This window comes from Meriones unguiculatus, chromosome 7 (genome assembly GCF_030254825.1).
Source record: "Meriones unguiculatus strain TT.TT164.6M chromosome 7, Bangor_MerUng_6.1, whole genome shotgun sequence".
Lineage (NCBI taxonomy): Eukaryota > Metazoa > Chordata > Mammalia > Rodentia > Muridae > Meriones > Meriones unguiculatus.
Genome location: NC_083355.1, coordinates 17,529,970 through 17,599,886, shown reverse-complemented (window position 1 = coordinate 17,599,886; position 69,917 = coordinate 17,529,970). Strand labels below are relative to the sequence as shown.

General features: G+C 52.8%; 1 protein-coding gene and 1 long non-coding RNA gene across 3 annotated transcripts; one reads left to right on the top strand and one right to left on the bottom strand.

The window, feature by feature from the left end:
* Positions 1-27,702: 27,702 nt before the first annotated feature.
* On the top strand, positions 27,703-69,160 carry Crhr1 (corticotropin releasing hormone receptor 1). Of its 2 annotated transcripts, XM_021631887.2 has the most exons (13): positions 27,703-28,021; positions 46,508-46,595; positions 52,679-52,798; positions 57,333-57,418; positions 63,063-63,169; positions 63,875-63,995; positions 64,118-64,271; positions 64,481-64,541; positions 66,509-66,581; positions 66,953-67,038; positions 67,247-67,382; positions 67,508-67,549; positions 67,999-69,160. In XM_021631887.2, exons 1-13 carry the CDS (start codon positions 27,989-27,991, stop codon positions 68,137-68,139), a joined length of 1,248 nt encoding a protein of 415 aa, XP_021487562.1. In that variant the 5' UTR covers positions 27,703-27,988; the 3' UTR covers positions 68,140-69,160. The 2 variants fall into 2 exon arrangements, with proteins under 2 accessions (XP_021487562.1, XP_021487564.1); XM_021631889.2 differs by lacking the exons at positions 27,703-28,021; positions 46,508-46,595; positions 52,679-52,798; positions 57,333-57,418 and adding an exon at positions 59,873-61,986.
* LOC132655383 (uncharacterized) lies at positions 43,959-46,153 on the bottom strand. The gene is made up of 3 exons (XR_009593196.1): positions 46,003-46,153; positions 45,143-45,244; positions 43,959-44,341 (listed from the first exon to the last, which is right to left on the bottom strand). It is a non-coding gene; the product is annotated as an uncharacterized LOC132655383 (long non-coding RNA).
* Positions 69,161-69,917: the final 757 nt, after the last annotated feature.

The window sequence follows — 69,917 nt, the reverse complement described above, 5'->3', positions numbered from 1 at the left end:
CTGTCATCCCACCTCCTGCATCCCCTTCATCCCTTTGGCTCGGCTGGCTTGTCACCACCTCGCCCCTGCCCTCCTCTCTCCTTGCTAACCTTCAGTTTTCTGAAATCTCCCATGTCTCAGAACCCACCAGCCCACAGACTTCAGTTGCTTCCACCGTGGGAGAGGATGAAACCCTTCCTGGCCCAGTGGCCCTAACCTTGGCCCTCTCTCCTGTCCCCTAAAGGTGGCCTGCCTGCTACTTGGCCAGGGCCAACTGTACCAGCACCCCATCCATCCCTCTGCTTTTTTGGTACCCACTGCCAGGAGCCAGCTGCCCCTGGAGGACTTAGAAAGCGAACACTGCCAGTAGTCAGAAAATGAATCCTGAACCTAACTTATGCAAATGTAAATGCTAAAACTGCTGTCTCCGTCCCACTCTTGGAAAACTTTCAAACTTTCTGCAACAGTTTGAGTAGAGGGACCTACTTTCGCAACTAACTTCTGTGAACTCTAAAGGCAGGCTGGCCAGCCAGTGAACCCCTGGCATCTGAATCTGACACCCAAACCAAGGTACGGTGTGAGCATAAAAGACTCCCCGCCTGCTGCTGTTGTATCATTTTGACTCGGTTTGGTCTTCTTGGTTTAGTCATCACCAGCTGCCAAATGCAGCACATTTCCACGTTGCCGTGAGATGAGACATGCGCCCCACATAAAGCTCCCCCACCTCCGCCTCCACACCCCTGGCCCTTGTCCCTGCCCAAAGGGGTGTTCACTCTCACTCCAATATATCTTTCGCATGAGGTCTTTTGCATGGTGTGATGGGGGGGGGGGTTATTCCTTGATCCCATCCACCAAGGTACTCTTCTGCCATGAAACAGTAACCCCTTAGTTTGGGGGGAGGGGCAGTAAAATGTCATTTTGTAACCCAGGCTACCCTAGGACTCTCTGCAGTTCTTCCTCGGCCTGCTGAATGCTGGGGTTTCTGCTTGGCCAAGGCCAAGGATGCTAGATGCTTTGTTTGGGTCTGACTTTCTGAGACCCTGGGCCCTTTACGGGTGGCATGTATTGACATGACACCGTTGGTGTGACCCATCTCACACATGTGCGTGTTTGCAGGACCTCACACCCATGTCTTTATCCATGAGCCCACGTGTGTGTACATGTGACTGCAGCGGATCTCATGATTTCCGGGGCTGAGCACAGACCCAGCAGGCAGAGACCCACATGAAAGCACACAGATGGAAGTCTAAATAAGAGTCCGGCATTCTCCCGAGGAGTTGACCTGAGGACAGGGCCCTGGGCGTAGAGCCTCGGGTTGTCCCCTCCACTGCCATCCTCCCGGGAAGGCTGGAACAGACAGTGCTCCCACAGCAAGCTGATGAGAATGTCATGTAAGGCGGGAGCCACAGCCACCCTGAAATCAAGATCGATGACAGCTCCTCACGCCCCTGGCCGGGAGCGCCCGTCACTCCGTCAGTGGAGAGAGAGTAAATCGCCCCGCAACGCTGTTTGCCGTTCCTGCAGCCAATTTGGTCGCGGTGATGTAGTGCCATGTATTTCGAGACGATGCCTGATTGATCATTTGGTTTATTCATAAATATCCGAGGTGTGGTTTGCAGAGCTAACCACACGGCAGGACATTGAGGGGGTAAGCTTGTTTCTCTTCTAAAGACACGCCGCAACTCAGGCTGAGGTGCAGCTCCATGGCGGAGCAGCGCCTAAGACGCATGAAGCGCTGGGGTCCATCCCCAGCACCACACAGGAAACAAAGAGAACTAAACACGTTTCCCAGCCATCTATCTGCCCACTCAGGCAGCCATTCACCCACTGAGCCATTCAGCTATGCAGCCAGTATACCTGGACCCCTGCCGAGAGACGTTGTAGATGCTTCTAGAATACCAGATTCTGATACAGCAGGGGATGCCAGGCTTAGAGAAGCATCACCACTCCCCGCAAGCTGACAGTCCTTTTGTCGGGAGTGGGCTGGTCCTAGAATAGGAAGGGCCAGGAGCTGGGTTGCTCCCCACAGTGGGAGATCAATATTTTAGAGGCTGGCACTTGTTTGCACTTGGAATTCCTTCTGGCTCCTTACCCTGTCACAGCCAGAGTCCTGCACTGGGTGTCCCAGGACGCCCTTGTTGAACAGGCTAAGCCCTCATTTTTCTTGGACTTTTCTTTCTGGCCTTCTTGCCTCTCAGCCTCCCAGACACTACCTGCCTCCTGGCCTGGCCTCATTTCTGAGATTGCTTCTCACACTTCAAAGCCCACCCTGGGGTTTCAGACATCTAGTTTGCCTGGTTGTCCCAACTACCAGGCCCTCCTCGCCCTTCGGCCTCCGCCTAGCTGATCGGCAGGCTCTGGTTTCCGAGAGTGCTACCTCTCCCCTCCCCCATGGAAGTCAGCCGCAGCAGGCCACTCTCAGATCCCTGTCTGTGCGACATCAGTCTTCGAAATGAAGGAGTCTGATTGCGGGCAGTCTGGAGGTAGGTGGGCGGAAGCAGAGGGACAGAGCTGGAGAGAGGTGCTGTCTGTCATTGTCGCTACTTTGATCCTGCCGGAGTAGAGCAATTTTCTCCATCTTCCTCCAACAACCAAGCCCAGACAACAAACCTACAAAACTCATACTTCGAACCACTATGCTGAGACTCTTACAACACCCCAGAACCCAAGGGAAGGGATGAGACAGAGAACAGAGGTTCCGGGAACTTAGTGGCTATTCAATAAATGTTGCTGAATAAATGAAGTTCTGGTTCTAAGGATTTCCTGGTAACGAGCCAGCTCGGAAGGGGCTTGGGAGTTATAATGTATTCACTGAGCTGCATTCTTTAAGCAGTGCTCAGGTTTCTGGCACCGAGCCAGGTACTAAGGCTCAAGATGAAGAGAAAAATTAAAATTCAACAATCTGCATGGAGCTCTTGTTGGCACCAGAAGCTATGCTCCGTTCAGGAGATGGGTGGGTGAATGGCACAGATATTCACGTTGCATGGAACCCGTGCTCCTGCCACAGGACGCGGGCAATAAGAGAGTTAATCGTGAGTCAGCAGGATGGTTCCAGATTGGGAATGAGCTATAAAAGAAATAGGTAGGCTGGCAGGAGGGAGGCCAGCTGAGTGGTTTTCTCTGGACAGAGGGATTCCGGGGAGAGACAGAGAAGACCTGGAGAGTGAGCAGGCAGAGCAAAGGCCCTGAGGTCAGAATCTGCTGGTGGCTTTGAGGGACAGAAAAGACGGCGGTGGAGCTTGGGTGCAGGACAGAGGGCAGGATGGGGGTGCTCATGTCACTGTTCTCTGCACATGAGCATCGGGTCAGAGCAGGGCTAAGAGCTGCCTGGGAGGCAGGGAAATTCAGGAAAGCCCTGAGCCCACCCAGGAGGAGACCGCATTGGCTCCAAGTCCTGACACGGCAGAGGCTGATACAGCTTCTCCCCCCTCCCCCAGACCTCCCTTCCTGCTCAGGAGTGACTCTGGAGGGGCACCGGCTGCCCGCCGCCTTGGCCCCTCCCCACAGTGGTTTCCTTGTGCCAAGGCTTTTCGCCGCCTTGGCCCCTCCCCACAGTGGTTTCCTTGTGCCAAGGCTTTTTTGCAGCCTCTTTAGGGGTGTCTATGGCTCAAGTCTCCTGGGGTGAGTGAGCAAGAGTTTAGCAGATGCTGCTGTGTCTGGGTGATGTTATTATGTCTCTGCTTTCATCTCGCTGGTTTCCCCAGAGCTTTGACTCTCACTGAGCCCAGCATCCAGCAAAATAGCCCCATTGCCGCCTTTTATCTGCCTCACTTTCAACTTGAGGCAACCCTTTCCAGTGACCAATTTTGGAACTGTAGAGAGCTGCAGTCCTCAGAGTGGGCTGTGCCAAGGGCACGGTGATAATGCTAATAATTAACGGTGTAGCAACAGCTGGAGGTCAGCTCCACGTTAATTAGGGTCTGGACATGCCCGCTTCTCTGTGCTGAATGCTGGCTGTGCACCAAAGAAAATCTCATCATCACAAGACAGGTGTCGGCAGGCGGCTCAGAGAGGTTAATTCACTTGGCCAGGATTGCACAGAAATAAGAGCTCGGGGCTGGCCGCTCCATAGCTTCAGAGTGTGAACGAGTGACTCCCACTGCCCAACCAACACACCACACCGAAGAGATTTCTGGTTCTTCTTCCTCAGAAATTCTGACCCTGGGCCTGCAATATAGCCCAGGGCATAAAGGCACTTGCCATCAAACCTCAAGTCCCATCCCCAAGACCCACACTGCGGAAAGAGAAGCACCACACTAAGTTGTCCTCTGCCCTTCACATGTGTGCTGTGGCGTGTGTGTGTGTGTGTGTGTGTGTGTGCATGCAGAGTGGGTGCACCCACATGCCCACACACTTACTTATGTAAATATACGGGTAGCTTAATTTTTACAAAAGAAAGTCTGATTCTGCAGGCTGGCAGTGAGGTCTAAGAATGTTTCCTGTTAGAGGAAAGGAGAGGAGCTGTCAGGACAGAAGGGGTCTCCTGGCCAACTGGGTACCCCTCTGGCCCCCTCCAGCCTGACCCCACACCACAACCTGCCTGTCTCAGTCCTTCCTCCTCTCTTCTCCCTCCTCCCCTACTCTCCCACCTTTCTTTTCCTCCCTTCCTCCTTGTTCATCTCTTCTTCACCCTCCTGTGCTCTCCTCCTCTTCCTCCCCCGCCCCCCAGTTCTTCCCTACCTCTCTTCTCAATCCCTCTTGCTCCTCTTCTGTTCCTTCTCCCTTGCAAGAGAACGGCAAAGGAGTCAAGATTAAGAGATGAGGGACAGCCCGACATGCTGGTGCATGCCTTTAATCCCAGCACTCAGGGGACCAGAGCAAGGAGGATCTCTGAGTTCGAAGCCAGCCTGCTCTACACAGTGAGTTCCAGGACAGCCAGGGCTACAAAGAGAAATCCTGTCTCAGAAAACCCAGAGAGACAGAGACGGAGAGAGTGAAGGAAAGAGAGCTGACGGACAGAAGAGTGCTTTAGACAACACAGAAGAGGATTTAGGGACACACATGTATATGTATGCATGTGTGTGTACATCCTCCCCCCCACACACACACCATGAAAAGAAAGAATAGGTAGCATTCTCGGGGCTTCTCTATCAAGTGGGACAACAGACAGGCCAGTGGGCCACCGCCATGTGGTCCACACTCCACCCTTTTGACCGCCACACAGGGCAGTGTTGGGATGAACCCAGGGTGATCACGTTCATTTATGTAGCTGGGTGACATCTGCATGGGGGGGGGGGACATTGTTCTGAGCTGTGAAAAGGGCCTCGTGGTGAGGGTGCATCAGAGACAGGGGCATGGTGAGGCTGACCCAAGTGGCTGGTTATGCAGTGAGGTGGGGGACAGGAGGGCTCGCTGTACCCAAAGGGTTTGGGGCTTGTTCTATAAGAAGCCCTTGCCTGAGAGCCTAAGAATGCGTCTTGATAAAATGGCTTAAATTTTGTGTTGGTTTAGAGACGGGGTCTTGCCTGTCCCAGGCTGCCTTTCAATTCCTCTGTAGCTAAGGACAACCTTGAAGTTTAGATCCCTCGGCCTCCACCTCCTGGGTGCTAAGGTATGTTCTATATTCTACCAGCCCTGGAATATGCCAGATCCAGGATGATGGTTCTCCAGACAGGTTCTGATTGACACATACACCAGATCAGCCAGGAGATCCATGCCTGTACTCATAGCTGGAGACAGAGCCAGAAAGATCGGGCATACCTGGTTACACAGAGAACGTGAGGCTAGCCTAGGCTACGTGAGACCCTGTCCTGCCTGCCACCAAAAGTCCAAATTCTTCCTAGGGAGGAAGAGCTAGAAAGGTGCAGGGGAGGGGAACGGGGACAGAAAGGCTTTAGGTAATAGAGAATAGCACTGCCCAGAGAGGAGGCTGTGCAAGCCTTTGAGGATAATTAATACCCAGCAGCTCAGTTCAGCACAGCACCATAGAAAGGCCTTCAGAAAGTGGGGGGGGGGGGGGGGAAGCAAAATTGCGAATAGATAGGCAACGGATAGAGCAAGAACTGTGGATTTTAATAACTGGGGATTTCTAGAGAGTCTGAGGGAGGAAGCAGAATTGAGTTAAGCCAAGCTTTGTAACAGGCTCCCGGGAAAGAGAGCATCAGCATTGGTTTTGCGTTATTGCAGTGAAGTACCTGAGGCAGGCTGCTCACGAAAGGGTTTCCTGGGCTCACAGTTCTGGGGCTCAGGGGTGGGGTGTCAGCGTGCACCTCGTTTCTGGTGAGGACCCACCTCAGCCCATGGCTACAGCATCCTCGGCGTTTGGGGGGAGCCAGTGACTGGCTTGCCAAAGCAGGAACTGCCAGTCAGGATGAGGCTGAGGAGAGTCACTCCCAGACTTTAGCTTGAGGTAGCCCCTCCTCCTAAGAACCTGACCTGAAACCCTCCCACTAGACCCTACCTCAGAGATGCCTTCAGCTCCCGTCTCCACACTGGGGATCCAAGCTCCTAACCAGGATACCTCAGAGATGCCTTCAGCTCCCATCTCCACACTGGGGACCCAAGCTCCCAACCAGGAACCTTTGCAGGAATGGTTAACAAGGTTAACAATATTCAAACCGTAGCAGCCTCAGTCGCTACTTAGGGGTCAGAGGTTTTAAGTCATAGTACCTAACCCATGCATCCATCGTAGCTATTTGTGAATTGGGCCTAACACAACAATCATAGACTCATTTAAAATGAAAACAGGGTGGGAGTGATACCTTCGGAAATGGCTCGGTCAGTGAAGCACTTAACGTGCAAGCGTGAGGAGCTGAGTTCAAATCCACAGCACCCCAGTAAAAGGCAGGCATGGGGACACATGCCTGTAAGAGAGAAGACAAAGGTGGGTGCCTGGAGCTTGATGGTCGTTCTAGCTAATAGGTGAGCTAGAGCTTTGTACGAGAACCTGTCTCAAAACAGAGGAAGAAAGGAAAAAACAATATGAACGCCCCAGAGAGATGGCTCAGCCGGTAAAATGACCTTCACTTCAGGTCACAGGGTCACACAAAGTAAACTCACGTGTGCTTTGGCAACCTGAGGCCCACAGAAACACAGATTGGCCATCCTTGTGTGACCCCAAATGCTTCTTTGTTTAACGGAGTCCAACAAAGCAAGTCTTTGTGGTTCAACAAAGCCAAAAAGCGAGGCACCTCTGCGTGAAGTCTCACCCAAAACTAGATTTTATCTTCACCTTGTTGTTTTTGGCAATGAAAGGCTTCGCACAAGCTAGGCAAGTATTCCACCACTGAACTCCATCCTCAGGCCCGATCTGAAAGCTACAGGCAAAGAGAGGGTAAGATACCTGGTTTTAGAATTATTGTTGCTGTCACTTTTTTTTAATTTTAAAGATTTATTTATTGTATGTGAGTGAGTGTTTCTGCATATATGCATGTGTACCACACGCATGCCTGGTGCCCAAGGAGATCAGAAGAGGGTATCAGATGCCCTGAGACGGGAGTTACGGAGTTCTAGATGGTTGTGGGTGACCGTGTAGGTTCTGGGAACTGAGCCCAGGCCCTCTGTAAGAGCAAAGAGTGCACTTACCTGCTCAAGCATCTCTCCAGCCTGTTGTTAGGGTAGAGTCCTATGTGTAGTGCAGCCTGACTTCAAACTCACCGTCTACCTGCCTCGGCCTCCCTCATGCTGGATCCGTCCAGCACTGCTGGGCCTGACAATGCTGTTATGTTGACAAGTCCCTGCTTTATGAAAACAAGCCTGTTTATGAAGAGGATTGCATATGCTGCCACCATTCCATGACCTCCTGCTGAAGAGCGAATGACTCCTGTGGGGTGTCCTCTGTGGTGGCAGCTAGTGATTTCCAGTGACCAGAGGGAAGTAAGCCATCCTTCTGGGGCTCTGTCCTGATGGGTAGTTCTTTTGAGACAGTGTCTCTCACTGATCTGGAGTTCACCAAGCAGGCTGGTTGGCAGGGCCTAGGAAATCCATCTGTCTCTGCCTTTCCAACACTGGAATGATGATGATGATGATGATGAGGAGGAGGAGGAGGAGGAGGAGGAGGAGGAGGATAATGATGATGATTATCATTATCATTTTCATGCAGGGTTTCCTCTGTGTAGCCCTGGCTGTCCTGGAACTTGCTCTATAGATCTGGATGACCTCAAGCTCAGATCCACCTGCCTCTGCCTCCCGAGTTCTGGGATCAAAGCCATGTGCAGCTACCCAGCTCCAGCATTGAGATTACGAGAGTGTGTCACACTTAGCTTTTTTTAAAATGTGGAATCTGGAGGTTGAACCCAGGTCTCTGAGCTTGTAGGGCAAAGCATTTTACTAACTGACCCATTTCCCGAGGTTCCTGTCAAGTGCTTTTGTTTGCTGATGTCACTCCACTCCTGGGAAGGAAGCAGGACACCCACAAAACAGGAGGATCCTGTTTTACAGAGGAGGAGACTCCCAGATCACATAGATTCCAGGTGGCCTGGGAACAGCTCTAACTTCAGCCACGGGGTGGTACCACAAGGTCCCTTAGAGTCATCAGAACAGAAGTCCACAAGGAGGACAGGGCAGGACTGGAGTTTGGGGACCCTCCTTGACCCTTCTTACCTCTAGATCGCTCTCACCCATCCATCCATAGACACCCTCCTGATCCTTTTTCTCTAGGACACCGTGTCCCCAAACCAAGCAATTGTCTGCCAAATTCTGTCTCTGCAGGCAAAGCTCATTTTTCTTTTTTCAAAAGTCTTGTATTAAAAGAAAATCAATACCCATGACAGAGCCTACCACAGATCAATCAGAGGAGCTGTGTTGCCTTTGCAAGGGGCTTCTGGCTTCCCAGTACCTCAGCCATGAACTTTGTTGTGGATGGCGTCTTCCACATTCCTATTCTGGGAAGCCAGCCCACCTTCTCCTCTGGCCAGCATTAGTAATAGTTGTTGTTGTTGTTGTAGAAATAGTAGTATTTCGAGACAGGTTGTGTGTGTGTGTGTGTGTGTGTGTGTGTGTATGTGTGTGTAGCCCTGGCTGTCCTGAAACTCACTCTGTAGACCAGGCTGGCCTCAAACTCAGAAATCCACCTGCTTCTGCCAGCAAGCTTTTGGCAGAGCAGCCCACCCGTCTCTGATAGTTTCAGGACACGGCATGATGTTGAGTCTTCGTGGATGGAGCCTGTTTGTGAAGATGGGGCTGAGATTCTACATGGATGATCATGCTGGGGAGGTGAAGGCCAGAGAGGTAGTCAAATGTAAAGAGAAAGAAGGGAGGGAGAAAGAAGGGTTCGGGAGGAAAAGTGGGAACACTGCCTCCTCATTAGCTACTTCGGAAGAATCTTACAATGGCCCCACAAACCACTGTGGGATGACACATTTAGCACTGCTGCCTAGAAGGTAGAGTGAGCACAAGAGTGGCACCCAAAGAGAGAGACTCTCATTCCGCACACTTACCTCCGTACCTGCCTCAGGGTGAAAAGGTCCTTGCAAGTGTCATGTCAGTCTGGGTGAGCAGCAGGCTGCTGTTTGGGTTCTAGCACGTGGCGGGGACCCCAGAAGGAAAATAAGAATAACTGCCAGGAGCTAGGTGTGGGCAACAGGCACCCCAACTTCTGGAGGAAAGCCCTGCGTTTGATACAGCTCTCATCCCTTGCCATCTGCATTCCTAGAGGATTAAGCTGATGTCACCCACAGAGTAACTGGTTGTCTCTACCTCCACTTCACTACCCTCTGCAGGACTTGTAGGGATGTCTTTTCCCCAGTAAGATACCTACCATTAACTCTTTCCTCAGAGGGAGCAGTGCTGGAGAAAACCTGCCTAAGATTGCATACCATCCTGACCCACCCAGAGGAAAATATAACACCAAGTACGAACATTCTGTCTGAGCGTGGCCTCGGACAAGCAGTTTTGCTCCAGGAATTTTTCTTGTATTCATTCAAGCATCCAATGGCCTATGAACAAGCTCACTCACTGCAACTCTGCTTTTAAGCAATGGCGATTGGTGCCGACTCAGTAAAGGGATCAGGAGTTCACGATCAACCTAAGTTATATGACCCAGCCTGGGTTATGTGAGATTCTGTCAATAAATAAATAAATCAACGTTAGGGTACAAAAAAAAAAAAAAAATGGAGATGACTAAGTGTCCGTCACTAAGGATGAGTTTAAGATTATGAGATTAAGATTATGAGATTAAGATTATGGTTCATCTCGCTGGTGGACAGTTATACAGCCACTGGGGACAGGGACAGGAGTGGGTGTCGGGATGTCTCCTGAACACCTTTTGCCATTTATGTGAGGTTCAAGTTTGCAATATCCATCATTTAAAAAAAGTGCACCAGTTAAATATAACACAGAGCAGTCGTTTTCCCAGGAGTCTGCAGGACAGTCCATCTAAGTTGTGCTTGTCCCCAGAAAGCCGATCTGATGGCCAGTACCAACAACCGTGGCTCTCATTTCACATTCACACGAGCATGTTCGAGTCAGCACACAGGTTTCTAAATAAGAACAGTTTCCTGGTTCAGAGTGGCCAGAGACCTTCAAGTGTTCCCTCTCTGTCCACTCCCTGCACCCAAGACACCAGGAGCTTCCCAGGCCCCCAGAACCAGCAGGGCTAAGCCCCTTCACTCTGCTGCCTGGAATGCCAGACAATGCAGAGGCTAGACAAAGTGTCCAAAGGGACTTGCCGTCTGGGTAGTCTGTGGGTGGGCAGCCTAGATTTGGGGGGTGGGGGGCTGTGACCAAACATGAAAGTTTGTTTAGCTTACAGGCTATATCCTCCACCAGGAAGGGAAGCCAGGGCAGGGGCTCAAGGCTGGACCTTGACGCAGAAACCGTGGAGGAATGATATTTACTGGCTTGCTCCCCTGGCTTATTTGGTTTCCTTTCTTTTACAGTCCACAACCACATACCCAGGAGCAGCAGCACCCCCAGTAGGCTGGACCTTCCTACATCAATTACCAATTAAAAAAAAAAATGTCCCCATCAGGCTGGAGAAATGGCTTGGTGCTTAAGAACCTTTGCTGCTCTTGCAGAGGACCCGAGTGTGGAGGTCCACAGCCATCTACAACTCCAGTTCCAGGGCATCCAATCTTTTCTTCTAGCCTTGCAGGCACCAGGTGCCCATATGTGGGGCTCAGACATAATATGCAGGCACTCATGCATATACATAAGATAAAATAAATCTTCTTTTAAAAGAAAACAAGACAGAAGGAAAATGCCCTGCAGACAAGCCCGTGAGCCAATCCGACGGAGGCAAAGCCTCTCTGAGGTCCCCCTCTTCTTAGGTGTTTCTGGTTTGTGCCAGGTTGATAACAAAGCTAGCCAGAATAGTGGATACTGTGCATCTCTTCCACAGAGTAGCCAGGCTGACTTTAAATTCCTCGTGTAGCCCAAGATGACCTTGAACTCCTGATCCGCCTACTTCTACTTCCTGGGAACTAGGATTTACAGGTGCTCAGCCATACCTGGCCCATACAGTACCGCATTCTCTACTGCAGGGACCTGACACTGTCCCTGCACATTTTTTTTTTAGATGCCTGGCTGTCTGAAGGTTTTGTCCCTGAATTGCAGGCACAGAGTGAGGGGGAAGGAGCCCTTCTCCCGAGACCGTAGCCTGTGAGGGTGGAGTTAGGCATGGCCATTTGATTTAAGCTCTGCCCTCCCCACAGCCAAGGTTTTCACCTGAGCCTCAGTTTCTTCATCCGTGCAGAGGGTAGAGTGAGGCCCCAGGGTGCCACACTATGTTGGGTCTGCTTCCTCGTTGGGAAGAAAAATAAGCACCTCTGGGGCCAGTCATGCTCCCCCATCCCCTCCCTTCTGACCATCCTCCTGTCAACAAAGTCCTCCTATCTGGCTGAGAACCTTCACATTATAATCCAAGCCACAGCCTCCTAAGCTAACGTTCAAGGGATGGAGGACCAGCTGTCAGCATACACCGTGGAGGAGTGTTTTCCAGAGCTGATGGCCTAAAGGAGGTCAAGGTAGAGCCCAGGCCCCTCCCACAGGACCCCTAGTCCAGTGGCTACCCATCTTCCACCGCAGCCAGAGTTCCTGGTGCAAGGCCTGCTGGGAGCTGTCCAGGGTCCTAGGCCTCAGCTTGGCCCTTCGCCACACCCCCACGCCCTTCTCCAGCCTGGAGGAGCCCGGGAAAGCTGAAACAGCTCTGATTCCTCTGACAGGAAGACAGCACCCAGGGCGGGCTGGGTTGACAAGTTGATTTTACAAGGACTCCGCAATTAGACCCTGCCTACAACGTGCCTGTCGCTCAGTTCTCTGATATACAGCGGCGAGCTAGCTTAATGCTGGGGAACTGAAAATAGTCGCTCTGTGATGTCACCTCTCCCTCCTCAATCTGTGATCTCTGGCAATGCTGGGGAGGTGGAGGAGAGATGACCCAGAGTTCAGGCTTTCTTGCGGCCACCCCAGGGAACAGAGCATCAAGAGAGGACCTGGTGTGATTTAACTGGAGCTCAGTGACTCTAATGCAAGTGGTCACCTCCTCCGAGTGGTCGCTTGGGCCAGTTCCTTTGGAAGGAAGGAAGGAGAGAGTGATCTGTTGGGGCTTGGATTCCCAGATATTAGGGCTTCAGTCACTGCCTGAATTCTATCCCCAATTTCCCCACAAGGTTGACAGACAGCCACTTGAACGCTGCCTTTGAAGCCTTCCCTAAGCTAGAAGTGCCCACATCCTTCTCTGCCTTAGAGCCACACGCCGTCACAGCCACCACCTCCCACAACGCATCATTTGCAGGTTTTATCAGTCAGTACAAGCAAGTCTAAAAACCCTTTTTTGGAAGGAGGAGGGGCTCAGAGTCTGGGTCCCTCCTTGGGCTGTTGGATATTTAAAGCCTTCCCTGAGTTCCCACAAACCCCAGGGAAAGCTCTTACGTGGAGGCCAAGGGTTTTGTGAAATGTGGCCTCAGCCAATGCCAATCTTTGTGTGTGTGTGTGTGTGTGTGTGAGAGAGAGAGAGAGAGAGAGAGAGAGAGAGAGAGAGAGAGATGAGCCTGTGTGTGCTGGTATGTGTGTGCCACATATGTACAAGTGGAGGCCAGAAGAGAGCATTAGGGATCCTTCTCTGTCATTTTCTGCCTTCTTCCCTGAAGACCGGGTCCCTCCCTAAACCTGAAGTTGCATTGATGGCCAGTAAGCCCCAGAGATCTTCTGTCTGTCTACTACAGCACAATGTTTAAGACTGCTTATGGGCACACCCAGTTGTTTGTTTGTTTGTTTGTTTTCACTGGTGCTGGGATCTAAACTCAGGTCCTCATGGCTACTCAATAAATGTTCCTACCCACTGAGCCATCTCTCCAGCACCCTTCCCCTCCCCCAGGCTCACCTTTCTCTCCTGGGCTCATTCCAGCCACCCCATCTGTGGCTCCCCACACAGAGCAAGTATGACCCACCCTGGGCCTTTGCTCATTGTGTCCCCAATCTGAAACCCTGTTTCCATCTCCCTTCTGATTTTTACCACAGCCCTCCATCAGAGGAAGCCACACTCAAGGTACAACTGCCACCATCCCCATCCCCTGGCTCAGGAGAGTAAGTCCCTTAGGGCCATGTGGAACCTTTTAGTGTTAGAGCCAGAAGAACCCCAGGGAGCCAGGCCCGATGGTTCATACCTGTTGAGGCTGGCCTCTTCTGAGTTCAAGGCCAGCCACGGCAACAGAGTGAGATTGTCTCAGACAAGCAAAACACTTATCAATAAGAGCCTCGGAGTATTTATAACCAGCATTTTCCCCAAATATTTCTTGCATGGTACAATAAGGAGCCACTGTGTATAGTGAGCCACTGTACATTCGGAGATACATTCACATAATACACATGCACTTAACACGGTCATGCATGCAAACACACAAGCACACACATGTGTGCAGAAACCCCTCCCTGAAGTGGGTTAAGTGGCAGCCATCCACTATGCACGAAGCTGATGTGTTGGCTTCTGGCTTTCTCTGAACACCTCTCCTGACTCCCTCTGTTTACCTATCCGATGGTGGGCTGCAAACAGCAGTGCGGAAAGCACTGATGTCTTCGCTCGACCTCTGAGTGACGAAATGAAGGGTCAACGCTCATGGAGAGGTGGAGGCTGGCCTACAGAGGTACAGCCAGGCGCCAGCTCCCTCAGCTTTGGAAGAGATCAAGAAACCCCAGGCTGGTGTGTGTGTGTGTGTGTGTGTGTGTGTGTGTGTGTGTGTGTGTATGTGTGTGTGTGTGTGTGTGCTGCAAGATGACTCAGCAAATAAAGGTGCTTGCCTGCCTGAGCTCAGTACCACGAGGTTGAGGAAGAGAATGGACTCTACAAAGTGTAGAGCCACAGTAGTGCTGGGACATAGTGCAACCACACACACACACACACACACACCGAACAAACAAACAAACAAACAGTGTAATTTTTAAATATAAAAAAGAAATTCCAGATTAGAGATGTGGCTCCATTCGTAGGATGTTTACCTGTGTTTGATTCCCAGAACTGTATAAACTCCATATAGTGATACGTGCCTGTAAACCTAGCCTCTGAAACTCCTCCTGCCCCAAGGCCTTGCCTACAGTAGGTGCCCATCCCAGCACGCTGAACAGTGATGACATGCTCCCGAAGCCAATGAGGGCTTTATGGGTTGAGCCTCTGAGACTGGAGGCATGACCTTCAGCTCTAGGTTTTCCTGGCCTAGGAATCTGAACTTCACAATGAAGCCTAACCAAAGGGGAAGGTGGTTAGAATTGAGAGATAAGTTGCCAGGAAGGAAATTGGCTTCAGAGGTGACAGCATGATGACGAGAGATGTCAGGGAGCCAGCCTCCATGCTCATTGAAAATCTGAGCCAGCTCCTAGGGGACTGGAGCAGCTGCTGTACTCTCTCTCCCTCTGTCTCTGAGAAAGGCTGGAGATTATGCACATTGCCTGAGATGAGTAACAGGAACAAGTAACCCGACCTACCCAGGTCCCAGCAGAGGCAGTGCCATCCAAGGACACCCACCAATCCCTCTGTCCACCAAGGCCCAAGTCCCCTACACAACTGGGGAGCAGGGACTCAGCTGCCCACAGGAATGGCTCTGGGCCTGGGGCCCTGTGGGAAATGGGTGTGAGCAGGTGATGTGTAAGGAATAAAAGCACATTCCACGATGACAAGGGAAACTGCTCCCCCAGCCAGTCTGGGAAAACTTCGAGTTTGGCCCAAAGATTCTGAGCTCTTGTTGGATGGATTATTGAGTTCCACCAGGGAAGGAGCGCTGGACCACAAGCCTTGAGACAGCCCTAGAGTTTAGCCTGCAAAAAGGGAGAGCACACTTGAGACTGGGGGATTTGCATGCAAAGAAATCCGCAGCTGGGGAGTGGGTGTGAGGCTTAAGAGGGATTTTTGCAACAATGAGATTGCAGGGTACAGTGTACAAGCCGTGCCGGGTTAAGCCCTCCTGTCCCGTTTGGTGGTCTTTCCCTCAGCTCTGGAGATCAGCCTCAGCTTTGTGCCGTCAACAATGAAGTTGTCTCATCGGCCTCCAATAGGAATCTGACTCACAGTAAACAAACCTTCCAGAGCCTGAGTCATATATCAACATGCCAATTTGTCTTTCTGAAATGGAAGTATATTTGGCTAAACTAAACTCTGGCCGCAGCCTCCTTTTATAAAACCCATTGTGAGTCTTGGTGCCGCATCCTCTCTTCTAAGAAACTGTGGGAAACCTTCCTCTGTGAGCATCCTGTGGACATTCACCAGAGAAGACTTTAAGCCAATAGGCAGTCTTTACCAGCCAGCCGGCGGCTACAGTGGGTGTTGAGGATCCCAGTGTGGCACTGAGCCTTTCTCAGGGTGAGCTTTTAAGCACAGAAAAGCACGTTTTGGGTTGACATACTTTTGTTACCAAGAACATAACCAGAAGGTGGACTATTAGAAGCCAAAAAGCAAGGTTAGCATGTTCAGAGACTTTCCCAGAACCAAGGACTTTGATGGATTAGGCCTTTGTTTTCTCTTTAGCAAGTGGAGCTGTCTACGTGCTGAGTCAGTCATGCTAAGGTCTGGGGCCCTGTTATAAGCACACTTACTCATCTGAACAGCTAGCTGAATTATAAGGGTAATGCCATATATTTTGTTCTGTTTTTTAAAGATTTCTTATGTTTGCCCGCATGTGTGTATATGCACCATGAGAGTGCCTGGTGCCTGAGGAAGCCAAAGAGGGCATCAGATCCCGTGGAACTAGAGTTACAGATGGTTCTGAGTCACCGTGTATGTGCTGGGAATGGAACTGTTATGCCTAGGTCACAAGACCCCCAAGAGACCACCAGGAATACGAATCCAACGCAAAACACACAAGGGTCTTTATTCAAGCTCAAGCTTGGGTCACAATCCCTCCTGCCATAGCAGGTTGGGAGAGCGGCAGCCAGCTCCAAGGGGACAGGGTTTTTAAAGGGAAAAACCGCAAGCAGGTGCTTCCAAGCCTTAGCATTAAATGACTGGACAACAGGTAAAGGAATTAAATGCACTTTGACCTAGTTGGTTGACAGCATCTGGCCAAAGCACAAGGAGGAACAGTTTGCCAAGAGGAACACTGTGACCCTGGGAACAACTTATGTTTTCTTAACCGACCCCTTCTTTATCGGTTTTCCTCCGTTGCTGTGTCTAGCTGCAAGCTGCTGAGAACATTCTGTGGGTTTTTTCTCAGATCTTAAGGGTGGGAACCAAGGTACTCCAGGGACAAGCTAGCCTTGGATGGAGTCTGAGAAACAACACAGAGTTAGTTCTGCTAATTTAACCCTGTCAGAACTCGGGTCCTCTGCAAGAGTGTTAAGTGCTCTTAACCACTGAGCCATTTCTCCAGCCCTCTAAATTGTGTTTAATAAGTGATTTAATGAGCAGTAATAAAGTTCAGTCTAATGCTGCCTCCACACACTTAACCTGGGCTTACAGGTTTCTCTGCACAGAGACAACTGTAACCTAACTTGATGTACAGATTGTAGCCAGTTCCGTAACAGGTGGCCAACTCTCAGCCAACCACAAACAGCCAGCTGTCGGCCATTAGCCAGTGTCTACCTCACTTCCGTTGTCTGCATGGTCACTTCCTTTCCTCTGGCTATAAATATAACCTGCCCACCTGGTGAAGCAGGACATCCAGAGACCGGTTTAGGATTCACTGCTACAACGTTACAGAGCTGGTTAGGACCCGTATATACAGACAGCTTCTTGCCAGGCATCATCAGGAGGATAAAGCGAATGGTTATGCAGTTTGCGGATTTACAGCAGAGGTAGAGCTCCAGCCTAGGAAGTGTAAGGTCCTGGGTTCAATCCTCAGCTCAGGGAAGAGAGAGAGAGGAATATAAAAGTCACTGATCTGCACACCATCCATAAGTTCTTTTATGTTTTTTTGGTTTGGACAAGTTCTTTGTGGTTTGCTTGCCTGTTTATTTTATTTTGTTTTTTGAGACGGGGTCTACCTGTGTACCTCTCACTGTCCTAGAACTCACTAGAGACCAGTCTGGCCTTGAACTAACAGAGATCTGCCTGTCTCTGCCCCCCAAATACTGAAATTAAAAGCTTAAGCCTTTAATCTTAATTGTGTGCTTTAAAAAAAAAATGAAAGAAGAACTTGGTACAAAATCCCAAAGACAAGAAAAGAACTAGCTAATGTGTCTCCTTCCTGCTCTGCACCCCACCCCAGTGCCTACCCCTACCCAGTGTGGTCCTTAGAAGTACCACAATCAATGTTCCTCTATTTATGAAACTCCCTAAATCAATCTGCCCTTTTCTCTTTGTTTTAAACATTTTCATTTATCCTTGTGACGATGTCATACATTTATATAATGCATTTGATAATAGTCATGCACATACCCATTACCCCCTCCACCTCCCTCCCATTCCCTCTGGACTCCTCTTTCTTCTCGGTGAGTCCCCCTTCCTGCTCCCTGTCTTCCCCCCGCCCCAGTGAAACTAAAGGGTGAAGGAACACAGGGAAACTTACAGGTGACTACACTACTGAAGAAAAATGACTTTCTCTCTCTCTCTCTCTCTCTCTCACTCTCGTTCTACCCCAGCAGCCATTAACTGCGAGTGGCTTGTCAGGCAGTCGGGGGGGGGGATGGATGCTTCTCCATCCTTGCTGTAATGTCTACTGCAAAGCTGACATTTCATACCGTTACCCCATCCTCTGGTTCTTACATTCTGCCTCTTTGTTTTTCTTTGTTTGTTTGTTTATTACAGCCTAAGCTGGCCTCAAATTCACAGCCTGTCTTCCCACCTCTGTCTCCCAAGTGCTACACTGACAGGTGTGGACCACCAATCCCCATCAGACATTTCCCCCCAGTCCTGGGCCTTGAACTCAGGTCCTCACACATTAGACTACTGCGCTACTACCGACCTACAATCCATGCCCCAGACCTTATACATCATAAAAGTATCTCCTGGTTCAAATAAGAATGTGAGAGAACAAACAGAAATCCTATAAATACTTTGGTTTCCCCAATCCCCAAAGCTGAAACCCGCCCAAGGGCAACTGTGGTCAGTGATCCATGCTATTCCTTTAAAGAGTGACTGTCATGGCTCATCCCAGAGAGAATAGTCTGCTCAGGAGACCAAGTTACAAATGAGAACATGCTGGATTAACCAGGAAGTTGGCAGAGGCACTGGCAAGTCCCCAGGGGATATTTCCGTCATCTCAGAGGCCTGGAATGAATTGCCTCGGTCCCTGCTGGGAGATTTATCATCCACCCACCCAGCCGCCCCTCCATCCCTCCATCCTCGCTGCAGGGGCCTCCACTGGGTGCTGTGTAGAATGCAAAGAGGAGCCAGGCTCACCCTCTTCTCTCGTGTTATTTACTAGAGCTGTGGGTCTGCGCAGATCAAAGACGCACAAAAGAAGGAGGCTAAGGTACCTCTTGCCACCATGACCATTTCACAGAACAGCTCCAGAGACATATGTGACTTTCCCAAGGTCACATAGCAGGAGCGTGGCTGGGCCAGGGCAAAAGGCAGCTTCCGTGAGACAGCCCTCGCCTGAGGTGGGCACCGATACACGAGAGGAAGGGCTGGTGGGTGTGGCTGTGGCTATGAATCTGCCTGGCTGTCTCGGAGCAATGGGTGGTCCTCCATCAGGTGGTAGGCTGACGGAAAAGTCTCTGGGCTTGGAGCACTCGAGGTCCTAGGCTCCAGCTTAAGGACTCAGAGCTCCCAGGAGGGACCCTCAGCCAAGGAACCACAGCCAGCCATGGCTGACCTACAGCAGGAGAGTTGGTGGGATAAATCCCCAGCCATCTCCCCTCTCCAGCCAGGGCTCCTGGTTGGCTACACCTGTTATGAATTGGGGAGAAAATGTCCACATGGGTATGAGTTACTTCCTCCAGCTCTGGAACAGCGCAGGTGGGGAGACGAGAGGTGGAGGACAAACAGGAACTGCGTGGCCACCGGTCCCTGTCCACTACCCAACTGTCCTCCCTTTGTGCCCTTAGCCCAGCCAAATCTCTGTCCATGGACCTCAATGACAATGTGATGGGTCCCTCCACAAAGGACTCAGAAGTCCCCTATGCACTTAGCCTGCGGATGGGACCCAATGACGCCTGCCCTGACCACCGCCTTGCTCTAACTACAATAGGGGTGTGATTCCAGGCCAGCCCCTCACCCAGGAAAGACTCAGGCAGAAGAAAGGAGAAATATGTGGCTTTCCCTCCCAGAATGAGCTGCTGTGTGGCCTTCAGCTGGACCCTGCTAGCTCAGTGCTTCTCTGGCTCAGGTGTGTCTGGGAGGCCCTGTCCCTGTCCAGCTGAGCTGCTAGGGCCTGGCCACACGGCAGGCAGCAAAGCCAAGGCCAGCTTAATGCCACAGGCTCAGCTTTAGAAATCAAGCGATGGGTGGTCAGAGGAAGAGGCAGCATGTTCCCAGCCAACTTGGAACAGAGATGGCACAGCCCAGCCAGGCCCACACTAGACGTAGATGCCAGGTCCCTAGTCTTACAAGGACCATGGGCAGCATCCATGCCTGAAGAAGCCAGCACATCATCGTACCGTGTGCAGGAGGCTAAGAGCCGAAGCATCAGTTCAGCCAGCTGTGTCCTCCAACACACCTGGTCCCAGGAAACTGTTCACTTCTGTGGGAGAACCGTTTGCCAGCGTGAGATCTCCTGCAGAACATCACAACGAAAACTCAGTTTCATGCTGGGCAGTGGCAGCCCATGCCTTTAATGCCAGCACTCAGGAGGCAGAGGCAGGAGGATCTCTGAGTTCCAGGCCAGCCTGGTCTACAAAGTGAGTTCTAAGATAACCAGAGCTATACAGAGAGACCCTGTTTCAAAAACAACAGGAATTGTTTCACCTGGTCTAGTGGTACGTGAATGTAATCCTAGCACTCTGGAAGTAGAAGTAGGAGAAGCAGGAGTTCAAGGCCAGTCTGAACTATTTGCCAAGTTCAAGTGAACCTGGGCTATACCAATCCCTATGTCAAATTATGTAGCTCAGTTGGTAGAGCGCTTGCCTGCCATGCATGAAGTCCTGGCTCCAATCCCAAACACCACACAGACTGGGCAAGGCAGTATACACCTGTCATCATTTGGGAGGTAAAGGCAGGAGGGTCAGAAGTTCAAGGTCATCCCCAGCTATTTTGCAAGTTAAAGGCGAGTCTAGGCTGCATGAGACCCTGTCTCAAAAACAAACAGATAAAATAATTAATGCTTTAAATTGGTTGAAAAGAAAGTACACCCTGGCATGGGGATGGCTAACTCCTCAGATCCCAGCACTCAGACAGATGAGGCTATGGGGTGAGTTTGAGGTCTGCCTGGACCACACAGGAAGGAAAGAAAAGGGGGGGGTGACTTCACTCTCACAGTCCTTCCCCTCCCCCATCACCGTTCCTGGAGGCCTCCCTTTGGGACCTTAGAGTTCACAGGAAATGGTCTGGAAACCCCACTCTATTAGTTCCCTAAGCATCCCGAAGCCCTTACATGCTCTGAATTTTGTTTTGTGTCTGGCTGTTTGTTCCAGTGTTGGGGGTTGAAGCTGGGGTCTGGTAACCACAAGCTCTACCACAAAGCTACACCCAGCCCCTCAGGAACATGTAGATAAGCTAAAGGTTACCTTCAACGTTCATGTGCCCATCACCCAGATTCCACAATTAACAATGGAATCTGGTTTCATCAGTATCCTCACCCACTCCTTTTCTTCTTGTATCACTCAGTACAAATTTACGACATCGTGACATTTCATCTGTAAATGTTTCATTTTATTTATCTCCAAAAGATAGCCCTCACTTTCCCTTTTTTTTTTAAGATTTAACTCATTGTTTTTTTTATGTATGTGACTCTGTGTGTGCGTGTGCGCATGCGTGCGTGTGTGTGTGTGTGTGTGTGTGTGTGTGTGTGTGTGTGTGTGTGTCTGTTTGCTCGAATGTGTGCCTGCAGAGGCCAAAAGAGGGCACCAGAATTTCTGGGGCTGAAATTACCGGTGGCTATGAGCTGTCCAGTGTGGGTGCTGGGAAAGGAGCTAAGGCCCTCTGTGCTAGAGGAAATGTTTCTCAGAGCAGGGAATGAGGCTCCTCTGTGATTTCCATGCAGAATGGGATCCTGCGTTTGGACCCTGGTCTCCTGGAGTGACACATCTTCCATGCATGCCGCCACCGCACTGCGTGGGACAGAGGTCCCGTGGGTGTTTCAAGCCAGGTAGCTCCTTGTTTGGGGATGCACAGTTTTGTACTTTGTTGGATATCACTACAGAATCCTGAGACCCTGGATGCCAACAAAAATCCCCGCACCCATGGTAATCCAAATATCTTTAGACATTGCCAGAGACTCTCCCCGGGCTGGACACAAAAGATCCCCTGGTCTGCAGCCTCTGGAAGTGATTTCTCTATAGAGATAAGTGGGTGTGTGCCCTTCCTTTCAAAAAATTTTGCTTCTACTTCCAGAATATTTTCATGCAATTTTTTTTTTTGAGACAGGGTTTCTCTGGGTAGCCTTGGTTGTCCTGGACTCTCTTTGTAGACCAGTTTGGCCTCAAACTCACAGAGATCTCCCTGCCTCTGCCTCCCCGAGTGTTGGGATTACAGGCGTGCACCACCGGGCCCGGCTCATGCAAACCTTTTCACTTCCATGCACCTTTAAAAAGTTCTGTTACAGAGACAGATGTGGTGGCCCACACCTCTAATCCCAGCAGTCAAGAGGCAGAGGCAGGTAGATCTCTGTGAGTTTGTGGCCAGCACAGTCTACAAAGCGTGTTCCAGGACAGCTAGGGCTGTTACACAGAGAAACCCTGTCTCAAAAGAAAAAGAAAAAGTTTTCTTACAAAAGAACAAAATAAATACAAATAAACAAAACACATCACATACCAAAATTAACCAGACCCTAAATCTATGTAACTCAATGAACTATAAAATTTATTTGCAAGTTTTAACAATAAACTTACAAAAATTAATAAAAAGAACCAACCAATAAACTTCAATAGCCTTCTTGGCCCTGCTTAATAATTGCAAAAATAGGGTAATTGTGCTACGGATAAGTATACACGGCATGTTTGATTGATGCAAGCTCAGACTTGGGGAAAGGCAAGGAGGAGCCACAAGAATTCTTTGACCATGTCAATGCCAAGCCTCATCCTCATAATCTGTCTCATCCCGAGGTGTCACTTTTCCGGAACTGAAGACTTCTCTAAATTATAGCAAAACTCCCTAGAGGACCAAGTTCAAGCCGTCTCTCCACGGTACACTGGAAACATCCAGAGTTGGACTCAAGAACATGGAGCTGCCTGTGGCTAGCCAGCTGTGTGATCATGGACAAGGCGTCAGGTTTCTGTGTGGCTTTCCTAACTGTAAAAGGCTGCCAAGAGCTCCATCGCAGAGCTGTTCCCAGGATTCAACGAGGAAGCGTTTCTGAAAGAGCTGAGCCCTGAAAACTGCCTCCCCAAACCTGGTGTTCTGCCTGGTGTTCTACCTGTAGTTCTAAAGGATCGAACGAAAGATGCCACCCCCTTTCCCTAGCCTGCCTCCTGCCACCACCAGCCTCCTACACCGTGTTTGGTCTCTGAGGGAATCTCCTGCCTTGAAAGTCTTTCTCTCTTGCCACCCTCACCTGTCCACAGTCTCTTCCCTTGACCCATCTCTTCTGGAAACCTTATCTTCGACAAAGGCATTAAGAGCCAAGCCAGGTTGACACAGAATCCCACCCCCAAATCCAGGACAGTGCTGGGTACATCTCTAGAAAGAGAACGTTAGCGACGCCATTTATAACATTCAATAATGAAAATGGCAGCCGGGCTGGGGCAGGGCTTAGTTGGTGGAATAGTTTCTGGAAGCCCTGGAGCTGAACGGGAGCACTGCATAAACCAGGCATGGCGACACATTTCTGTAGTCCTGGGACTTGGAGGTGGAGGCCACAGAATTCGAAGTTCAAGTCATCCTTGGCTACTTGGTGAGTTCAAGGTCAATCTGGGCTACATAATAATTTCTCTCTTAAGAAAATAAAAAAAGCAAGCAAGACAGTTTACCAGGTGAAAGTTCACTTTGCACACAAGTCTGATGATCTGAGTTCCATCCCAGGAACCCACATAAAAGCCAGGTGCAGGGGTACCCAATCCTACAGCGAAATGGGAGATGAAGATGGGAGGACAAAGTTGTCCTCTGAGCCTCACATGTGTGCCATAGTATGTATGCTCGCACAACCATCACACACGCAATAAATAATAAGAAGAAGAAGGTTTGTGTTGTTGTTTTTTGAGGCAGGGTTTCTCTGAGTAACAGTCCTGGTTATCCCGGAACTCACTTTGCAGACAGGGCTGGTCTCAAACTCACAGAGATCTGCCTGCCCCTGCCTCCTGAGTGCTGGTGTTAAAGGTGTGCACCACCACAATGTGGTCAATACTTGGGGGGTGGGGGGTGGCTAATACCCGTTAATAATCATTTTAACCTTTACATGTGGAAGTTGAGAACTGACCTCTGAAAGTTGTCCTCTGACTTCTACACAGATGCTGGGGCATGAGTGTGTGCCCACACTCACACAAATTTTAAAAAAGAACTCAAATGGCCGGGCTGTGGTGGCACATGCCTTTAATCTTAGCACTTAGGAGGATCTCTGAGTTTGAGGCCAGCCTGGTCTACAGAGCAAGTTTCAGAACAGCTAGGGCTACCCAGAGAAACGCTGTCACACACAAAAATGAGAAAGGGGAGGAGAGAGTATTTAAATGACACAAGGCACTGCACATGAAACACTTTACACGCTTAAGCATATGGTACTGAAGAGGCACCTTGCAGATCGTATAAAAGCCTTGCTGCCCCTCCTATAGAACTTCTCTGTTGGCAGTATTGATATTCCTGCCACAGTGTCCAGTCTGTTGTTGACTCAATTTTGCTAGCTTCTCAGTTATTTATCGAAGCGACTGTATCCCACACCGGGCCATGAACGCTCGGAGGGCTAGGACCCTGGCACATTCATCACTATTAGCGTTGGCGTCCCACGGTGACTGGCATAGAGTTGCTGCTCATTAAATGTTTGCTGATGAAGTGGAGTGCCTACCACTGTCTCCCAGCGTTCCTGGGGCTTTAAAGACTGTTCTTTAAAATGCCATTTTCCTGGCTGCATCCTTGGGACCGGGGCTACGGGGAAGTACGATCCGCAGACTGATGTGGGCCTGACAGCTGTGCTGCCAGGGTGGGACAAGGCAGGTGGAAAAGAGAGAATAAGTGTCCACATACACCAAAGCCATCTGTAGGCCTACTGGATCTTCTAGGGTTATTTGTTTTTTAATAATTTATTTGTTTTCTATGCATTGTTGTTTTGCCTGCATGTTTGTGTGCGAGAGTATTGGATCCCCAGGAACTGGAGTTTCGGACAGTTGTGAGCTGCCATGTGGGAGGTGGGGATTGAACTCGGATCCTCTTGAGGAGCAGTCAGTGCACTTAATCCCTGAGCCGTCTCACCAGCCCCTATCCTATTTTCTAGGTTTTTAATTGCGCCTTTGTGTTTTTTTTTTTAATTCCCCTTCCTAGTCATTTATTCCCACTGTATTTGCAATAGAGTCAGCTGTGACCAATTAGAAATGTAAAAATAGCTAGGGCCGTGATGGAGCGCGCTTATAATCTCCAGCACTTGGGGGGTGGAGGTAAGGAGACTGCCATGAGTTGGAGGCCAGCCTGGGCTAGAGAATGAGTTTCCAAGCCAGCCTGGGCCACTAAGACTCTGCTGCAATAAGTAAATAGACCTGGTTCTTAGTCACAAGTGATCTGAGAGGTTTGAGACCTTCTGTCTGACTGGAATGTCTGCCACCATCCATGGGCATGTGCACACACGTGCACACACACACACATACACACACACACACACACACACGTTATGCTATCTGGGGGTGTTTCTGAATGAAAGCTGATTCCTGCTTGGACCTAAGACTGAACAGAGGGTAAAGGAGGGTGATGAGAAGAGTGTGGGAATGCTTGGGCAGCGGAAAGGAGGTTCAGATGGGGCCAAGGGGGGCCAGAGCAGGGTGAGGGGAGACCACCCAGGAGCCCAGGAGCATCAGGCTGTGGGGAACAGGGTGATGGCAGAGGTAGAGCTACAGTGTTGTCCCTGGCAGAGAGCCAAGCCTTTGAAGGTAAAAGGTTGCAGTGTCTAGACAAATACAAGGGGATACTGAGAACTGTTGAACTGCCGCTCTCAGAACAAGTTGGATCCTGGCATGAAACCCAAGGACCGGCTCCAGCCTGGGGTCCTGATGGAGTTAAGGTCAGGGAATAACACAGCCAGGGTGAGCCGGACTGGAGACACTCCCGGGGAATAGGTATGCACAGGCTCAAAGCCAGATGAATCAGGGCTGATTTCTGCGAGCTGATGGCATTAGCATATTTAAAGATCATGTCAAGGGGAGGAGGGTGAGCTCAGAGCTGAAATCCGCTGCTGTTTACTGAGCCCCAGGAGTCAGAATCCAGAGAAAGGCAGCCCTGACGCTGTCCTTCCCCCACAGACTCTACTCCAAGGCCAGGGCTGAGATATGGCCCTGGGGCTCCAGCTAGCCTCCTCTCCCTCCTCCCACTCCTCAGTCCAGGGTTCCAGGGCCCTTCTCAAGAATCTCCTTCCTGCCAAGAATTTCCTGGAATTACCTGGTGCACTCTATCTTGATGATGACCATGGGAGGGGCACCGTGCCAAGTGCTCCCCCTCAAGCCCCCACCAGGAGGTACACATTTCCGTGCCCGTTTAATAAGTGGAAATATCGACGCCCCGTTAAATCATTCTCTAGAGCTGTCCAGCTAGAACTCGGAAGAGCCTAGACTCCAGCCCAGGCTGCCTGGCTCCAGGACCAGTAGGCTACCTGGTCACTCTGCATTTCCCTTTTGCTGCTAACAGTGGGGGACAGTAAGTTGGCAGACTGGTTAGTGTGTCCGTAAGTCGGTCTCTCTGGGACTGACTGGAGTGAGTCACTGCCCTGAACCTGAAGACACAGGACTTTGCCTCACTGGAATGCTGCACTCTCATTCCTCAACGGCTAAGCCCATGTGACCAGTAGGTTTAGCTAGTGCTCCTGGAGCCCCAGCACCCCCAAATCCATCAAGGCCAAGCCCCCCAGGGACACTGAGCTGGGAGTGCGGAGATTTGAACAAGCCACGCTCCCCTGTGCCTCGGTTTCCTCACCAATAAACGATCACTTGACCTACAGCAACCCCAGCTCCAAAATGACTATCAGCCGGGCACCTAGCTGCGCTGGATCTTGCCCAGTGTGCCGAGAACAGAGGATAAGGGAGAGGGGTTGCACAAAGCAGAGCCCAGAGACGCCAGGCTCAGCTGGACCTTAAAGGGAGCTGGTCTCAGCACTGGGAACTTGCCTCTCTCTCTCCGTGCTTCTGCGTACTCGGGAGCACCCACCGCGGGCGCTGGAGACCCGGTTCCGAGGGGTGAGGATGTATCTGCCACGGGAGGGCGGAAATTAGAACAACAGTCCACCTAGCGAGCTGTTTTTCAGGCCGGAGCGCAGTTAGAAAGCCAACCCAGACGACGACCCCAGATCTGGCGGGACAGCGTTCCAGCCCCGAGAGCTTGGCCAGGAGGGGGCGCTGTGGCGCCCTCCGCGCCCTCCAGGCTGGGTTCCCAGCTGCGTCCCCAGCGTCGCGGCGCACTGCGCGCCCCGCTCTCCCCTCCTTAAAGTCCAGGCGCCCAGCCCGGGCGTCTCCACTTCATCTTGGGGACCCGAAGTAGGGCCTGGACCAAACTGACAGACTCTTAGTTTGACAAAAGGAACGAATGGACGAACGACTGAGAAGGGAAGGGCTCTGCCGCAGAGCTTCGGCGTCTCGGCACTCCCTGGGGGTGTCTAGGCCAGAAACGGGCGAAGGGCTGGGACGGCAGGTCCACCCCGAGCTCCCGTCTCCACCGAGGTGGGGGAGGCTGCGGACCTCCCGGCTGGCCGCGAGGCGGGAACGACCCAAATGTAGTTCCTGGCTTCATGTTTGCGCGTAGGCTGAGCTTTGTGGAGCTCGCCCTATTCTCTCCAGCTCCTCCCAGCCATCTAAATCCCCCCTCCCCAAGCCCCGCAAGTATCCCGAGACCCCCCCGGACCCCCCGGTCTCCACATCCAGCTGCACAGGAGGCTAGAGAGAGGCTGCCGGCTCTCCAGCCACCGGATCCCAGCCCTCCCCACCCCCCCGAGCTGCCGGGGCCGCCACAGCTGCCCTCGCGCCCCGCCGCAAGTCAGGGTGCGGGGACAGGGGGTCCAGCCCAGCCAGGGCCAGGGGCCGGGGCCGGACAACGAACCGAGGAGGCGGGAGTCCGCAGCCGGCGGAGGGGCGAGGGGCGGGGGAGGGACCAAGGGGGAGAGGAGGGAGAGAGAGGAGGGGACGCAAGGCGAGGGGGCGGGGAGCCGAGGCGAGAGGCGGGCGGGCCGTGGGGGAGGCGGCGGGGCGGCGCGGGCTCCAGGCAGCAGAGAGGTGGCCGGGCTGAGCCGGGAGGCGCCGGCCAGACCTGCTCGCCAAGGGAGAGCCAGGGCGAGGCGGGGCGGGAGGGCGCGAAGCCAGGCGCCGAGGCGCAGCGCAGCGGGCCCCGGGGAGGACCTGCCGCCCACCGGAGACCGCAGCCGCCCGCCTTCCGCCCGGGGGATGTCGGAGCGACCCGGGCATCGGGGACGCTGACGGAGCCAGCCCGAGGATGGGACGGCGCCCGCAGCTCCGGCTGGTGAAGGTGAGCGCGGAGCGACCCCGCCGGGCATCCGGGGCGCCCCGGGCGGGACGAGCGCAGGGCAGGCGTGGGCAAGGGTGCTGGGGGGGAGGGGACCCGGGAAGCCGGCGCGCCCCAGGAGGCTGGGGCGCAGCCACGCTGTCCTCTTACCTGGACCCCCGGAGCCGAGCTTCCGAGGCAGAGGGAGAACTCCGGTGCGGAAAAGAGAGGGTGGTGGCGAAGCCGCGGCGCTGCTGGAGGAGGAGGAGGGGGTCCGCCCACTGGAGGAACCCCGGCTTGGCGCGGAGAAGCGCTGCGGTTTTGGGGGCCCGAAGCGCCGTCCCTTTCGGGGCTCCGAAGGGGGTCCCTGTCCCCGCCGGACAGACACCCTCCGAGCCGGCCCTGTCCCGGTCCCGGGCGCGCTCTCCTGCCGGTTCCCAGGTTCGGGAGGTAGACGCGCCGCGGCCCTCGATTCACGTAGCATCTCCGAAAGGCGACGGTGCCACGCGCGCCCCGGGGTCCGGCCGGTCCTCTGGGGCGCCGCAGCCCCGGAGCGCGACGCTGTCTCTCTCTCGGCGCGTTCGCTCCTGCCGCCGGGCTTGGGGGAAGCGGTTCCGCCCGGAGTTTTCGGAAAGTCTCCAGCGAAGTTCGGGGGCTGCGCAGGGGTGGGCAGAGCCCGGGAAGACCTAGGTGCTTCTCAGTGCGGCAGCAGCCTGGGGACACGGGCCGCTTTGCCCGTGCCCAGCGCGTCCCGGCGCCCGCGGGTTCGCTGGATACCAGCACTTCAGGACCGGTGCCTGGGAAGGTGAGTGGGCCTGGGTAACGCAGCCTGGCCGCCCGGGTTGCCTTGCGGGGATCTCGGGGCTGTGCAGGGGTGACAGGGACCTCCTGAGCCCCAAGCAGAGACATCTGGTCCCAGAGCGAATGTGTTGGAGAGGTTTAAGTGGATTTGAGAGGAGCGGTGCTGACTGACAGACCGATTTTTCCATCGGTTGTTAAACAGACTGTACATTCACTTGCTCGAAAAGCGTGTGAGTTAAACCACCACGCCTCTAAAATGTGACTGACCGGTCCGCTCACCAGTGGCTTGGGTTCCCATGTCCTCCCTCTCCAAATGCTCAAGGGTTGTCTTCAGATCTAAGGGGGTCTCAGTGAACCGAAGGGCTGGAGCCCGAGACTGTTTTCTGGGCGACCAAAGTCCCCCGCAAGTGGGGAGATTGAATAGATAAGCATCGATGGAAGTATTTTCCAAAGCTTCCTGGGTACTGAGCCTTGATCTAAATTAACAGGGATGTTAGAATGCAGTCTTTAAAGCGAATTCAAAAAAAAATCGGCTATGGATTATCTCCAAATTTACATGGAAATGGATCCATGTTCTTTCTGAAGCCATTCTTAGAATTTGTGTGCAACGACCTATTTAGAATGCCCATATTCTCTTTTTTGTTTTCCCCATATTCTCTTAAAAGGTCCTTTTTTCTCTTGTTCTCTTGTTTCTACTGGCTGTTGGGAGATGGAGGACTTATCCTACCTGAGACACCCAGCGTGTGCTCAGGAAATACCGACTGAGGAGCAGGGAAGGTGGTATTTGTATGGCACACGCACATTTGCCAGTGTCTGCCTAGCCGCTTTGTAAATATCAAGTCATTCAGTCGTCATAACAGCCCAAGAAGTGGGAATTCTATCTCAGGCAGAGAGAATCTAAGCTGCTTGTTGAGAAAGGGGCACTGTGAGGTTGGCAGTCAACAGCCTGACCCTGTTCTTAGCGCCTGCGCACAGAATTCACTCCTGCCTAACTGCTTAGCTTTCGCCAGTAAAAATTCTAGCCACTTAAAAGTCACTCTCAAAGCCTACCACCTGAGAGCCTTTGAGTTTCATCAGTTTGAACATCTGAATCTAGGGAACTTGGAGATCATGAAGGGGGAAAAAAAGCGCTGTTGCTGGTGATTGACAGGAAAGCCATGCTTGGAAAAGGGTCACTCAGGAGCTTTATAGTGTGTCTTTCACATTGAACTGCTTACAGAGCATTGTGGGAGAGTGTGAGAAAGATGAAGAATGTGTGTGTGTGTGTGTGTGTGTGTGTGTGTGTGTGTGTGTGTAGTGTTTATGGATAAAGATACAGATGAAGCATGGTCCCTCTTCCTGTCACCCCCACTGTTCTGGCCTGGAGATAGATCTATGTTCGAGTGACAGCTGATTCCTGACAGTGACTGTAAGGGATGGACTAGACCTGGGTGAGTGAGTTCTTCAAGGACAGCGAGTGTCTAGTGAAACCAGTTTCATTGCTGTTGTTATTGCTTTTTGCAATTTAGAAGCATTAGGCAGAGTCTACAAGCCAGGGAAAGAAATGACTGTGCCATCGCTGCTGTGACCAGTTTAACAATAATCTCTACAGGTCCTGTCTTTAAGAACAGGTCTGAGCTGGGTGCTGTGGCGCACGCCTGTAGTCCCAGCACTCAGGGAGGCAGAGGCAGGCGGATCTCTGTGAGTTGGAGACCAGCCTGGTCTACAAAGTGAGTGCAGGACAGCCGTGGCTACACAGAAAAACCCTGTCTTGAAAATAAAATAACAGGTCTGAGCATTGCCATGGCCATCTGACAGCCCTCTCCCTTGCTATGTCACAGCCCCGGTCTTGTCCCATGCCATTTCTGAGCCATCAGAGGGAGACTGCCCTTCTCTGTGGGATGCCCATAAGAGGTCCTCTCTTCCATTGTTTTTGCTTAAGTTAATAACGCAGCTGTGTTTCCTAGAGGTGTTGGGAGGGATAGAAGGCAAAAAGGGGGGGAGAGCCAGGGTGGGACTGTGGGGTGTGGAGTGGCCTGGCCACAGACCTGAAGCAGAGCAGGAAAGGGAGACCTAAAACGAGGGCAAACCATGGAATTTGATCTCCAGTTAAGGCAGCAACCTGGCTGGTCGGCCCCTTCCCAAAGCTTGCAGACATGAAAAAGCAAGCCACTGGCCCAGAGCTCACATGGAAAATTCATTCCTTACCCTTGCTGGCATTTGACCCTTGGGGAGCAGCAGCAGCCAGCAAAGATCGGCCTCACAGAAGCAGTTTAGGGGTCAGATGTGCCCTTTGGATCCACTGCTTTAGTGTCTAAAGTCTTGCCAAGAGCCAGTGCTCTACTCCTAGGGAGCGAGAATGATGAGGAAGTCAGCCTCAACAGAGGGGCCAAGGTGCAAGGCTGAGAATTTCCGTAGGGAAACGCATAGGCCATCTGCTTGGCCTGACCTTGCTGTGAGCATCCAATGGGCTCTGTGATTTCAAGGGGGTCTCTGAGCTGCAGTTTCTTCATCTGTGCCCTGAGCGCAGAACTGATTCCCTTTAACCCATTTGTCTCTCAAAGGTTCCATTAGGGCTGCAACCTTACTTGGGAAGAACAGGTCCAGCAAACTGATTGCCCAGCTCTGCTCCTCTTCATCTGGGGACATCAGTGTGTGGAGACCAAGTCTTGTTCTCTGGGCCTTGGTAGCCCCAGCTGCCATTTTCCCTTCACAGGAGGTGTTTACCAGATACCTGGGGGCTAAGGTCAGGGTTGTATTGTCACCTCCTCCTGTTAGTTGATGCAGTTGGAATAAAGGCCCTCCCATGGGCCTTGGGTATCACCTCAAAACAGAGGAGCCTAAGATGAAAAGGCAGAAAAGCGAAGACACCACAGATAGGGAGAACACCAGAACCTCCCCTTCAGCCACTGTGGTTATTAGAAAAGAGAAAAGAAAGCAGCAGGCCCCAGGACAGTTCAGCCCAGCGACCTGGAGCCTGAGGAGCGTGGGGAGGAAGCCACGTAGAGTCTGGGAACACTGAGTGAGCCCAGCAAGGTCCTGCCCTTCCTGCCTCCTTCTGGGTGACGGGAGAGCTGAGGGTGCTGTCTCTCATCTCAGATTCCACCTCGGCCATTTCTGGACTCTCTGGAAACGAGAGCCCATTGGGGACGGAAGGACAGGTGGAGATGTTGACTGCAGTTTCCTGGTCAAACAATGAATTGTTAATTATAAATGACCCCATCCTGTCAGCAGAGGCACTTACTTGTAAGCCATACACCGAGTCCTCTTAAAATGCTCATCGCCAGCCATCTTGTTCTTGGCCAGGCCTTCTCCGTGGGAGATGGAAACATCGGTGAAGCAGATGCGGGCAAATTCCGACTCTGCTATGAGGGTCTGTGTCTGCTTCTTCATGCTTTAAAAGCTAGAGGGGAAAGACGAAGCTGGAGACAGAGAGCACGCTCAGGACAGCGCCTGCCGGGAGAATACGAGGACCTGAGATTAGGTCCTGGACTCCACATATGCAAACTTGGGCACACAGAGGCCAGGTGGATATCCATGTCCAGGCTGTCGCCAGACGCCAGGCGGAAGTCCATGGTCCATGCTCCCCCTGACTGTAAAGGACACGGAAGCGTCTTCTGCAGTGGTATTGATGACTGCAGACTCACGTTTGAGAAACAGAGACAGGGAAGGCTTCAAAAGTGACAGTGTAGGAAGGCAGCCGTCAAAGAGAACTCTTAAAAATTGTGATAAGGCAATGGAGGGCCGCTCGTGGGGGTGGGGGCGGGGAGGGACTAATTTTTCTTTAAGGGGCTGGCCACGGGGAGTTAGAGCACGCTTCAGTGGCTGTAAATGGACTTGTTTTTTGTCAGGGCTGGAGGGACGGACCTGAGAGGACTGGAAAGTAAGGGTGATGGGAGGAGGAACCTGAGCGTGGCAGCTTACAGTAACTTCAGCACTGGCTGCCTATGAAGACAAGTGGATCCCTGAAGCTCATTCATTAGCCAGCCCAGCCAGCCTAATCAATGAGCTTCAGTTTCAGGGAAAGATGCTGTCTGATAAAATATCACTGAAGAGTCATAGAGGGAAGATACCCGATATTCATCTCTGTCCTACATACACACGGACACACACAGACACACATACGTGTACACGTTAGCATGCATTATCCACAGTAACAAGCACATATATCACATGCACAACACATTTGCACACTCTCCCCAAAATTGGGAAAATGGCGTAATCACGATTTCTCACATGGTTGGGTGTGGAAGGAAACAGCGCTAAAGTGTCGGGCACACAATCTGCTTCTATTAAGTATGATCTAGAGTGGTCCTATAAGAGACCCTGCCCGTGTTCCCGGTCTAAGAAAGGCTGCCAGAGGTGTTGGGGGAGGGGGCTGGGGAAGTTTGCCCAGGGTGCAGGAAGTCCTAGGCTTGACCCCTGGCATTATAGAAGCCAGGCATGGTGGCTCATACGTCTGTCATCCAGCACCCAGGTAATGACAAGAGGATTAGAAGAGGATTAGAGGTTCTTGGTCATTCTTAGCTACGGAGTGAATTCCAGGCCAGCCTGGGCTACATGAGATCCAAACAAACAAACAAACAAAAAGCCAGAAGAGGGAGGAGAAGGATGGGGGAAAAGGAGGAATGGGTGGAGTGGGGAGGAGGAGACATCCCGGTGCTTTTCACCTTTTGCTCCCTAGGGGGGAAAAGGCTAGAGTCCCCAAGCCTGCAGCTGAGCTCAAGGTCAGAGTCCACACTGACCTGTAGAAGCATTTGTCAGTAAAAGGAGATGTCACGCAAGGAGGATCATCCAATGTGACTAATTTTCAGGTGCAGGCGACTATTTTGAAAACACCTCCGTGGAGTCTGCCAGGCAACAGGGTATTAACCACTTATTTTAGAAGCAGGAGCCGCTTCTGTGAAATCAAAAGGCCTAGCCTCTCAGATTTCCACCCCAGGACCGGGACAGGCCCTTCCTTTTGTGTGACGTGGACATGTCTGGATTCGGCTCCAGGACACAAGTCCCTGCGCCCAGAGCTACCTGTTGAGATGCCCCAACTTTGACAGTTGTCCACCAGAAAAAAACGTTCCTGGATCTCAGGGAGATGCTATGGAAACAGATAATCCTGCCGCCAGCCTGCTAGGCCCAGAGAATAGCAACCACAGGGGCCCGGTGTTGGTCTGAGTGGCACCCACCCTCCTCCGCTGTCACCCTGATCTCTAGTATGGTGGGGAGCCAGGGCCCCTAGGTCAAAGTCCAGAGGAGAAACTGGCTGGGCAGGTCCAGCTGCTTCACTGTGCCAGGGGGGTGGGGGGGACATTATTTGCGCTGACTCTGGAGTCTTCGGTGTTCAAACAGCACAAGGGTACCCAGACTTTTGGCTTTGTTGGGCCACGTTGGATAAAGAATTGTCTGGGACATATAGAAAGTACTGGAGGTGTCCAGCCTACCACCTAAGGGAGCAGTGTGGCCTGAGGGCCATGGTGGGATAACCCTAGCGGAGATATAAGGCTGCCATGAGGCACAGTAGGAATCTTGGTTGAGTCTTTAGGCGCTGGGAAGTCATGGCATTCAGGAAAATGAGAACGGCTTATTGATCAAGGTCGCTGGCAAGCACACAGAGCCAGAGAACTGAAAGGCAGTCTGCCCAGGTAAACGGCTAGGTCAGGAGCTGGCTGCAGCAAAGACAAGAGAGTCATCTGACAGAGGGCAAGGTGTAATCCTCTCCTTTGACATCTTTCTTTCCCAGCCCTCTTGAGCAGGGCTGGGTGGTGGCTGGAAGGCCTTTTCTGGCTCAGCAGCCCCCTTCTGCTATGAGAACATTGCTGGTGGGCAGCCTGAGGGCAGAGGTGGGAGAGAGAGGGAGGCTCAGGAAACATCAGAGATGGGAAGGGCCTGGCTGATGAGAAAGGATTGAGAAGGAATACAAGTAGGGTTTGGTCCTTTGAGGACCAGACTCTCCTGTACTGAGGGACCCAGTACAGGGACTCTGTTATGACAGAGGAGGCAGTCTTCAAGATAGACAGCCTGGTAGAGAGAGAGATTTCACTGGCTAAAGTGGAGGAGAAAAAGGTATGGTACATGAACATGTGATCTGAGCAGGCATGGCAAGAGGACGATTTGGGTGTCTACGTTGGTCATTCTGACCCTTTCTTCCTCCCTAGAGCCCAAGATAGCATGCATCCTGATGATGAGTGTTTACCAACACTCAGAGGTTCCAGCCCTAGCCTGTGTCCCCTGGGGAATGCTGGAGGATGGAGGGGAGGGCACGGTCCACACTCAGACAGATGCATCTGTATCTGTGGGCTTCTAGGGAAATATCACCAAGGGAACAGCAGGGCCCAGGCTGAGGACGTAGAGAACAGGAATCTTCTTATAAGCTGGGGTATCACAGAGCAGGTCTGGGGCACTTCCGTTCCCCAAAATGGGATCAGAGGTGTTCTGATCCTTCTGGTAGTGGGGCAGGAGTAGCTAGGGAAGGCCGAAGTGGCTCAGAACAGCGGCACCCTTACCTCCTCTAAACGCTCTCATCCTGAGTGCCTAACTCCCTAGCTCCCCATGGGTGGCAGTGGGACGGCTTTGAGACCTTTCTCTGCAGATAGCTGGGCCCCATGGTCTGGTGTGAATGCTGTGAGAGCCAGGCCAGGATTGGCAGAGCTGATGTGTACCCTGAGAAGCAGTTTCCCAAGAATGGGGCTCTTTCCCTAATGCTAAAAGTCCTGGGGTTAAAGTCAATTCTGTCACTCCCTGATGGGGTGACCTTTGGGAAATGCTTGTGCAGCAAGCAGCCTGCACCCACTAACGCTCAAAGAGGGGGAACCTGCTACTTTCTTGGGCATCAGCCATCTTCCCTATTCCGCCCCTTTGTGCTGAGCTCGGCAGTCACCCAAACTGTCCCCTCCATGGGGCCTACCACAACGAACCCGTCGGAGCTCTGCCCTCTAGCCAGCCAGCCAGGAGAAAGACCAATGGGGATTTTCCAGTCCTCTGCAGACTGGCATGTGGTCCTGGCTGTGCCCCGTGATTCATCTTGCCAGTCTGACAACATTGGAATTAGTCTAACCTAGTACAAGGAGATGAGTTTATTGACAAGTTGCTTGGGTGTCACAGCAAGGACAGATTCTCATCCAAGTTTCTAAGTAGTCCCTCTCGATTTTTGGGCTTACCACGCTTTAGACTGGTATTGAACAGTTTGCCCTTGGCAAGCCTGCCCAAACAGGTCCCGAGCACCCTTTGAGTAGAGATGCATCTGGGAGCTACAATTCCCACCCTCAGTGCCGGAATCGCTGCCCATGTCCTGTGTGGTCATGTCCTTCGCTCTGCTGCAGGGACCTGAGTAAGAGAACATCTCTGATATCAGAGACTGTGGTGTGGAGCCTTGTGGATTATTCTGGCAGAGGAGGACCAGTCTCACACTCCGTGCTGGCTTTCTCTTCCTTCTTCTTCTTTAGCAGTAAAAACCCTAACTAATGCACCCATCACTCTGTCCGTTGTCCCTGAGGTAAGAGGAAGTCTAAGCACAGTCAGTGGGTCCCAGTGCCCCAGAGAGGCCAAAGAAGTTCTTCCTTTCATAGTGGGCTCATCTAAAGCTACCGTGGCCTGGCCCTGTACCGGTTCTGTCATTTGGCCGAGACTGTATAGATACGAGGCTCACTCCCACATCCAGGGCCCTGACCTTGAGCTTCAGCCACACCAACAATCACTCCTTCCTCATCTTTCTGGACTTCTGCCACATCCCACCCAGGAGGAGCTGGGAAGAGCTGGCTGGGCAGGACCCCCTGGCCAGGTAAGATCCTTGCCACCAACCTGTTCCCTGAGCTCAGTTTGAGGCCAGAAGCAGGGATGACTGGTCCACGGTTGCAGAGGACCTCTGATGGACAGAGAGCACCCAGGGCGTCTCCCTGTGTGTAGAAGGCTTTTCCTTGTGTGCTTTCCTTTTCCCCAAGGACCTCCATTGTCTCCCTTTCTCCTCCCAATGAGCAGACAGGTAGGTGCCTTCAGAATAGGGCTGGCCAAGGCCACTATTCCTGGCATTTGGTGATAGTAGTTCTGTTTGGGGTGTGTGTGTGTGTGTGTGTGTGTGTGTGTGTGTGTGTGTGTGTGTACATGTATGTATGGGAACCAGAGACAAGGCTTGGAGCTCACTGATCAGGCTGAACTGGCTGACCATCAGTCCTTAGGACCCTGCGTGTCTCTGCCTCCTCAGCACTGGGATTGCAAGTGTGCACCACATCCAGCATTCGTGTTTGGGTTCTGGAGACCGGACTCGGGACCTCAGCTTGCAGGACAAGCACTTTGCCAACCAAGCAAGCCCTGAGCCTGAGACAGTGGTTCTTTGCTGTGGAGAGGCCTTGGACCCTGGGACATTTAGCACCTCTGGCCTCCACTCACCCTTCCCTCCAGTCACTCTTTCCTCCAGGGGCTCTTAAGCATTACCAGGGAACTTCCGGGTTTCCCTAACTCACATTTAACTTACAGGCTGAGAAAATAAGGCTAAGCCATCCCCCGTCCCATGATTATTCCTAACTTCTGCTCACTGGGCCATGGTCCAGCAGCAGCTAGCTCGAGCTCCCGAGTGGCCTTGGCGGGCAGCTGCTCGCCCGAAACATCGAGTTGCAAAAGCTCTAGGCTTTCTATAATAGAGTCACTTGCCAGCTGCCAAACAGTCCTTCCTTTCCTTCCCAGCCTCCTCAGATCGCCTCTGAAATGATTCTCTTTCAAGGATATACGTCTGCCCGCGTCAGGTCCTCTCATGTTACACTTGTCTCAGTGCAGCTGGTGGAGAGCCCCAGGGCCGGGGTATGTCACCTGCAAGGCTGATGCCCCCACAGCTGTCCAACACCTGGAATCTGGCTTCTGCCTCCTCAGGGGAAATTCCTCGGCAACCAGGGACTGCACACACCTCATAGCTTCCAGTCCCCCAACCGGGGAGAAGGATCAGAGCCCAGTCCAGGCCTCCTGTGAGAATCACACTAGGTTCTACTTAACTCTTGCCTCCCACCCTGGTTCCATGAGGAACTCTGCTTCCCCGTTCTTACTACAGCACACTGCCACTCCAGCTGTGACCTAGAGGTGTAGAGGCAAAAGAAACCTGAACCCACTTGGATGCATCGGTTTTATAGAAGGGGTTGGGGAACAGGCTGTCTTGCTAGGGCGGGAGAGCAGCTTCTGTCCCAGTGCCTCCCATTGCTAGGGTAACAGCCATGAGCAACACTCTCTGAGCATGCCAGTTTGTCATCTGTACACCGTGGAGAGGTGGTAAGAGCTCCAGCTTGGGATGGGTTGAGATTACATGTCTCAGTCTCAGTCACTGTTCTAGTGCTGTGAAGAGACACCACGACCATGGCAAAGTCTTTTAAAGAAAAGCATTTAACTGAGGCTTGATTACAGAGCTTTTGTCCCTTGTCATCATTGTGGGAAGCATGGCAGCAGGCAGACAGACGTACCGCTGGCGAGTAGCTCAGCATTCTACATCCTGGTCCACGGGCAGAGAAACACTGGGCCTGGCTTGAGCATTTGAAACCCAAAGCCCACCCCCAGTGACACACTTCCTCCAACAAGGCCACACCTACTCCAACAAGGCCACACCTCCTAATCCCTGTCCAGTAGTGCCATTCCCTGATGACAAAGCATTCAAATCTGTGAGCCTATCCAAGCCACCACAATGAGAAATTTCTGGGGCTGTTAAAGGGCAAGTCTTCAGTGAAGGCAGGGAGGGAGGCCAGAGGCCCACACTGGACAAACATAGCACTAAGGGTATCAGAGAGCGAGTCATACTGTCCTGGCTAGTTTATTGTCAACAAGTTAGAGTTATCTAGGAGGGGGGAATCTTAACAGAGAAAATGCCTCCGTAAGACTGGCCTATAAGCAAGTTGTCTTGATATTGTCTTGGAAATGACCGATATGTAAGGGCTCAAGGGCTCGGCCACTGAGTGGTGCCATCCCTGGGCAGGTGGTTCTGAGTTCTGAGCAAGCTGTGAGGAGCAAGCCAGCAAGCATCGTTCCTCCACCGCCTCTGCTTGAGTTCCTGCCCTGACTTCCTTGATGATGTGCAGATAGAAGATGAAATAAGCCCTTTCTTCCCAAAGCTGCTTTTAAGTCATGGTATAGAAACCCTAACTAAGACAGGTACTTGGGGCAGTGAGTGAGTGACAGGCAGATTTGGGATGGCTGTGTTAGTTACTTTTCTTCTCGGTGTGACCGAATAACTGACAGAAACAAGCGAAGGAGGAAGGGTTTGTTTTGGCTCATGCCCAGAGGAATACAGCCCATCACAGAGGAGCAACAGACAATGACAGAGCAACAGACCTGGCGATCCTGGGACTTGCCCTATAGGCCAGGCTTCGTTGTATTTCTTAATCCAGTCAGGCCTGGAATGGAAATTGACCATCATCACAGGGATTGGAGATAGGCGCCACTCCACGATACCCCCCCCCCTTCATTCCCAAGGTCAGCTAATGCACACCAAGGGTGACACTCCCCCCACTTCTGTAGATAACCACAACTCCTGGGAACAGACTGGTAATGGAGAGTGATGGGCAGGAGACCAGGCAGGGGCACTTCTCGTAGAGAAGACTGAGCTAGGGAAGAAGCACCCAGCAGGGAGAAAGCCCATTGCTGTAAAGTTTGGTTATTCTGTAAGCATTGAATGGGCATAGATGTTTCGTTCCAATTAGTCCCGTTTACAGAAGGGTTAAAAGGAGTCGGTCAGTGGTTTTCTCAAGGTCACACAAGTGGGCCTGGGCGGTAAGATGTTCCACTGTGGAGCTCTCTGACTCTAAACCTAGAGGTTGAATTTGGGCTTTCCTGAGAGTCTTGGAGCCAGAGCATATTCATACCTGCAGAGGAATGTGGGGAACAAATGTCCTGCTCATTTCACACTTGTGGGAACTGAGGCTGGGAGGGGTTGGAGAGCAACTTGTCCACTGCCTCAGAACAGGTCTCGGTGGGCCTTTCTTGAGCTCAGCTTTCTGGAGTCCAAGGTGGAGATGCCGTGCAGGAAGCCAGAGCTGGAGAAGGAAGGGCACCCCATCTGCAGGAGAAAAGGAAAGGAAAGGAAAGGAGAAGCCAACAGGTGACAAGGTGTCTTGGTAGAGCTGAGCACAATGGCACATGCCTGTCATCCCAGCACAAGGAGGCTGAGGCAGGAGGATTGCCATGAGTTCAAGGCCAGTCTAGGATACACACTGAGATCTTAGGCTAGAGTTAGATCTTATCCTAGAAAACCAAAGGAAGAAAAATAAGAAAAGGAGGGAGGGAGGGAAGGAAGGAAGGAAGGAAGGAAGGAAGGAAGGAAGGAAGGAAGGAAGGAAGGAAGGAAGGGAGAAAAAGAAGAAAGGAGAGAAGGAGGGGAAGGTTTGAAAGTTTTTGTGAAAATTATCACAGGACCCTTTGTACCAGTGGCGTAGAAAGAGAGAGTCAATCTGTTTTGTTCGTTCATTCATTCATTCTTTCATTCACTTGTTCTTTCGTTCGTTCATTCGTTGTTTTGTTCCTTCATTCGTTCATTCATTTATTCTACAAGTCTTGCAATTCATTGAGGATATCATAAGAGCCACGGACCCTACTGCAGGAGCATACAGCCTGGGCAGACATATTCCTGTGCCCTCCAAGGCCATATGTAAACTCCAACACCCAGTGAGAGAAGCCGGGGTACGGCAGACCGAGCCCCGCCATGAGGCCTCCACGAGGGGAGGCAGAGAAATGAGGCAAGAGCAAGGGGAGGGGAGGGTGCATGGGAGCTCGGGACCCAGGGAGACAGTCTGGAGGTGGGGAACACCCAGGCCTGCACCCCCTTGAGTGTAGGCAGGAGATTTTCCCTTCCCTTTTTTTTTTTTCTTCTCTGTACAACAGCAATTTAAGCTAATTAAATGCGACAATACATTATTTCTTGTCTGCCTGGAATAATCTTTCACTGCTCACGCACTCTGGGGGGAGAAACAGGCTCTTTGCCTTGAGATGGGGACAGGTTGTGACCATCAGTAGAGATGGCTGGGGAGGACATGGCCTGGGGCATGGTGAGGGAGAGAGGGCAAGGCAGGAAGGCTGGGCGAGGGCACACGACACCACTGCCCTCCGTCAGTAGTCCAGTGTCGCCCTGACTCAGCTTTTGGGCACCTCTGTGGATCCAAAGAAGCGAAGGTGTTTCCTTCGGGTCTTGGCTGAGCTGTGTTTAGCTTACAGCCCTCACCAACACTGAACGCTCTGGTTGACCCTCGTGAGCCCTCGGAGTCCAGGGAGTTGCCTGTGGGGTCCCTCGATACCCTAGAATCCCCTGTCCAGGTTCAGCTAGCCCACAGCTGCACATGTATCTATGGCTTGAAGAATTAATTGCGCATGTCCTGTTTCTGCAAGCCAGATCCCGGCATTTCAGAGTGGGGGCGGAGGGAGGATTGGGTAAGGAAATTGTGGCTTATGAGCCTGGTGCTTCATCTTTCACATCTTGGCTTTTTCCCCTTGGCCTTGCCTAAGTCAGGCTCTTTCAAACAGAGTATAGATCAAAGCAGTGCATGGTGTGTGTGTGTGTGTGTGTGTGTGTGTGTGTGTGCGCGCGCGCGCGCGCGCACATGTATTTGTGTGATGTTGTCCTGGTGCTCTCTACCTCTGAATTCCTTTGCTTTTCTTAAAATCAAGTTCTGAGCTCCAAGAACATAGAACCCCAGCCTATCGAGGCCTTGCAAAAGCAAGCAAGGTAAACAACAAAAGGCCATTCTTTCAGGCTGAAAATCTCCTTGCCAGAGGCATGCTCACAGAGATGCAGAATGTGACTGAGGTAGCCAGGGCATGGGGCAGGTGGCACCCTCATGGATGTTAACCCAAGCCTGCCGTCCAGCACTAAGAAGGAGGGACCAAATGATAAGAATGGCTCTGCTGGCCTCATAGTCTAGAAGCATTGCCTTCCTTGTTTCTTGAGAAGTCTGCCTCCTCCTTTTGCTGTCCTTGCATCACAGAAAAGGAAGTTGCATGCCAAGGGCCAGGTGACTCACCCAGTCACCCAGTAAGAACTGCATCCTGAGCTCAATAGGAGGGCGGAGAAATGGCTGAGGATGATGGAACAGTGCTGTGAGGAGGCCACGCCCACCCCAGGGCTCATATCCCAGGATGCTCTTGGAAAGGGAGGCAGGTCCCTCTCTTGATTCTTCAGAAACTTTGAGGAGTTGGGGGTGGCCCTAGCTGCCTCCAGGCCAACTCTCTCTCCCTCCTGTGGCTCTCAGGTCCCTCCCCAAAAGGTTAATCATGGAATTGTCCCATCAGAGAAAATTGTACTTTGTGCCTCAAAGACCAAATGGAGCTTCAGAAAAGCGGTTATTTCTGGTCTCTAATAAGCATTTTCTGGGTGTGATTAACCTTTATGCCAGAGTCACACTGGGAACTGGGGTGGCAGCTCAGATTGTACTGGCCTGGGGGTGAGGGTGGGGGCGTGCTGGAGCTGGAGCAGGCAGCTGTCAGGCTCAGTGGGCCCATTAGCCCTCCAGAGACTTCTGTGCCTCTTTCCTTGCCTTTCTGTGACTCCGTCCCCTCTCCCACTGTGGGTGCCCTGCGTGCTTACGAGGGCCTGGCATCCCATTGTGCAGCTACTCAAACACAGGTGCCCTTGTCTTTCTGACCTGACCTTCAAGGCTTGCAGAGATTTAGCAGTAAGGCAGAGGTTTTGTTTGGGGTCTGGAGCTGGCAGGCTGGGGTACAGCTCCAGGGCATTCAGAAAGTCAGTACTGCCAGCTTGTTAACAGAACAAGCTTGTTAGCTAGAACAAGTTTCATAAGATACTGAAAACTTGTTTTGTTTGTTTTGTTTTGTTTTCAAAACTAATTCTGGGGTCCTGGGGAAATGGTTCAATGGCCAAAAGAGCTTGCTTGTTGTACAAGCATGAGGACATGAGTTTGAACCCCAAGAACCTACATAAAATGAAGCACGCGAGTGCACATGCTTGTAACCCCAGCATTAAGGGATAGGGCACGGGAACTCACTGGCCAGCCAGCCTAACTAAATGAGTGTGCTTCTGAATCACGGAAAGACCCTGCCTCAGAGAAACAAGGTGGGGAGAGAGAGAGGAGGACGCCTGACAGCGTCCTCTGAGCTCCACCTTTGTATGCTGCACACACATGGGCATGCAACACGCACACAGAGAGACATACGCGCCACAAAACTTTAAAAGGTGGTTCTGAAGAGATAGCCAGTGTCCAGTGCCAAGGCGGGAAGGAGAGAGCAATGGGGAAGAGACTAAGGAAATGCTGGTTCCTCAGGCTAAACGTAAGATCCCAGTCTGGCTTTGTGGAGGTCTGGACCTTGCTGAGAAGTAGAGGAAGTGATGAACTCTCCTGAGAAAAATAAGTTTTTATAGGTACCATTCCGAATTTAATTATGGGGTGTTCACACCACCCACCACACCCAGTGTGTTTGTGGACCCCAGATTAAGAATCCCCAGTTTGGGGCTAGAGAGAAGGCACAGACTTAAGAGCACTGGGTACTCTTCCAAAGGTCAAGAGTTCAGTTCCCAGCAACCACATTGCTCACAACTGTCTATAATGAGATTTGGTGCCCTCTTCTGGCGTGCAGGCATACATGCAGGCAGAATATTGTATACTTAATAAATACATCTTTAAAAAGAAAAAAAAAAAAAAAAGGAATTCCCAGTGTTAGCCTTTAATCCTTGCTTGGGAAGCTTGAAGCAGGAGGATTTTTGAGTTTGCTCAGAGAACCTGTCTTTTCACTTGGGAGCCTTTTGCCACCAGCAGAACATTCTCCTGCTGACAGAGGGAGGAAGCAAGGTGACCGTGGAGAGAGCTGCAGTCTGCAAGACAAAAAACACAGGGAAACACTGGACCTTTTATGGAAGAATGATTTCAGAATTAGAAGGAAGCTCTTATAAACCTCTGGAGAGCAGGAGGGGGAGCAGGTAAAGATTCTGCCTCGGAACTGACCTTTTGGGAGAGGAAAGACCAGCCTAGGAATGTTAACAAGTATTTGCCTTTGCATAATGCAGCCCAAGTCCTCTGTGGGTGGAAGACGTCTCTGTGACCTAGCACATCCAAGACAGACAGACAAGCAACAGGGTTCACGGTCAGCTGAGCCCTATGCCCTGTGGCATTTGGCTCTTTCTGGATTTCTGGTCTAATGAACTCCAGGACATTAAGATGTGTGAATAAGAGCTTCCAGGCCTTACACTCCTCATCTAATTAGAGCCGGGGCAGTCAAGTGTGTGCAGTAATGAGCTGGCTTTCACACACTCTCTGCTACCCCCAAGGCCTCCGCTGGGAATATCCCTACATGTGCAGGGGACGAGAGCGTCCCCAGGGCACACTGAAAGGGTATACTGAGTCACTTTGCTTTGGAGGGCTAAGGAGGGGTTTGGCCCTAAGGACAGTTGAGTCACCAGGTGCTGGACAGGGTTAGAAGAGACGCAGACTGTGTGGATAAAGGCGTCCCAGGACAGAGGGGCTGTATGGGGAGAGATGACACAGGTAAGTAGATGGACATGGAGAGCTGAGAGATGGAAGCAGGTTTTATTAGATTGATAAGGGTAGGCTTCGGGCAGTTGGTTGATATTTTCCAACAGGATTTGCAGTTTCTTTAATTTGCCTGTGGATAAAATGAGATTGATTGATTGACTGACTGACTGCTGGCTAGCTGGCTGGCTGGCTGGCTGGCTGGTTGGTTGGTTGGTTGATTTGTGTGTGTGTGTGTGTGTGTGTGTGTGTGTGTGTGTTAGAAAGTGAAGGAGAGCAGGATTTTCTAGCAGGGACCTCTAGACCCAGCAGCCATCACCCATCTCTGGAGAGAGTACAGAGCCTGGGTCCCTGCTGATTCTGAGTGAGCTGTGTATCTTTGTCATGAGGACACTGCCCTCTGCTTAGCTGTCAGGAGCCACTGGCTAGCCGTGGCTCCCTCTTCTCGCCACTCCTGCCTTTGCATTTGGAAAATGAGGCTAATGATATTTCTTCACCTCCCTGGAGACAGTGAGGCTTAATTACTGATTGAAAACGTGTGGGAAGTTGCTTGGGGCCAGGGGAATGAATGGGTTTTTTCTAACCACTGTCAAGGTCCAGGAGTGAGTTCACCTGTCCCCAGGGCTGATGGCAGAGTGGCCCCTGTACCTGCACAGGGTGGCAGGACTGGAGACTGCTGGGGAGTCTGAAGCTTGTGTCAGCAAGAGCAGAAAGAGCCCTAGGTGGAGAGAGGTGGAGGCTGGGTGCTTGAGGCAAGGGAATGAATTAAGTGAAGCCCACTAAGGACTTGGGTAGACACCAAGGGGACAATGTGTCTCTGTAAGCCACCAGGACTAGGGGTGGTTCTTATGGGGGGGGGGAGTCCAGGCTCTGCTCTGGAATGCAAATGTTTGGTGGGAAAGGAGGCAGCAGAACCTGCCTTCGTCATCCACACCTGAGAGAAGGGTGAGGGAGGGAGTACTCCTGAGGCTGGGGGACCGCTGGGATGGAAGTAGACAGGGAACATTCCCTTCAGGCGAACATAGAAAACTGGCTTCTGAAAGGAGACAGATAGACGAAGGGACACAGAGAGAGAAAGAAACTTAGACCAGCCACAGACAAATTAAAGAAACAAATTAAAGAGTTCCATTTGCTTCTAAAGCTGGGTGAGTGGTCCTTGTTGATAATCCTCTCAATCCTAGGGCTTCCTTCCAAAGAGGGGCACAGGAGAGCAGAGTGGGATGGCCGTGAGGAGGGAACTTCCAGGGTTGCCATCCAACCTGCGGATTCTTCTCTCGGTGTGGTTAGGACCGCAGCAGAGGAAGGGCAGGACATGGTCAAACCCCTCTCCTACCCCCACAGGCTTCTGCAATGGAATCCCTGCCCCCTGCAAACGGAATCCAAACAGAACGGACCACAGCCCCTCTCTCCACCTCACTCCTTGGACCAGACAACAACTGCTGAGTTCAAGTCAGTCCCTATGTCCCCTTTGAGCACCTACTGTATACTCACAACACAGCATCACTGGTTGACTTTGTTGTCCAAAGCGAGCGCAGTACGTGTTCACAAACATGTGAAGGGCTGTGCTTGCTTAAGAGCGAGGACACTGAGGCCCAGAGAGGTCACACAGCCCCCCCCCATCCAGACTCTAGCCTTAGAGAGTATCATCGTGGTTGGGGGTGTCCGTTCAAGAAGAGCCTTCCTGGCATAGTTCCCATGCTTCTCCCATCCCGGCAGGGCTGTGATCCTGGAGTCAGGGGGACCCAGGGCCAACAGGGGGCTTAAAAAAACAAAGGCCTTCCCTGGAATACGAACCCATCTTCCCAGACACAATCATCTCTTCAGAGCCTCAGTTTTCCTGTCTGTGGTAGTCATATCCATGCTGGCCCCGGGGAGAATTAAGCCATCAAAGATATCACACCACATCAGAAGCTTGACACACGAAGCACAATTTGCAATAACCGGTGATAAGCCAGGCGGAGATGAGATAACCGGAGATAAGCCAGGAGAAGCTCATTAAACCACAGGCCTGAAACACCACAGGGGAAGGGAAGGTAGAAGGTTGTGTGCAAATGTATGGACATGCATTTGCAGGAACCCGGATGGACATGTCTGGGGTCTGCGCAGTGGAGGGGGCCTTTTCCGGCAGCCAGAGACAAACAGAAGCCCCCATTCCCAGCCTTCCATGAACCAGGCGGTTTCAAACATTCAGGAGGGCAACCAGGAGACTGGGAAAGGGTAGGATGCCGGACAGAGGAGGAATCATCAGGTCAGATTGCTGAGCACGCCTAACGTGTCCCGCACCCCCTTCCGCCCACAGGCCCTCCTCCTCCTGGGGCTGAACCCCGTCTCCGCCTCCCTCCAGGATCAGCGCTGTGAGAGCCTGTCCCTGACCAGCAATGTCTCTGGTGAGTCATCCCTGCCCCTTACCTCCCAGGATGCCAGATTCTCACAGGGTCTCCTTCCTTGGAGAGATCTGTACGGAGACGGATCTGGAACCGGAGTCAGTGAGCGAAAGGGGGCACTGGGATTAGCCAGCAGCCTTGGCTGTAGGCACAAGAGGCACAGCCAGTGTGCCAAGGGGTCACTCCATGGGCGACAGGGGAGGGCCCTCCAGGCCTTGCTGCTGGGGCTAGCGGCAAAAGGTCAAAGGTTAGGCTGCACGCTGCCAGCACCGGGGCTCCGAGACACTCCCGCCCATTTGACACTTAAGGCAAACGAGGGACATAGAAACACCAACTAAGAGCTGGAGCCCAGTTGCAAAGGCAACCTGGCTCCCTCAAGGTGCTTTTTACCCCCCCCAAAAGAAAATGCGAGATGAATGCAAACATCACCAAGGCCTATGGCTTAGTTATTTTACCCCCGTGACCTAAAAACCTGATCTCTGTCCATATGGAGAAACTGAGGCGCGAACGAGTTTCATAAATCCCCCAGGACGTCACGATCAGTAATAGCAGGGTCTGGAAGCAAATCTGGGTCTTCCGGACCCCGTGCCTCCTGTCACTCTTGACACGGCCCCGGGATGGCAGCTTCCAGGCAGGATGCAGTGGGGACTCGTCGCCTTCTGGAATCAGCGGCCGAACAGCTCCTATGCAGTAGGTCCTCTGTGTGTCACCAGAGGAGCTGAGAGGGTGTCCCAGCCTCACCCCGTTCCCCAGTGCCAAGAGAGTCTAGAGAGTCGCAGGAGAACAGCCAGTGGAGAAGTGGACTCAAGGGTGTAAGCGAGGCGGGAGGGATTCCTTTCTAGAGCTGAGCGACTGAGGGCAGTGGCCTCTGTCCCCTCACAGAGGTGGAAGAAAGAAGGGAGTGCTGGACCTGCAGCCACCAGCTGGGTCCTCTACGGACTCCTAGTTGGGCTGACCCACCTCTCCTACCCCTCCCCAACCGTGGGGCTAAGGATGGGTACCCACAGGAAGGCGAAGCCCTTGACATCGTCATGGGGGTGGGAGGGGGACCATGGGGTTAGGTGCACTGAGTTTTGCACATGTGTTTCACAAACTGTAGAGTGCGGATAGCGACTGGGTTTAACCATGGATGGCTTTTAAACGCGCTTGCTGTGAAGCTAGGAAGAAGAGAAAGTACAAGTGTTACCAATTGCTTGCCTGCTACAGTGGGGGGGGGAGGGGCTGGGGCAGGGGCAGGGCAAATCCAAGAGGCCTTCCTGAGAGAGGGGATTTTTAAGTGAGCCTAGAGATAGAACAGTCAGAGGTTGAACACCAGTAGGTAGTTTGGTAGAAGGACTCACCAGGATGAGGGAGACACTAGCCGTCCCAGCGCTGGACTTTCTGACCAGGGAGAGCATTGTTCTCAGCCTGTGGGCAGGCAGTTGCAGCCAAGAAGGACAGGAAGAGAGGGAGGATGCTTGCAGGAAAGGTCCTCCTCCCTCCTCCTCACCCCTCCCCAGGCCAGGCCAGGCTCCATTAACTTGCTTGTGTTCAAGAGAAGTGACACCCTGGAGCCACACAGGTGTCACCTGTCCTTGGAGGCAGCCGGCCGTGATGAATGGTGTTCATTCCTCCGTGATGTGTGCTGGATGCCCCACCCCCACCCCAGCCCGCCTGGCTTCATAGGGTGCAATCCATCACCCTCCACAAGGGCCTCGAATATGGCCATTTGTCATCTGATGCTGAGACGGACCCAGGCTGACGGGCATGGGCAGAGACAGATGGTGAGGGTGGAGCGTAGGGTCCGGGACAGATGGATGGACGTCTGGCTGGAGTGCTTGGCACCGTGCTGGAACCTTTGGGGGCCTTGCACACGCTTCGTGCCAGAAGCAGGGAGGGGTTAGGTTCCCATGGCCAAGGCCCCCATCATGTGACAGATTACAGACTTGGCGACTTACAAAACCATGGCATGAGTGTGACTATGCCAGGAAGTAATAGAATTACTGACTAATAACCTCACAGACAAGTGGAATTGGAGCTCAAGGGACCCTGGGGTCACCAGGGGCAAAACTCAAGAGTGTTCAGAGCCACAAAACAGAAGGGCTCAAGGGCTCCCCCCTGCTCTCCTGGTGTGTGTGTGTCCACACCCTACAAAGACTTCATTTATTTGTTCAGACAGGGTTTCTCTGTGTAGCCCTGACTGTCCTGAAACTCTCTCTGTAGACCAGGCTGGACTCGAACTCACAGAGATCTGCCTGCCTCTTTCTCTCGAGTGCTGGGATTAAAGGCCTGCTCCACTACTCCCCAACTCAGGAACACCTTTCTCTGCCCTGCCAAAGAGGCAGCTTAGCCCAAGGCAGCAAACCTGTCTGCCTGCCCCTGTGTTCTCACAGCGACTGCCCCTTCATCCCAGGACACCAACCTCCCATCAGCAGGAGTGCCTAGCTCAGAGGCTGCCCCCAGGCACCTGCCCCCTCCAACCCCATAACCTCAGAGCCCCTCCTCCAGTCTTAAGCCATACGGGTAGAAGAACTTCCTAGCTGCAGCAAGCTGCTGGAGGCTCACGCCCTTTGTGAGTCTCCTAGAAACGTGTGATGAGAGACATCCCCCCCCCCATAACTGGGCAGGAGCAGGGTTCTGGATTCTCTCTGGCATTACTTACAATGGAAGGATCCCCTGAGCACATTTGGGCGCTAAACTTGATAGGGAAGGGAACCGTGTCTCCAACTTGACCAGTGCACACCAAACTGTGCACAAGCAGTAACTAGGCCGCCCTTCGAAGGGTCCTTATCTGTTATCTGAGTGATCCAGTGACAAGAGTCAACCCCAGATACCTCAGCAAACACCTACCGCTGGACCTTTGTATCGGCTGCTCCCCCTTTGCCATGTGGGCACAGGACTGCCTCCCTCTTTTCAAGTCTGTAATTAAACTTAGTGCTTTAGAGAAATACCAAATTAAAGTAGCACCCAGTCCATCTTTATCTCCGCCCATTATTTGTGATATTTCTCACTGAATAAGTGCATGCTTGCTTGCTCATTGTATCTTCCCCTAGAATGCAAGCGCCCTTGGGGCAGGACATTCATTTTTTTCACTCCTATATCTCCAGTTCACATCGTTTCTGAGGCGAGTTAAGCATTTGAATTTTGTGTAGCTCTCATTTCTAAAACTCTACTTTATTTGGGGTGCTTAGGCCTCAAACCACCCATCCAACCTCCCACCCTACGTAAAAGAGAGAAGGTTAGTGGGGAGAGAGCGCCCCTTTACTTCTCCTGGCTGTTTAGGGTCCATGGGTCTTTTAGGACTCTACACCAGTCTCTGTCAACTGCAGATGCAGCCAGCAATCTCCTCCAAGGCCGCTGAACCCAGTAGTTTCTCTCTGTCTGTCTCCTCCAAACCACCACACTCTCCGTCTCTGGTCTCTCCAAACTGCTACATGCCACACACGAACATGGCAAGCCATGCCACCACTTTCTGGGCTCCCAACTTATACCCTCAGAGTCTTAGACCACGCCCCTCCCACATGTCACAAGTGGAAGGCCTTTACTGGCTGGCAAAGGCAATTAACAGCTGTGGCTAAACTATAGCCCAACTAAAATCCCACACTTGGGATTAAAAACAAAAACATATTTATATAACGTAGCTGAGTTTACAAAGAAACCAAAACTTCCATGATCATTTTGTTTTATTTTTGTTAAGAGAGGGAAAGAATGTGAAGTTGAGTAGGTAGGGAGAGGGGAGGGGTTGGGGGGCAAGGGAACGAATATGATGAAAATATATTGTATGAAAATAAGAATAATTGTAAAAACCTCCCTTGTTCTTCCCTGTCCCTGTGGTAACTGACCGGGAAGGGGCTCGGAGGTAGGTGGCTGGCTATAGGAAGAGTTAGCTCCCGGACAGCAGCTCACCTTTGCTGCTGCAGGCCAGGGAAGCTGACTAGCTAGCAGGCTGGCCCGGCCTGACCAGGCTGGCTCTCATCCCAAAACTATGGTAACAAAGTGAGATCACACACCCCCCCCCAAGAAAAGAGGACGGAAGGGGAGGGGAAGAGGGAGAGGAGTAGAGGAGTAAAGGAAGAGGAGGGGAGGGGAGGGGAGGGGAGGGGAGGGGAGGGGAGGGGAGGGGAGGGGAGGGGAGGGGAGGGGAGGGGAGGGGAGGGGAGGGGAGGGGAGGGTGTTTGTTTGGGGCAGTTGTACCTGTAGGGGTCATTGACCTAAAATTTCAAACTTCGAGTTGCCTGAGGTGGCTCAGTGGACTGAGGCACTTGCCACCAAACCTGAGGACTTGAGTTACATCCACCTAACCCACATGGTAGGAGAAAATTGATTCTCCCTCTCCCTTCTCTCCTCCCTCCCCGTGACCCCCCTTGCCCCTCACCCCCCCTCCTTCGTTTCCCTTTCCTTTTCCCCCCACCCTCTCTCTCTCTCTCTCTCTCTCTCTCTCTCTCTCACACACACACACACACACACACACACACACAGATGTTAAAACATTTAAAATAATCTGAGCTTCAGCAGCCCAGACTTTGGGATCCTTAGCTTCATCTCTCGCCAGGACGCAATTCCAATGCTCTGAAACCAGTCCCTGCGCCTGCTTCTCTGGGCATTTCCTCTGCCCTTCCCGGCTGTACCCTTACTATATTCTTCATGCTTCTGTGCCAGCCTCCCTCACACACTCCAAACTTGGCCTGCTCTTTCTTTCTCCAGCTTTTTTCTTTTCCTATCCTCAAAGCACCCTTCATAGTGCCTGCTAATTCATGCTGGTCCCTCCCCTCCCGTGTCTTATCAATCTACTGGTCCTCTTCGGAGACCCTATCTGTCTGTCCGATCCCCAGGGACCCTGCCCTCTTTCCCAGGCGTGGGGTCCACTGGGTGAGCTGAAAACGCTGGTCAGGCTTACACGCCTGTTACTGGACAGCGAGCCGGGAGGTGCGCTGAGCAGCGCTGTCTGAGGTCCTGACTTGCTGCCTGCTCCCTGCCCTTCTTCTCTTCATCTTCCAAGCACCCAGGAGCTCCTAGGGGTGGACTGAAACCCTAGTGCCAGTTCAGCAGCTAGTACAATCCGTGGAGCCCGGCTGCCGCTCCTGATTGGCCCGCCATACCGTTGGCCCCGCCCTCTCCAGTACTGCCCCACCCACAGGACCCCTGCTGCTCTCTGGGCGAAGCTGGCGCCTTGGTTGCCTACCCCATTCTTTCCACCTCTCTCCTCCGGTCTGTGCAGCCTTTCACAGACTTTCATGCCCCAGGATTTCCTGGGCTTTTAATATAAAGGTCGCTATATCCCCGACGTCACTTCAGCAGCTTTCTGTGAGCGTCCAGGACGGGCTCAAGGAACATGGCGCAGAGAGGAGCACTAGCCAGACGCTGCAAAAGGCAGCTGCCGGCCAGGGACCTCTGTGGGACGGTGGAGGCGCCTAGCTGGCCTCAGAAGCCCAGGGTTCAAACTACACCCTGCCTCTCCGTAGCCTCCTGGGGTGGACCCCTGCGCGTTCCCGGGACTCCAGTGTCCCTTATCTATAAAGCGGGGAATTAGAGCCCACACGGACAGGTGGGTCAAAGACCAGACTAGATTTTAGGTTATCTCAAGGAAGACCACAGGGACATTTGCCATTCTGCCTCGCCCACCATCGGTGGGCCCCCCAAGCCCTTGGACGAGCTGTGGGTGGAGCCTCAGTGCTCTAGCTGGCCTTGACATCAAACGGTTCTAGCCACCCTGCGGTCCTTCCCCGCCTCGGGTCAACCGTTAAAGGGAGGAAAGAGCCAGATGATATGCTAAACATGTCCTTCCCAGGACACCTGACAGTGCATTTAACCTCCACTGTGCTGGGCGAATTGGTGACCACCCTGTGAGGAAAGCCTCCTCACCAGCGGAGGGGGAGATCTGAAGCCCCCCAGGACTTTGGCTGTTGGTTCTGCTCTGGAACCCACAGCCTCTCAGTGCTGTAGCAGCAAATTTCACATTCTTGGATAGGCTGAGCTCATTTCTGCGCTGGGGCGCTGTGTTTCCTGCCTTTGGTGGGCTGAGGGTGGGCAGAACTCCAGAGGGCTCTCTGTCTGCTGGGGGCCTGGGCAAGGCCTCAGTTTTTCTCACCAGCTGTCTCTGTCCCTAGGCCTGCAGTGCAATGCCTCCGTGGACCTCATTGGCACCTGCTGGCCCAGGAGCCCTGCAGGGCAGTTGGTGGTTCGGCCCTGCCCTGCCTTTTTCTACGGTGTCCGCTACAACACGACAAGTAAGGAACAAGGAAGAAGGCGGACTGCTGGGGGCTGAGCTGAACTTTGGGGGTGGGAGGAATAATCCGAGAGCATGGACACCCCTAGGACCAGCTCTGCCCTCTGCTTGCTCCTGCGGATTCTTGCAGAGGAAACACCTGAATATATATATAGTGACCAAGTCACTTGCTGGTAGTGGGTGATGCTGGGCTGTGCAGGTCTAAGCTGACACTTTCCTCTGTAGCTGACAAGCTTCTGGTTAGTCCCACTGCCCCTCAGCCACTCCCGAGATAGGTCAGTAATGGTCCTGATAGGGCAAGGACCAGACGCCTGGTAGAGAGTGACTTATATTCAAGTATCTCAGGCCCACAGGTGTGATGGGGGTGGGGTGGGACCGACCATGGGCTGAGCGGATACTGAATCCCCATGTAAACAAACACCTTGCTCCCCCAGAGGCCCCGGACTTCATGCTGGGCTTTGCAGCTCCTTGCTATAGCATCTGCCACCCTCAGAATTAATTTGCTTTCTCCTGCCAATGACTCAAGTCCCTGCTATCAAGAGAAAAACAGATGGAGGTCAGGGGCCCTGGGCCACACAAAGGAGGTTGGGCTCTGGGCTCGGAGCCCCTCTGTGAATCCTGAAGGGGTGGGTGAGTGATCCCCAAGCTCCAAACAGTGGTAAAAATGACCAGATTCCAGGTGCCCCATGTGGAGACTCAATGGGTAGCCTTCTCCCTGCTTGTGGCCCTCTGGCTTCCTCAATTGGGGATTAGAGGGCTGATGACCTCTTCCCACCCTAAACTCCCAAACCTCTGCCCCTCCCTCCTTCCTTGACTCGATGGAGGTGAAGGGGATAAGATTAGGAATACAGCCAAAAGGGTCTGAGAAGGTGGCCATGGGAAGGTCATGAGAGAGAGAGAAGAAATACTAGAATGGGTGAGGGGTCTAAGGAGGAAAGGCCAGGTAAGGAGTAGAGGTCAGAGGTCAAAGAGGAGGCATTGTGGTGCGTTGTCGGCTAGCTTCCCATTTAGCTTCCAGTTCAGAGGAAACTGAGACATGGGTTGGTTGATAACCTAGTCAGGGTCACAGAGCCTGAAGGTGGAGTTAGAACTCGGGGGTCTAGGGCCTTGCACACTGCTCTGCACACACCTCACACCCCACAGGACAGTGGCAGCATGGACTGGCACGGCCAGGCTCCCCAGGATGTCTCCCTCCCTTCCTGGCAGCACCAGGGCCTGTCCAGTCACCCCTAAAACACTCCTCATCTCCCTTCCTGCCTACTGCCCACGCTCAGGCACTCCAGTCTAGGCCCCCAGTGCCCAAGCTGACCCTGTCACACCCCACCCGTAGCCTACCTTTCTGTGCCTCACCGTTGCCTGTATTCCTGAGTGGAGTTCACTAGGCTGTCTGTGGGTACAGCCCTGCCCACGTTTGCAGCCAGCCCCAGCCATTCTCCATGGGTCCCTGCAATTCGGGTTACCAAGGTTTACTGGACACGTTCCAGTAAATGCCATCAGGCTTTAAGGCTATTTTAGACATGGACGCTCTCTTCAATAGGAGCCAGGCACCCTGCCCTCTAGACCCACCTCTGTCTGTGCACAGTTGAAGAGCCCTTGGTTTGGGGTCCTCTCTGAGCCTTCCTTTCTCTACCTACAGGATGGATGGGGGTGCGATAAGGTATCCCCTGGGTTCCCTTGCTCACCCAGCAATTCCAGAGAGAGAGTTGAGATGTTGGTTTCCCTGGCAAGGGCTTGCCAGACTTCGCACGCAGGTGCCCCTGGTGCCAGGTGATGGGAGTGCGCCCACGGTGTTGTCGGGAGGGAGCAGAGCTGCTCCTAATCATTAGCTTCTAATTAACTCATTTACTGATGAGGTGTTGCTAGGACTTCCAGGCTGCTCCTTACTGCCCTCCCTCCTGCGGCATCAGATCTTGAAAGGGATGGGAAACATTTCCAAAAATATCCATCTTCCCAGGATCCTCTAGGAGGACTGCTCAGCTCAGCAATTAGGCGAGGAGGTTGGCTCCCTCCTGGCAACAAGCCCCTGTGTGTGAGGCTTGTTTTCCTCCAGGGTCAGTTTGTCCCTCTGGGTCAACTCCTGCTGCTTCCTAATGTCCATCCTGCAGAACGGCTCCAGGCACCTACCCTAGTTGGGGGTGGGTAAGGAAAGTTGTTGAACAAAACAGATTCTTAGAAAAATCTTTACCTGCACCCCGCCCCCTTGGATAGAGAGAAGTGATACGATCTATTATGTAAGGTTATATAAATACAGCTCAGAGGCAACAATAATAAACACGGGACTGACACCATATGCCCAATACAGTTCCAACTGTTCACTAAAAATACTAACCCAAGGAGGCCAGAGTGTCTTCAAGATGGCTCTGTCTCGAGATAGAGAAGCTGAGCCATCAAGTGACTCACCCAAGGTCACACAGATTGTAAGGGGAGTGCCAGCATTTGAACCTAGACTCTGTGGCCCGAGGGGCCCTGTTCTGAACCCTGCTTTGGGATGCCTCTCTCTGCCTTATGCTCTTCCCATCCATCTCTGCCATAAGCCCCATTTTTTCCTCTGCTGGCATTCTAATAAGCCTCTGGTGGTGCCAGGCACATCCTACCCATACAGGGTGCTGTAATCAACCCTCTTGTTCTTGGCCTCCTGTCTCCACGGAGCATCCTCATTGTGAGTCCCTTGGGCATCCGCTCTTACTTAACACCAGTAGAGAGCCTATGACCTCACTGCTGACTGTCCAGATCACAGCTTTGCCCAGGGCTCAGATCAGCTAACGGTGAGGCCAAGCAGAGCTAAGAAAATCCATAAAGATAATTTCCCCCATCAGCTAGCTGCAGCCAGAGAGAGCTGCAGTTAGAGAGAAGGCCACAGCCTTTCAGCTTGGAAGGTCAGACCGGCTCCCTCTGTTGGGGCAGCTTTAATTCTCCCCGGGCTCCTCATTCTGCATCTATCTCTGGTCCTGATGCTGCTGAGGAGGTGGCTCCCAGGCTGATAATGATCCTTAGGGATCAACTGGGGCATCGCCACATTTAGAAATGAATGGAAAGGCCAAGAAGCATTCTAACTGCTCAGCCACAGCTCAGCTATGCCTGTGGCTCCTGTAGGGCTCCAAGACCAGGAACTGAGACTCTGACTCTGGCAGCTTCTGCTGCCCTCTTCCAGCCCCGTGGGTCAGTTGGAGTCACAGAGCAGACTATCATAAGAGAGACTCCAGAGGAGTTGACTCAAGGCTCATTTTCTTTTATAACCAATGCTGCCTGGAGTAAGAGCCAGAAATACGAAGCAGGGTTGGCAAAACCGATGCCAGAGAGGATGTGGGTGAGGTAGGAAGACATCAAAGGGGTGAGGAGGATGCAGACACTCCTGGGTCTCCCTCCCTCATGGATTTCCCATCTCTGCTGCTACCCAAGAGGGCTATGTAGGGAGTGAGTAACAGAAGCTCTTTAGGCAACCTGCCCCTCCCAAGGCTCTAAAGCCAAGTAGAGCAGCCCCAAAGCCCCTCCAGATCTTGGGAGGTGAGAGGTCCAGTCTGAGAGGAGTACCCACCTTTGTAGCACTCTCTGCCATCTTTTCCAGCGTCACTTCCCAGGCCAAGAGCAGCAGTAGCAGGCCTAGGAGTGAGCTACCTGACACCTGAGAGCCTTTTGGTGTCATCCCCAGCACATCTGTCCTTTCCTAGCAAAATGCCTCCCTGTGGAGCCTCCAACACAAGGCTTGCTGTGGAGAAACGATAATATTGGAACCTCCCATCAGTCCGACCCATGTGAGACACTCTTGTGTGAGAACTGCACACGGAGAGGCAAACCCAAGGAATCCCACCATTTAAATCACCCGTGTGAGCGCCCTCTGCACATTTGTCCACCAGATCCTGCCCAGCTGTGGTGTTTGTCTGTTTGTTTGTTTGTTTGTTTGTTTGTTTAAGACAGTCTCACTTGTAGCCCTGGCTGGCCCAGAGCTGACAGAGATCTGTCTTCCAAGTGCCAGGATTTAAGGCGTGCACCACCGCTTCCGGCTGCCCAGTGTATCTCAAGTCACAGGATCTGTCATTCAGGACCCCCAAACAAGAACATCTTGGAGCCGGGCATGGTGGTACAGGCCTGTGATTCCAGCACTCAGGGAGACAGAGGCAAGCGGATCTCTGTGAGTTTGAGGCCACCCTGAAGTACAAAGAGAGTCCAGGACAGCCACGGCTACACAGAGAAATCCTGTTTTGAAACACACACCCCCTCCAAAAAAAAGAGAGAATCTTGGAAGAATAGCAACCAAGAAATTTACCACTGGAAAGGGTCTGTGGGGAGGTAGCCCCTCCCCCCCCCAGGGGTGAGGGAAGTGCATGTTAGTGCCAGTCTGGGCTAACAGACTCAAGGCCTGTGTGTAGCTTATAGGGCACAGATGTAGTCCTCTGAGGTAGTGAAGTTGAAAGAAATAAAACATGGGGTAATCAGGGAGCCCCTTTCTCCCAGTTTTATTCCAGAGTCTCCAGCCGGCAGGCCCTGTGCTGGACAAACAGATGGCTCTTCTATCATGGGTTTTCTTCTTTTCCCAGACAATGGCTACCGGGAGTGCCTGGCCAACGGCAGCTGGGCAGCCCGAGTGAATTACTCCGAGTGCCAGGAGATTCTCAATGACGAGGTGAGAATAAGCCACCATCCTGATGAGCAGGCCAGGGCCACCAGCACAGGCCAGGTGCCTGCCACATGGCCAGCTGGGATCTGGGAACTTTCCAGAAGCTGTTGGAGGGCCACTGGTAGCGAATCCAGTCCTGGTTCCTCTTTCTTCCCTCCTCCCTTCCCTACTTCTCCCTCCCTCTTTTCCTCCCTTCCCTTCCTGTTTCTCCCTTCTTCTCCCCCCCCTCTTTCTCTCACATTCATCTTTGGCTGCTTGTGCTGAATGAGGGACAGGGCTGGGATGCAGCTAAGCTAGACAGTCACTAGATCTACCCTGACACCTTAAGAGTGACATCAAGGTCCAGCCACGGGGCCTGTGTCAGAACCAAGGCTGGAAGTGGGGTGATGCTGCAGTTTGCAAAAGCCCCAGAGATGCTTTGCAAAACTTCAGTGGTTTTGAGCAGCTGTTTCTTACATGGAATGTAAAATTTTAAAGGTTCAAATGGGAATGCAGTGAGAGGGGCCCTTCCCGTTGCTACCCTCAGCCAGTTTCTCACGTGTTCTGCATGTCTGAGTCAATGTGCCACTACATAGTGTTTTTGGCCGTACCCAAACTTTACCTGTTATACAAAATACTTGATGCCTGTAGCCATCTTCTTGTAGCCATCTAGCTCTAGCCCAGAGATTGTTCCATGTAGGTGCAGAGCGAGCATCTTCATTCTCTTTACATCTGCATAATTTCCACAGTCCAGATGTGCCATAACTGAGTGGGCCAGACTTCATTCTGTCTTTGGCTTTTACAGACAGCATCGCCACGAAGAATCTTGTGTGAATATGGGTTCCTCTGTCACTACCTCTCTACACTCAGTCCCCTTTACCCTGTTTAAGGAGGGTGGGGTCAGGCTGGCAGAACCAATGAGCAGAAAGCAGAGGGTTGGAAACAAAACCGCCCCAGGCTGCCAGGTCCCTGGGCCTTAGGTGTGAGGAAGGCAGACTGGTCCAGGGGATCCTGGAAATGCCATCATCTGAAAGGTCTGAGTTAGAAAGCAGCTCAGAGACCCTCCATCCCATCCTGAGATTTCCAGACCTGCTTAATGTCACCCAGAACGCTCATTCACCCACAGCCTCCAGAACCCCAGCCAATACCTATAAGGTCAAACTGTCCAAGGACAACCTGAGAATGGGCCTTTTTACATGTGTAAGTGGTATGCATGTATGTGCATTTGTCTGTCCTCTCAGATTTACCCAAAGAGGCAAGTGTCTAGCCGAATGGCAGCAGATTGCTAGGCTCTGAGTCTGGAATGAGCCCAAATCAAAGGCAAGGGTGGAATGGGGGTGAAAATAGTGGGTCTGTCTTAGCTATTTTTCTGTTGCACCACGACCAAGGCAGCTAACAAAAGAAAGCCTGTAATCTGGGGCTCACGACTCCCGAGGGTTGGAGTCCATGATCCTCACAGCTGGAAACATGAGAGCAGGGAGGCAGGCCCAGCACCAGGCAGTAGCTGAGAGCTCACGCCTTGAAACACAACCACGAGGCAGAGAGAGAAGAAAGAACGGCGAGAGCTTTCGAAGCCTTAAAGCCCGTCCCCAGTGACACACCTCCTCCAAGGAGGCCACAGCCCCTCATCCTTCCCAAACAGTTCCACCAACTGGGGACCAGATAAATCAAATAAACGAGCCTTTGGGGGGGGTCATTCTCATTCAAACTTCCACGGGGTTCTCAGAAGGCTGCCTGAGAAGTGGAACTTCTGAGGGCATGGAGATGTCAGGTGCGGAGGAGATATGTCCACAGCTGGCACCTCATGGGGACAGATCCCCAGCTGGCCCAGGGCTGACGCAGAGTCCCCCGGAACCACCCTGCACTAACCTCTACTTCCTGTAGCTTCACCTGTGAAGTGATGGTTCACACTGTCAACTAGTATATGCCTCTCCCCTGATACTAACATCTCCCCCCTACCAGTGAGCACAAGGTCTCAACTCCATCCTGGGAGATTATAGTGGGGACATGAAAGGGACTCCAAGAGCTTACAAGCCAAGGGGTCAGGGCTTGAGGTGGGGCCTTGGTTAGAATGTTCTGATGTCTCAGAACCTCCTGGGCTTGCTGCCAGAGGGAAGATTCTGATTCTGTGTGACCAGGGTGGGTCTCAAGACTCTGCCTTTCTCAAGATGTCTGCAAACTCCTGGCCGCTGATGCTCTTGATGACCTGGAAGTACGGACCACCCACAGAGGAGTAAGAGAGGCAGCTCAGGCAGCCAGATGGACAGGAAAAGCCAAGAGTCTGATGAGCAGGCACGGGGAGCGAGAGAGGCAGGTCACTCGGAAGGAGCCGTGGTGATCCCGTTGCTTTCATCCTGGCAGGGCATCCAAACAGGTCTCGTGGCACCGGCCTTTGGGGCAAGAAGATATCTTCCAATCTGGTCAGAATCGGCCAAGCAGAAACTGCCTGCTGGAGTCTGGTCTTGAGGGCACAGCACAGTGGTCCGTCTCCAGCACCCCACTGGGCCACCCTCCCCAGGGAGCCTATGGGTCTCGGGTCTCCAGACTGGACAGGGAAAGGAAGGGTGCTGGTCAAGCTTCCCCAAGCTTGGTTTTGACTTCTCGTGCTTTGGGCAAATCCAGAGGTTTCTGCAGTTCCTGGTGGCTTGTGTCCAGGAAGTCTGAATGTGTGAGGGTGTCCCTGGCATCTTTTGCAGGGAGTCTGGAGAGGTCACCGGCTGTCTCTTGGGACACTACTGGCTGGTCTCTCCAGGAGTCACTGACAACCTCTTGGGGTGTTACCAGCTTTCTCAGCGTGACTTGCTGTTCCGCCTGGGTGTCTCTGCGTGCATTTGTCTCTCGAGTGTTAGCAACTGTTTTGACCTGGCTTTGTTCCTGTACTTGAGGTTGAGTCTTTTAATGTTTGAGACGAGGTCCCATGTGGTCCGAGCTGACCTCAAAACTTCAGGTCTTTCTGAGGGGCTGGGGAGACAGCTCAGCAGTCAAAAGCACATGCTGTTTGCACACACCCAGACTTCCTTCCAGGCACACACGTGGTGATTCTCGACCATCTGTAACTTCAGTTCCAGGTGAGTCACCGCCCTCCTCTGACCTCTGCAGGCATCAGGCACATACTCAGGGTGCAAATGGCGTGCATGCAAGCAAAACACTCATGCACATGAAGATAAAATAAATAGATCTAAGCATTTAAAAAAAAAAAACAAAAAACAAAAAACTCCAAAGCCCAATCCTTCTAAACCTGCCTCCCGAGATCTGGGCTTACAGGCATATGCCATCACTTCCCACATTATGGAGCACTGAGGATCGAACCCAAAGCTTCATGCAACTAGGCGAGCACTCTATCAACTGAGCCACATCCACATCCTCATGGGTCATTTATAATAAATAGAAATGTATTGGCTTTTGGTTCTGGAAAACTGAGACATCCAAGGTTGAGGGGCTAGCATCTCATGACAGAAAGCAAAGAAAGGGTTAGAGAAAGAGGATGGGACACACCTCATTTTTACAGGGAACCAAGATCCTGCAGTGAGGCTTCCACAGCTCTGTGCTGGGTACCATGTTTCCAGCACTTAAACTTTCGGGAACGCATTCGAGTCACAGCAGTTGCCGTGTCTCGGGGTACCTCTGGCACTCTCTCTGTGACATTGCCGTCCCTGCAGCTGTCTTGGAGCTCTGGCCCTTGGATTGCATCAGGCTCATGAGGCCAGTAGAACCAAGAGCATGACCCAGCTGGATCTCTGCCCCCGTGGCTTTGGGCTCTCTGTTTTTCCATTCCAGCCTTCGTGAAGAAAAACACTAGTGAGCCACACTCTCCCAGAAGAGGAAGCATCCCCAGAGAGCACTTGTCCCCCTCATAATACCCTGTGTGTGGAAGGAGAAGAGGATCCTAAAAGCCAGCTGGTCCAGGCTCTGATTGCTAACTGTACAGCATGGAGCATGGATCAATTGTGCAGCCTTTCTAACCAAAAAAAAAAAAAAAAAAAAAAAAAAAAAAAAAAAAAAAACAGGCAGCAGGGGCCAGCCTCAGTGATTTCACTGAGGATTGTGATGTGGGACCCAGCTTGCAGTAGGTCCTCTCAAAACTACCCAGCTGCAACCTGAGAGCAAGCGGAGTGGCCAGCAAGCCCCTCCTCCCGGTTCCCTCCTAGGGTCGAAGAGAAAGCTAGGGCATGGCAGCCGCTCAGCTCCACAGATGCTGTTATTACCCAGGGGCTTCTCCGCATGGAAGTGTGGAAAATTTAATAAAAGGAAATCAAGTGTTGATTCCACACAGAGTTTGCGTCGTGCATGCCTGTCTGGAGCCTCTCGTAGGATCCTGGCATCTGCTGCAGACCCTTAGAGACCCTCAGCGATTGCAGGGCAGAATGGACCCTCCCTCTTGCCTCCCTGCCCAGCCTCTACTCACCATCCTGGGGTCCCAGGGAGCCAGAGGCATGAGCTGCTCATGTGATGTCCTGCCTTCTTGGAGCCTAGGAAAGGGTGAATGGGAGTTTTGCGTTGAGGATCCTCTGAGAGTGAGCACAGGACACTGGCCGGTCCCCTGTGGAGTCAGGACCCGTTTGTAGCATCAGTGCCTTGCCCAGCTTCACCTGTAGGTAAGAGGCGTTTTTAAGCTCAAGTTGGTGATCTTGAACAGATCTCTGGCTTTCTTTTTCTGCCAAGGAGGCCACAAATGCTTTTCCAGCTTTTCCCACGGGGCCACTTAGAAGCTTTAAGACCAGGAGAACTGAGAGTGGGACAGCTTCCATTGCATATTCATAACTGAGCAATTAAGAAAGTTCGGGGCCGGAGACGAGGGCTCAGTGGGCAAAGGTGCTGGCCAGCAAGTGCGACAAACTGAGCTGAACTCCAGGGATCACCTGTGGGAGGAGAGACCGGGCTTGTGCAAAAGTTGTTCCCAATTTCCACACACATGTCACGACACACATGAGCATATTCATGCTCCTTCATATGTGCACAACGAGTAAAGAAATAGATCTAATTAAATGGTTTTCTTTTTAATTAGGATCGGCTGAGGGTGTAGCTCTCAGTGGGCAGGGCACAGTAGTTTGGGGGGCAGGGATCTTTTCACTAAACCTGAGGCTGACAGTGTTTGCTGGGAGGGCGGGTCGGTAATCCCAGGCATCCACCTGTCTCTGGGTTGAAGTCACAGATCCCCACAGCCATACCCAGCTTTCACCTGGGTGTCGGGGCTCCAAACCCGAGGTCATCCCGCAGCCAGATGCAGGGGTGACCAGGAAGACAGGGACTCAACTCAGAAGTGAATGAGGAATGAAATCCGGAGGGATGGGGGCTGGGGAGGTCTCTGCACCCCCCACGGGAGCCTGTGGTGTCAGGACAGAGTGAGGCAGCTGTGAGAACTGGGGGGGAGGGGGGAGTGTTAATGTGCTACAGGAGCACTGTGAGACAATGGGTGTAGCCTCGGTCGGTATCTAACAACACAGTGTGGCAGACGGAGACCAGATGTGGAGGAAGACTGGCCCGGGTGCCACTCCAAGGCGGTGGGTGGCTCACAGGGTCATTCCAGAGCAGGGCAGACCTCGTCACTATTTGCCACTCTTCCCCGACACCCCTCCCTGGTGCTGCCCTCATGGAGCTGTTTGGTCCAGTGGGCTCGGAGGCATGGCTGTGCAGGAGAATTCACTCTGCCCCTCTCTCCCTCCCGCCTCAGAAGAAGAGCAAAGTGCACTACCACATCGCCGTCATCATCAATTACCTGGGCCACTGCATCTCCCTGGTGGCCCTCCTGGTGGCCTTTGTCCTCTTTTTGCGGCTCAGGTGAGAAGACCTAGACCCTGCCCTGCCCCCTGCCATCCGCTGGGCCCTTGAGCGTGTGCGGGGGAGGGGGGAGGTGTAGCTCCAAGATCCGGGTGCTGACAAAAGGGTAACCTGCCTGTCATCCGAATATGAGAGTAGCCATCTATGGGAATCTCAGGTCCTCTCCCCCGTCAGATGATGGGGGCTGCAGGGCAAGAAAAGACCAAGCCCAAGCTCACCTGTGGTAGCAGCTCCTAAAGCTGCTCCACACCCATCTTGGGGTTATCAGGCAGATCCCTGGAGGTGAGGGTTTTATAGAGCACCATCCCTGTCTCAGGTTCAAATACACCATGGCCCAAGTGGCAGGAGAAAAAGCTGGGAGTGGGTGGCACCAGGTGCTGGAAGTCGAGAGGGGGCTCACTGTTGGAGGCAAGCCCTCTACCTCTAAATCCTGGTGTGTGGGGAGTGAAGGGGGACTCCCTGACCACGCCAGGCTCTGTGGACATGTTGGGCCCCAGATAGGAGAGGCCCCATGGTGCTCAGTCAGCCACACTCACTCCAAGCTTTAACCAATCCATTCTTCCGTCTGGGCTGGGGTTCCATTCTTGTCTGGTGATGCTGGCGCCTGCCCTCATCCTATCTCTCTCTCTCTCTCTCTCTCTCTCTCTCTCTCTCTCTCTCTCTCTCCTGTCGCTGTTGCCACCTGGCCTCTTCCTGCCGCCCCAGGAGCATCCGGTGCCTGAGGAACATCATTCACTGGAACCTCATCTCGGCCTTCATCCTGCGCAACGCCACGTGGTTCGTGGTCCAGCTCACCATGAGCCCCGAAGTCCACCAGAGCAATGTGGTGCGTCCCAGCTAGGGATGCGGAAAAGACGGGCCGGGCCTGGGTACCCACAGAACAAGAGCGGGACCCCGAGGAGCCTGAGGGTAGGACCTCTCTCTCATGGTCGTCTCTGGTTGGGACAGGGCTGGTGCAGGCTGGTGACAGCTGCCTACAACTACTTCCACGTCACCAACTTCTTCTGGATGTTTGGCGAGGGCTGCTACCTGCACACGGCCATCGTGCTCACGTACTCCACCGACCGTCTACGCAAGTGGATGTTCATTGGCATCGGCTGGGGTGAGCTGGGCCAGCCCCGCGCCCACCTCTCCTCGAGGACGACAAAGGCGGGCCGGCTCTGGAGGGTGGGGTGCGTGACCCTTCTTGGGGATGAGAGTAGTGGGATCATCACGAAGGAAGCATCAGGGCTCAGCTCCCAGGAATCCCTGCTCTACTGCCAGCCCTGGGCCTCCCTGGGGTCCTCCGATGACAGCCCCTCTCTCCCTCAGGTGTACCTTTCCCCATCATCGTGGCATGGGCCATCGGGAAGCTGTACTACGACAATGAAAAGTAAGTCAGCGTGTGAGGTCAGAGCCTCGCTCTGCGCATGCTCCCTAGGGGACTCTGGCCATTGTCTCCCTCCCGTTGTCTGTGCCAACAAAGGCAGGGCTGAGCACTGGCCTCAATTAGGATCCTTTCCAGGCTGGGAGTTCGAAGGAGAGCAAAGCCAGAACCGAAAGCCAGGCAGCCCAGGTCTCTGAATGGCGCCACCGCCAAGTAGCTATGTGACCTCAGTTTCCTCATCCATGAAATGGGCACCTTCGTTCTACTACCTATAGCAGGGGTGAAGGGAATTGGTGCTTACTGAGCACATAGAATAGTGCCTGCCACCCAGTCATCGCCGAGTAAACGTTCATTCACGCCGAGGAGTGTTTCACGATAAGATTGGAGTGGTTTAATGGAAACTGGTCCCGGTGGTTTCAAAGACTCTTCCAGCTCACTCTGAAGCCCAGGGTTGCTCGTGAAGCAGGCTTGTGCACTCCCTAGAGTGACAGCTTGCACGTGGGGGACTTCTCGGCTGTCCCTCACAAGAATCCTAGGAGACGCTCTAGAAGGTTCTTTTCCTGGGGGCTCCATGCTATTGGCCCTTCTGCCTCAGGCTGGGGTGTTTGTGCAGCAGCAGGATAGGCGTCAGGCTGCTGGGAGCTGGTTCACTGACATGCATGTGGGGTATCCTGGGCAATTCCTGGATGGGGATATGAAAGTGCGAGTACAGGAGATGGGGCAGGAGGAACAGGAAGGGGAGAAGGGAGAAAGCAAGAGAGAGGCGGGAAGGGAAAACCCAATTGCCGGCCTGCCCACCCTGGAGCAGGAAGGATGCTAGAGTTAGGCGTGAGCAGCCCTGAAGCGCCATCTGGTGGACAAATGCAGACAGTGCAGCAGAGAGAGAGACAAGCCGAGAGGCCCAAGGTCCCGGGATTGGAGCCCACAGTGATGTGTGACCTGAGTGGTGTTAAACGCAAAGTAGCTAACTTGATTTTACAGCCGAGAGGCCACAAACTTTACATATGGTTCACAGCATCCATAGCAAGTCCATAAGGACACAGGATTTCTGATTTACCCTGTTCCTGTCTACTCCCTGGGCCTACCTCTTGCAATAGGTGTTATCTGCAAAATCTTTCCCTCGCGGGATGTACTCCAATGGAGTCCAACGGAAACTGCTGTTAGTAGCCCCTTGTGCGGCAAGCTCAGCCAAGGCCACTGCCAACATCCATCAGTGGGCACCGGAGAAGGCAGTGCTGTTCTAGGCTTCAGGTTGTTTCTGGCTTTGTCTGGAGAACTCTTTCCCCGGGAAACAAATAAGCAGCTACCCCTTCCTTATAGGAGCCCATCCACAAACTCAAATGCAATTCACAGACCACCAGCTGGGGGAGCCAGTGACTGTGCTGGGGTTACTTAGAGAGCATAGATGAGGGTTATTTATAGGAGTGGAGGTGACATCAGGGCAGACACACACTAGAAAGTCTCCCCACAGCACGGATAAGGATGTTCCTATAGCTACATGGAGTCTCACCTCCTGTAAACTCTAGCGCCTCCTAAGACCGTGAGGCTGTGTGCAGTGGACAGAACTGTATACAACTGGCCTAGGGGTGTAGGACCTCTGGAACCTCAGACGAGGTCCATTGACCCTCCCTACTGCCCCCTTCCATGAGGTAATGTTAATGATCAGCCCCATCTTGCGGGGCCCTTACAGGCAGTCACGGATGAGCATGTTGTCAGGCTCAGGGGCCCTTTCCAGGGCCCTCCACAGCGTGTGCACCAGCTTCCTGCCTCAGAGGGTACCATCCCCTTTGCAGATAGGATCGGCAAGGCCCTGAAGCAAAGTCTATTGGCTTGGCTCTCTTGGAAATTGGGGTACCCTTTCTGGGCCACTGGCACTGATCCTGCTCCAGTCAAGCAATGACCCCTGGTCAAGCGCCGCGCCACTGAATGGACTCTGCTGAGCCCTCCCTTCCTTTCCCTCTGTGGCCTTCTAGGTGCTGGTTTGGCAAACGCCCTGGTGTGTACACTGATTACATCTACCAGGGCCCTATGATCCTGGTCCTCCTGGTAAGAGCCTTGGGAGGTAGCAGGTGACGGGCCACCGTGGGGAGGGGCAGTCTGTCTACAGTGGACAGAAAGGACCCTCTGATGACCCCAAGAGAGGGCAACTAGGCCAGATGTTTGTGGGTGTTAGAGAAGGATGGAGGGAGAGAGAGAGAGAGAGAGAGAGAGAGAGAGAGAGAGGAGGAGGGAGGGAAGGGGTGAGGAAGCCAGCAGGAACACCAGAAGAGCCGAGAGGAGTGAGTGAGGGCTGGTCCTGTCCACCCCACCCGCCTCCATTTCCTGCATATATCCCTGTCACATGTGGCCATCCCTGCTGGCCATGCCCATCCCTGCCATCCATCCTCAATCCTCCTGCTGGCGTGCTCCAATTGCAGATCAACTTTATCTTTCTCTTCAACATTGTCCGCATCCTCATGACCAAACTCCGGGCATCCACCACGTCTGAGACTATTCAATACAGGTACCTGGCTTCCTGGGGGGGGGTGTACTTCAGAGGTTCCAGCCTTCTTTGAACCAGATCTCTTCCAAGTCAGCCAGTCAGCCCAGAAACTGCGGCCCCACCTTGCCCCAACATGCCTGAGACCGCCTCCCAAACCTGGGGTGCTTCCCGAGGTAGAAGCCCCGCCCCTCTGGGTAGCCTGTGACTCTGGCCTCTGTTCCAACCCTAGGAAGGCCGTGAAGGCCACTCTGGTGTTGCTGCCCCTCCTGGGCATCACCTACATGTTGTTCTTTGTCAACCCTGGAGAGGACGAGGTTTCCAGGATTGTCTTCATCTACTTCAACTCTTTCCTGGAGTCCTTTCAGGTACCTCTGGGGGAGCCAGGATAGCTGGGGATTCTTCTGGCAGAGGGCTGGAGGATTGGGGAGGGGGGCTGGGGCAACCTAGGAGGTTGGACCCCACTCACCCCTGACTCTCCTCTTCCCTTCAGGGCTTCTTTGTGTCTGTGTTCTACTGTTTTCTGAACAGTGAGGTAAGGACCTTCAGGCCAGGGCTGGGCTCAAAATACTGAGTCTCCAGAGGTTGAGAACTGTGACCCTCATGTCTCCTCTACCCTGGGCTGGCTTTTCTCCCTCTTCCCAGGTTCAGCTCCCACTCTGACTTTAGGCATGGCATGGTGTGGGGGAAGCTAGAAGATAGAGTCTCCATCTTAGGGAATGTTGAGCAGAGGTAGGGATTCTGTACAGCAAAGGCCAGATAGCACCTCTGTTAGACTATGAAAAAAAAAAAAGTATCCCTTCCTCATTTGAGAAAACTGGCTCAACATATAGAAACCAATAAAAGTAACTATGTGAACATCACCACCTACTGTAGATCCTGTCACCACACCTGGAAGCTGCTTATAGCCGCCTAGAGGATGCTGGGATGAGAGGAGTGTCCTGAGCCTGGGCTCTGAGGCTGTGTGTTCTCTTGTGCCCACAGGTCCGCTCTGCCATCCGGAAGCGGTGGCATCGGTGGCAGGACAACCACTCCATCAGAGCCCGAGTGGCCCGCGCCATGTCCATCCCCACCTCTCCCAGCAGAGTCAGCTTTCACAGCATCAAGCAATCCACGGCACTGTGAGCCGAAGGCCACGGAGCAGCCCCCAAGACCTGCGGCTCCAGAAAGGATGCAAGCTCGCTGGTGGGGACCCCATCTGCAGAGGCAGCCGGCCCTTCCCGTTCCTATCCCTGGGCTGCAGACCTAAGAGCCTGCCCAGCCCTAGACTACAGCTCATAGCACTGAGCTCCGCCCACAGCATCTGGCTCCCTGCTGCCCATTCTCCCAAGAGAGTTGGAGTGGAGATTGGGGGCTAGGAACCTTGTGACAGATTAATGGGCCCCTGTGAGAGCTGTCTTGTCCCAGAGCAGCTCACTGAAGGCCTGTAGTCTTCAGTAACTGTAGGGAGGCCACTTGCTACCCCGGGGCATCATGGGAAACTCTCTTCTGTGGTTGGGAAGACTCTGAGTCTTAGCGATTCCTTGGGAGGCTACTGAGAACCAACGCTACATGGTCCAGTCAGGAGACCTGGAGATAGCGTTAGAAATCTAGTGACATCATCAGACAGCACTCCTCCTCCCTCGAAGCCACTCCTGAGCCAGCACAATGTCATCAGCACCGTGGCACTGCCTCTGGGAAGCCCTGCCTTGCTGCCTTGCACCCTTAGACTTTTACCGTTCTGCAGGCCAATCCAGCTTTCTGTCACGTATCCACTGACAGCGACAGTCCCCTTGCTCTGAAACCCTACCAACCTTCTTGCCTCTGGATGTCTTATCTGTGGGAAGATGGAGGCTGGGTAGAAGAGCGAGTTGCCTATGAGGGGGAACCGGAGTGGGCCCAGCCTTTGAGGAAGGAGTGGCCCCTGGGTGCCCAGGCCACTGACTTCAGTGGCTGGCCTCTGGAACATACTCATAAGCTGAGTGAAGGGGGAAGGGGCCCCTCTGCTCAAATGCCCTGGAGCCAGTGGCTTCTGGGACAACTAATGGAGAGACACCTCACCTCCCAGGCTTGGAGTGGCCCAGCCCTCGATGGGTGGGAGGGCTGAGCATCCATGGCAGGACTGAGGTGGGGCTGGGGCGATATAAATAATATTTATCTTTTCAACCACCTTTGTGACGGCCTGCACTCTGCCAGGGTTGGGAATCAGCAAGGGGGGGGTCTCTAAAGAGTAGCTGTTAGGGGCCACTGAATGGCCACTGCCACTCATACCATCCAGGATGAGCCTGAGGGCTGGAGGCAGGGCATGAAGTCCAGACATGAAAATATGGGCATGACCAAGGACGCTTAAGCTCTGTATAAGGAGGTGATACCTGGAGAGAAGGGCCAGGGGTTACCATGCAGGGAGGGTTACCATGGACAGGGGACAGACAGACAAGAACTGTCCCAAAGACACCAGGCAGCAGTGGGCCCCAGTTCCACAGGGGGAAATTGGGCAGCAGTTAGAGAGCTGAGGAGGCCAAGCAGCCTGCGGAGCTAGAGACTTCCCAGATGGCAGATATGGAGCCATGGTTGCCAGGGCAACCCCAAGGAAGGACTGGAGGGGTGAGGCCAGAGGAGAGAAATGTGGGGAAGGGAAAGATTAGACGGCCTGCAAGCACCACCACGGCAGGCAGCTGGAGCTCTGGCCTGCTGAGGAGGAGCCTGGATCATGAGGTGAGGGAGCTGAACTGGGGTACTTGTCCACCCGCTCCTGTCACCCATCAAGCCACTGATCTGAGCTGCTCCCGAGGGACCTCGGCGCATCAGTGCATCTGCCACGTCCATGCGGCCAAGGGTTGTCCAACGCCGTAGGCTGTAGGTCTCTGGAAGCCATCGTGTGCCCTGGTAGCACCGAGGAGACTGGCGGAACTCGCATGAGGGTC

What these genes read in the sequence shown, in the direction of transcription:
- Crhr1 (XM_021631887.2), top strand. Translation starts at nt 27,989, where the DNA reads ATGGGACGGCGCCCGCAGCTCCGGCTGGTGAAG. An exon ending in CGCAGCTCCGGCTGGTGAAG is followed by an intron (nt 28,022 to 46,507) that starts GTGAGCGCGGAG and finishes TTCCGCCCACAG; the next exon opens with GCCCTCCTCCTCCTGGGGCT. An exon ending in CTGTACTACGACAATGAAAA is followed by an intron (nt 64,542 to 66,508) that starts GTAAGTCAGCGT and finishes GTGGCCTTCTAG; the next exon opens with GTGCTGGTTTGGCAAACGCC.